The sequence below is a fragment of the Coregonus clupeaformis genome, chromosome 3 (assembly GCF_020615455.1).
Source record: "Coregonus clupeaformis isolate EN_2021a chromosome 3, ASM2061545v1, whole genome shotgun sequence".
NCBI classification, from domain to species: domain Eukaryota; kingdom Metazoa; phylum Chordata; class Actinopteri; order Salmoniformes; family Salmonidae; genus Coregonus; species Coregonus clupeaformis.
In genome coordinates, this window is record NC_059194.1 from 24,185,634 (window position 1) to 24,257,722 (window position 72,089).

The following is a 72,089-nucleotide window of genomic DNA, read 5'->3' on the forward strand; positions in this document are numbered from 1 at the left end:
ATCACTCCCTCTTCTACTGGGTCCGCCTCACCCACCCCCCCCCTTTTATTCCCCTATTTTCTCTTATTAATAATCACTATGCCATTGACATTGAATACAGCATGGCAGAGCTTTACTAAGGTCAAAGCCACAGAAGAATACATGAAAAGAGAAAGAGAGAGAAAGACAGCAGAGGTTGGGTGAGAGAGAGAGAGTTTACTGTTAATATTTATTGTTTATTTCACTTTTGTTTACTATCTACTTCACTTGCTTTGGCAATATTAACATACGTTTCCCATGCCAATAAATCCCTTAAATTGAAATTGAATTGAGAGAGAGAGAGAGAGCATAAAAAGTAAGGTGTTCAACCGACCACCATGCAGATATATCAGCGGGTCTAGCATTCTGGTATTAGTGCATCCTTCCTTGGAGATAAGAGTGATCCTCTCTCTCTCTCTCTGCATGTTCCCTATTCTCTCACAGCACGGCCCCCAAACTCCTTGCCCGAGCTCTCCTAATCCAGATTTATGCAAAGCAGCCGCAGAGTTATGCCAAAATTGCTTAGATGTGTGGACAGTTATTCTAATTTCATTTTACCTCCCCTGAAATAGCACGGCACCACCATACGACTTGTGTAGTCAATGAATCAGTTTAAAATCCAATAAGACTGTTCACACCTCGTCAAATCTCAATTTCCATCTATAACTATAAGCTGCCTGCTTACAATCTACATCAGAACTTGTTTCGGTAAATGACAATTAAGCAAGGTAAGGAGGGGAAGTTTGGCTGAGGGAGTTACAAGATCACAAAACACAGGGTGAAGTATACAGTGAAGCCCTGAAACAGCTATCAGCACCTTTGCAGTCTTGGAACCAACAGCTAGATGTTCTTCTTGTGTAGCCTCCCTTCACACACTTCACACTCCTCAGAAGTGAGCACTGTTGCACTACACACCTGTATTATCAGTTCCCTCCCCACAGCTGTGTGACTGGCCGCATGTGTTTCATTTAAAGAGGGGTTGATGACATCATGTAAAGGAAAGTGGGGGATGGCATGCCTCCCTGCCAGCTGTAGATATACAGCCTTCTGCCTGCCTGTATCGCTGCCTGTATGCCTTCCTGCCTGTATGCCTTCCTGCCTGTATCATGGCCCTGTCCGGGGGTTTCTTCGGATGGGGCCACAGTGTCTCCGGACCGCTCCTGTCTCAGCCTCCAGTATTTATGCTGCAGTAGTTTATGTGTCGGGGGGCTGGGGTTAGTTGGTTATACCTGGAGTACTTCTCCTGTCTTATCCAGTGTCCTGTGTGAATTTAAGTATGCTCTCTCTAATTCTCTCGTTCTCTCTTTCTCTCTGAGAACCTGAGCCCTAGGACCATACGTCAGGACTACCGGGCATGATGACACCTTGCTGTCCCCAGTCCGCCTGGCCTTGCTGCTATTCCAGTTTCAACTGTTCTGCCTGCGGCTACGAAACCCCTACCTGTCCCAGACCTGCTGTTTTCAACTCTAAATGATCGGCTATGAAAAGCCAACTGAGAGACCTGAGCCCTAGGACCATACGTCGGGACTACCGGCCGTGGTGACTCCTTGCTGTCCCCAGTCCGCCTGGCCTTGCTGCTATTCCAGTTTAAACTGTTCTGCCTGCGGTTATGGAACCCCTACCTGTCCCAGACCTGCTGTTTTAAACTCTAATGATCGGCTATGAAAAGCCAACTGAGATTTATTCCTGATTATTATTTGACCATGCTTGTCACTTATGAACATTTTTGAACATCTTGGCATGGTTCTGTTATAATCTCCACCCGGCACAGCCAGAAGAGGACTGGCCACCCCTCATAGCCTGGTTCCTCTCTAGGTTTCTTCCTAGGTTTTGCCTTTCTAGGGAGTTTTTCCTAGCCACCGTGCTTCTACACCTGCATTACTAGCTGTTTGGGGTTTTAGGCTGGGTTTCTGTACAGCACTTCGAGATATTAGCTGATGTAAGAAGGGCTATATAAAATAAAATTGATTGATTGATTGATTGACTGCCTACCTGCCATCCCACCTGCCTGCCTGAAAACCTGCATGCTCGCCCCCTTGTGATCTGTGCACAAATATAGATTAGTTTAGAAATTCATTAGCCTAGTCATTATCTGTCATTGGCATGTGTCACACCATAACAGGCCCCCAGGAGAAGGCAGGACGGGTGAGCCATAAACAGGAGTTATTCCTTTCAGCCTTTCAGTGTGGATGAGGCAAGGTTCTCAGGGAGTGTGGGAAGAAAGGGAGTGGGAGAGAGAGAAAGACAGAGAGAGAGCGAGAGGAGGCGGTTGTGGTAGCTAGCATGCTTGAACAGCAGGAGATGCCAACAGCATTCTGAACATCTGTTGGTGCTTCCCAGATTTGGAGCAGCACCACTGCAAAAAAATCCCTACTCTTACATTTCTGAACATGCCGAGTGCGTCTGGAAGAGCGAGCCAGCAGGCCAGATGGTTCCTGCATGGATCTGCCGAGTGTTGTCTGGAAGAGCGAGCCAGCAGGCCAGATGATTCCTGCATGGATCTGCCGAGTGTTGTCTGGAAGAGTGAGCCAGCAGGCCAGATGATTCCTGCATGGATCTGCAGAGTGTCGTCTGGAAGAGCGAGCCAGCAGACCATATGGTTCCTCCATAGATCTGCAGAGTGTGTCTTGACCTGATGTGGATCTCTGGACCTCTGCATACAGCTAATGATAGAATGAAGTGTGTCAAGTAAACCCTCTTCCACTGAACAGCCCTCTTTATTACTGTTTTCATCTGAGCTCTATTTTGATCTTGTCTAGTTATGACAGTCTGTCATTAAATATCCTCTGTATATGTGAATCATTGGATAGCAGTATCAGAGCAGGCTTACAGTTGAAGTCGGAAGATTACATACACTTAGGTTGGAGTCATTAAAACTCGTTTTTCAACCACTCAACCACTTTCTTGTTAACAAACTATAGTTTTGGCAAGTCGGTTAGGACATCTACTTTGTGCATGACACATGTAATTTTTCCAACAATTGTTAACAGACAGATAATTTCACTTATAATTCACTGTATCACAATTCCAGTGGGTCAAAAGTTTACATACACTAAGTTGACTGTGCCTTTAAACAGCTTGGAAAATTCCAGAAAGTAATTTGTCATGGCTTTAGAAGCTTCTGATAGGCTAATTGACATCATTTGCACAATAGTTAAATAGCCATCACTAGCACAATAGAGGCTGCTGCTGCCTATTGAAATTGTATTACATTTTTACATTTTACAGACGCTCTTATCCAGAGTGACTTGCAGGAGCATTTAGGGTTAAGTGCCTTGCTCAAGGGCACATCGGCTCGGGGATTAGAACCAGCGACCAGCAAACTTCTGACCCACTGGGAATGTGATGAAATAAATAAAAGCTGAAATAAATCATTCTCTCTACTATTATTCTGACATTAAAATAAAGTGGCGATCCTAACTAAAAACTGAGTTTAAATGTATTTGGCTAAGGTGTATGTAAACTTCCAACTTCAACTGTATATTAGCTAGCACAGTTCCACTCTTCTCAAACTTAGTCTGCAGCCTCCCCTCATCTCCACAATATTGAAGATCTTTAATTGCCACAGCAGACTCCATTTATATCTTACATGTAAGTGATGAATAGCATAGAGGCAAGACCAACCTCAAAGTTAAACTTTAGAAGATCCAATAAAGTTCCAGATAGTCTTGCATTTGTTTTTGCTCTCCTTGTGTTGTTTAAGGATAATTAATCATCTTAATATCTTATTTTTCTAATAAAGTGGACTCCAGAGCCATAAGCAAACTGCTAATTGGGCCTCAAGGAGGAAGACATTTTAGGACCACGGGACTAGGGGAGGAGCATCAGTTGTTTATGTAAAGCTATACTATATACCTTGCAAAGGAATTATTAAGCTAACAATTGCTTTTAACATTCCTTTTCACGATGCCAGCATCAATGCCTATTTTATTCCCACTCCAGACATACAGTGTATGCCCTTTCAAAGGTGCATAATTTGATGCAGTTCAATGTGCATGTGAGTACAATTTGATTAATTTGATTCAGAAAATATTCCAAATGAGCCATGTGGTACGTTCATAAAGTCTGTGACCGATGATGTTTTAAAATGGGATGATGAGGTGGAAGACTGCTATAAGAGTGTTAAAAGGGGCCCATTCCCAAAGTTCTCTTTGACCGTGTTTCTCATCTCATCACCAAAGCTGATGTATCTATTCAGACTAACAATGACTTCTCTCCCGCTGCTTCTAACCTAATTCACACTGTTTGGAAGGAATGGGCCTCCCCCCTGCTGGAGATGGAAGATGGAAGCCTCAGCCCGGGCCATGTGCTGGCTGCTTCCTCACATTGGGGTGCTATAAATCTGAGATCTCTTCATCTAATCTCTGGGGAACCTGAACAGGCCCTCAGAGAAGCATGCTGAAGTGAAGCAGAGGAGATATGATTCAATACCCATTAGATTTATAATTCTGATTAAAGAGCTGATTTCTCCTCTGAGCACCCTGCGCTAGTCCTCCCCGACCGTGGGAGACAGTATGGCGTCGTCTGCTGAAATAAAGGAAAATAATCTCCCTGGATGGCAAAACTGGATGCCTGGAGAGGTTTATGACTTTGGACTGGCCGATACAACCTTCCCAGTGGGAGACAAGAGATCGCTGGCCACCAACCTATACATCTCAGATATCATCTCTAAATCAAGCAGATATGTGAGGGGTGAAAAACATATTTCATGTTGATATCAGAGATGGGAATGAACAGGAAATGAAAGTCCAGGGCTAACAGATAAATAAAGAGAAAAATTTACAGAGGAGAGGAGAATCCACTTTTCATCTCCTCGGCTGAGGAGCGAGAGAGAGAGAGAGAGAGAGAGAGAGAGAGAGAGAGAGACATTTCGGTGTGTGTGTATTCTTGCTACAGGGGCCAATGTGAAACTTGCCATCGTCAATAACAAGATATGTTTGTTTTTTTGCTTCTCAGTTGAAACAGTTCGCGCATATATCCTGACTAAAGTTTGTGCAGTTTTTGTTCGTTTTGTTTTCGGCAGTGTTAACCAGGGTTCTTTTGGCTGTTTGAGTACACCATTTATTTGCTTGAGGCTAGTCGAAGTTTGGTATCCGAAGTCTACGCCCCTTCATTGGTGATTAGTCAACAGTAGGTATTCTTCAATGAGGTGTTTGTTGTCATCATATATACAGTCACTGGTTGTCATTAAAGAGAGACTAGTTTTCATGCACATTTTTTCACTTGCAAAATACTGCACCAAACATCATAGCTAGATGTAAAATTGTGAGACTTCATTGATTACAGATTTCTTGATTTATCTTAGATTAATTCTGACTATTTTGAAAAATGTATGGTGGTTATTTGTTCCTACGGCGTCTCAAGAGGGACAAACAGTCATATTTCTTGTTTTCAACAAAGGTGTTTTAAGGGAGTATGCGAGCACAGACATTCACTTTGCCTAGCCGGGTTCTGCTGGGAGCCACCCGAACCTATGTGTGCTGACGCCTTTAGAAATTAAAAGGAGTTTTTTGGGAATGGCACTAGAACTCATTTGTAATGTCATAGAGGGAAATGCCTGCAGGTTGAGCAATCACATACACAGACATTCCAGCAAAAATATGCCATGAAGAAAAAGGGAGTTCTTTCTTCAATATTTACTGTACAAGGCGATTTGAGGATGTTTCTGTAGACTACATTCTCATTTGAAATTCACACAGCAGTTAAAATGTACAATTTATGATAGTCTACTGTTGCTGTGCAAACAAAGATGTGAGTTTTACCTTCTGGTAATCCACATAACTGCTTTATGTACACTAACAGCTGTAAATATGGTCAAATACTGTATGTAGGAATATGGCCAACATATAATGAGTGGAATGGAAATGAACAGTGTGTTGATGAGTGTGATGGCAGCTACAAGCCCATGGCTAGTATTCTGATGAGTGGAGCCACAGCTGTGCTGTTTCCCCTCAGTCTTATTATGGTGTATTGGATGGAATAACACTCACTCACTCTTCCAGGGCTGTTATGAAGTATTACTGATGAAAACACACACGCACAAATGAGCACAATCACACACACACATGCACACACGCACACACACACACATGCACACACACACACACACACACACACACACACACACACACACACACACACACACACACACACACACACACACACACACACACACACACACACACACACATTTTTCCTCAGAGATTAGGGTTTAGGTAATGAATTACCTCAGCGATTAGGGTGTAGGTATTGATGGATTTCAAACATCAAATGAAATGTGTATATTGATGCCATTAGTTACAGTACAGAGAAGATACAGGGACTCTCTATGAGGCCCACCACATGTGGATGGTATTAAAGCCACTGTGTTACATGCGGACACCGGTAGTTAAGTGGGGATCTAAATGTCTTTCATTGAAAGCTGCCGCTTACAAGGGCCTCCAATGACACCAGCACACAAACACATTCTCTGTCTTGACCTCAACCTCAAGTGTCCTCTTCTCAGTGATTTATAAAAGTTCAGATAGGGGAAGAGGGTTAGAGCAGAGGGTTTGTGTAAGGTAAGTGTGTAAGACAAAGTGCAGTCAAGAAAATAACCTATGGTTATCCTGCTGTCTCTGTGAAGTCAATGACTAGTCTGCTGTAACGTCAAGCATTATTCCACTGTCTCTATGAAGACTAAGGCTGTCTTGTCCTCTGTAAGGTCAATTACTTTTCTGCTGTAACGTTAAGCGTTATTCCACTGTCTCTATGAAGATAAAGGCTGTCCTGTCCCCTGTAAAATACATGACTACTTTGCTGTCCCTGCAAAGTCTGGGGTTATCCCAGTGTTTAAGTGAAATCCACTTAAAGTCGGTGACTAATCTGCTATATTTGAGAAGTCCAGGACTATCCTTCTGTCTGTAGGACGTCATTACTGATCTGCTGTTTTTATGAAATCCACCACTAGTCTGCAGTCTGTGAATTCCATGGCTGTTCCGTTAAGACCACGATTATCATGGTCGAGGCGAAGGCATGGAGGGTCAGCCTCCTTACACCAGGTCCCTAGCTGCTCCAGCACGTTCTGAATTATTCAACCCTGCATGAAACATCGTGCCATTCCTTTAACGTCACTGGCATAGGGCAATCAGAAAGAGAAGAAGATATATACTGTAGAGGGAAGAGAAAGAGAGAGAGAGAAAGAGGAAGAGGGAGAAGAGAGATGAGAGATGAGAAAGAGAGAAGGATAGAGAGATTTAGAGTTAGGAGATTAATAGCAGGGTTGAGGCTTTTCTCATCTTGCCACAAGCTAACTTGTACATCCAGAGAGAACTATCTCCCCGAAACATCTGGTGTAAGACCAGAGAAGGAATTAAAGGAAAGGTTTAAAAAAAGAAACATGGAGGGAGGGAGGGAGGGAGGGAGGGAGGGAGGGAGGGAGGGAGGGAGGGAGGGAGGGAGGGAGGGAGGGAGGGAGGGGGAAAAAATGATTTGGCTAATCCCTGTTAACAAATCTAAAACAGGATCGGTCATCAGAAATCTGGGCAGAGTTTCCATGACGACAAGTTGTCCGACGGTGTCCTTAATCTGTTTTAATGTGGCTTAATAGAGCTTGCTGGATTCTCAGTGCTTCTACCGTGTTCTGTATCTGCCCAATTAGAACCCCTGATGCACTACGGAAGAGTGGAGGGCTTAGGAGTGGGACTAACCAAATTACTAAATAATCAGCAATCACTTTAATTACAAACTGCATTCAACTCAGACAGAATTTCTCCTAGTATACTCTCAATGCTGTCTAAGTTGTCTCGATGCCAAATTGAATATCCAAATGTGGATCACAATCGAGTATTCGCCTGATACTGCAGTTGGATGTTTTCAGCAAACATCATTATTTATGGGCGAAAACCAGACATCGATGACAATCCATATTGACATCTCAGGTCGAACTGTTTTGTCTAAAGCTGAGCAACAATAATTGGCACTTGTTGTCATTTGATCTAACCGCTAACACCATGGAGCGCTAACACTCAGCCTGGACCTGGCAAGAGGCCAGAGGAGAGATAATACCCTATGGATGAACAGAACGATGAAAAGGAGAAAAAGGGGAAAAAAATTAGAGTTTCATTTATTGGGTAATTTCATCTTCATGTTGAGATTAAAAACAGCAGACAAAGTAGACTAAGCTTTAACGAAAGAGAAAAAGATATGAAGCTCTTCATGGGGTGGGAATATAGAATGATATTTATTAGACAGTGTTGAGTTTTGGGAGGTTGTGGAGGAGTGGGTTGAAATGTTCTTAATTTGACAGCTGTGTAGCAATAACAAACTCATAACACACATGCTGAGACTGTTAGCTCATAGACAGAGTTCAGACTCAAACAAGAGCCATATGGATGACTGGGAGTTTCAGCCCCGGCAGTGTGAACAGTTACCCTGCCAACGCGCTCCACTAAAGTCGAACAACCATGAAAGTTTCATCGAAGTTAGCAGTATTCCCGCTGGGAATTCACGTCTTTGTCATCGTGATTAGCATTCCGAGGATGAGATCAAAGGAGCATTCGAGGATGATACATGTTCTCGTTGCCGTTAGCTATTGACACGCTCATATTCTGTGCCAATCTATAGAGCCGTGGAATCTGGGATGTGAGGTAGGTTTGTAATAGGAACATCAGCCAAAGATTCAATCTAGTCTTTTTGTTCTAAGTGGTATGCCTGCCCATATTCCCTGTATGTACCACACACACCTATGTGTAACACCCCTAAATATCAGGTTCAGGGTGTTAATTGCAATTCCAGCTGGGTTTTTTCACCATTTCTGCTCCAATGTGTAAATTCTCAGACATTTCTCTCTGTCTTTGTCTCCATAGATTTTTTGGGCACGGAATTAGCAGAACATGAATGGTTAATTTCTTCACACCCATCAGTTAGACTGGCTGTTTTATCAGTGTGACTTATAGTTAGAGTTGATCAGTAGCTGACACATTTAACACACCCTCGTCCCCTCGTCCCCTCCTCCCCTCCTCCCTGGCCAACACAGCCCAAAGCCCCACTCAGATCAACCAGTAATCTGATGAAAGTGGCAGGACATCACAATATAAATAATTCATCAAGGTAAATCATGCTTAAAGAGATGACCGTAGCTTCTGGGGATAGTTTTGTGTGTGTGTGTGTGTGCCTGCCTGTGTGTGTGTTTTTTAGTCCATGTGTGTGTGTGAGATGATTAGGCTCAGTAGTTATTCTCAGCCATGCTGCTCTCTGACCAGTCATATCTCTCGTTGATACGCTGGGCCCTCAGTCATTGACCTGCAGCATGGTCAAGCAAGTTAATGTTTTTGACAGTTTACTAAACAACTACTGATTTAGAACCACAGATTTACCGCAAGTCAGCACAAAGACAGCAGGAGCACTGCCTCTGCTTTTCCAGCACCATTTCAACTTAAACATTTAAACTTCATCAAATCAACAAGGCTACATATGCTTAGTTTAATACACTGAAAACAAACTTAAATATACCAAGAACAATTTAGTCCATTCAATGTTGCTAAATATCATGTGGCTGTCCATGGTAGTGATTTCTGTCTGTGTGTGTGTGTGTGTGTGTGTGTGCATGCTTGCGTGTGCAAGTGAAAACTTGTATACTAGTTGAAAGCCAATGTCATCCTCCTCTCTTTCATGTTGGCAAAACGGTCTATGGCTCTATCATACAGTACACTTTTAGTTTTTGTTTTCATAGGCTACCTAGCTAAAATGCTTACTAGCCTAACTTCCTTGCATGGGCAAAAATGAACCAGCTAAGTTAGCTAGCTAGTTAACGTGAGCCTACTAGGCTACATCTAGGCTACATATTGAACTTCAATCGTCTCAGACCAGTGGCACAATATATACATTAATGGTTAGATCAGAATCGCCATCATAATTATTGGCCTATACAGAGAATTACGTCAAAACCACAATTCCAAATTCACATCTCCATTCATGGCTTAGAAAAGGGCCGATTTAACAAGCTAGCTACTGCAGGACATCAACACAAGCAGACCAGAAACAGACACGTTTGTCTGACAATGATGACGTTTTGCTCAGGATGTGATTGGATTGGTGTGAAGCAAAATCCAAACTGGCCTCTATTGGGGGGTGTTTTGCTGCACCTGGAAAACCCACAGTTGAGCTCAGCAACACTAATTGGCAATTTTTATTTTTTTATCAAGGGAGGCAAAATGCTTGCTGGCATTAATCAATCAAATGCTACTGTGGCAACATGTCACACTCTTTTGTTACAGACAGCATCAGATACATGGGCTACAAATTCTTAGACAGAGGGGCGCTGTTTCCCTCGCTTGGATGATTTCTCCGGTGAGATTCAGCCACGTGTGAATTGACAGAAAATGATGAAAACACATCTGGTCTACTTATTTTATAATTTATTTATTTTTATTGGTCAAATATTTGGGGAAGTCTGGCTTCCCTTGGCAGGCATGAATTCACGCCACTGTCTGACCATTTCTGTGACACTGAGGGGACTGCTAAGATATGCTGTCTTCATCCTTCTGTCATCCTTCCGTCTCTCATTCCTCTCTTTCTCTCCCCTCTCTTTCTCTCGCTCCATGCCAGAGTCATAAAACTGTGAGATGTGAAGAAGAAGTGTATGTGGGATATTAGCATATGCTTAACGGGAGATTATGCATTTCCCTTTTGGCTCTTTTATTTTACAGCCCAAAGCACAATCATGTATGCACAGGAGAGCGCAACGGGGCTGGCTTTATCAGGAAAGGTCAGGCTAGATTTTGAGATGATATTACCAAACGTATTTACTATTCATAAGGACATCAGGGTCAGGGGCTTCTCACCGTGGCTCTAACTCTTTAAAGTCATTTTTCTTCTCTCACTTATACTCTCTCTTTGTTTCAGAAGTAGACTCAAAGTTGCAGTTGTAGCCTACAGCACCATGGCGTGCGAGAACGTCATTAGCCTAATAATACATGTGTTTGATTGCAGTTTTGAGTAATTAGTTTGGATGACTAAAATATAAGGTTTTTAGGCGTAAGTGGGAGTGAAAAAACGACAAATCATCGCAGTGAGTGGTTGAGTATCGGAGTATTTGATATGGACTTTTGCTTGCTTTCTTATTCATCACCCATCCCAGAAATGTTTATGAAAATATTTCTCAAATGTTAATGAGTGTATGGATAAGACATCCTTAAGGGGCCGGAGGGCTATTTAGATTTTATAGTCTCTTTATTTGGTGAATTAATTCCTAAATTGAATATCTTGAGGCCATCCACAAAGGTTTGCTCTCATAATTAAGCAGCATTTCCTAATATCATTTCCAGTAAGCTTAGGGGTATCTCTTTTCAAGTCCACGCTTTACGAGCCCTTCTTTTCCTTTTTTCTCCATCGGGTTCCTATCCTATCGTGTGATTGGATATTAAATTACTCCCCTGCGTCTTTGACAGCAGATGGGGGTGAGCTCGCAGGAAGGTCAATAACGGAATCGACTCGGCGACTGTCACCCTGGCAACCCGTCATTGGAACGATTTGTACCTGCTAATGACCCATAATGTTAAATAGCGCCTGTGGGAGTGATTGGCAATCAGACTGTCATAATTGAAGGATACATAACTCACAATCATTTTGCTGCCACGAGACCCAACTGTAAAGTTCTGATCTTTTGCAAATGGCCCTTCTGAAAAAATCATTGTTACATTAGTCATATTGATGGGACAATTTGTCGGCGGCGAGAGCAGAAATCCATGTCCTCTCCATTACCGCACTGTCAATAGTCGCTGCTAGAGAGTATAAAGGACACCCTTAACTTATAACATAGGGAAACAATTATCATTAAACAATTAAGCATTCATACATGTATATGCACAACACACACAGGATGTAGTGGTAATGGTAGCATGGCATTGGGTTGTATGTGGTTTGGATGTAACAGTACTGCATCACAATTTACTTGGATAGTCCTGATTTTCCATCTGTAGATGCTCATCTGTGATAAGCAACTGGTTGCTAAGGTTACGGTTAGTGTTTGGTTTAGGTTTAGAATAAGAGTTAGGGTAAGGGTTAAGTTTAGAGTTAGGAAAAAGGTTAGGTCTAAGGTTAGGGTTGGACTATCCAAATAAAATGTTACCCAGTGCAGTTTGTTATGCTTTAGGTTGCTTTTCTAATAGCATATTTATAATGCCAGGTCAAGCTGAGTGCATGTTCTTCAGCTACGGGCTCTTACTGATCACATCAATAACATTTCTCACAGCTCATTTAAAACAGTGTAAGATTTCCTTTCTGGTGTCCTTTATCTCAACTGCGAAATGATCGTAAAGTCTCCTCAAATCAGAGTAGGGCATTGGTCAAAAGTGGTACACTGTGTAATAGGGAATAGGGTGCTATTTCCAATGCTGCCTAAGTGTTTAGACAGCAATTCTGCGTGACTCTAATCGACACAGGCATCTAGCGTAATTAATTTGTGGTGTTGTAATAGCCCCACTCTGAAATGTCTCTCTGCTGGACCACGTTAGTGCAGCGGGACACCGTTTTCATCTCAACTGAATAATTACGATTAAAGAAATAAAACAAACTAAAAAGAAGATGGCGAGACAGAAAGAGAGAGGAAGGGAGAGAGGGGATAGAGAGAGGGGAGAGAGAGGGGAGAAAGGGGAAGAGAGAGAGTGGGATAGAGAGAGGGGAGAGAGAGAGGTGAGAGAGTGGGGAGAGAGAGAGGTGAGAGATGGGGGATAGAGAGAGGGAGAGGGGGAGAGAGAGGAAGTGAGAGGGGGATAGAGAGAGGGGAGAGAGGGGAGAGAGAGGAAGAGAGAGAGGGGGATGGAGAGGGGAGAGAGAGAAGGGAGAGAGAGAGAGGAGGAGAAAGGGGAGAAAGAGAGAGGGGAGAGAGAGGAAGAGAGAGGGGGATAGAGAGAGGGGAGAGAGAGAGGGGGATAGAGAGAGGTGAGAGAGAGGGGGATAGAGAGAGGGAGAGAGAGGGGAGAGAGAGGAAGAGAGAGGGGGATAGAGAGAGTGGAGAGAGAGGGGAGAGAGAGGAAGAGAGAGAGGGGGATGGAGAGGGGAGAGAGAGAAGGTAGAGAGAGGGGAGAGAGAGGAGGAGAAAGGGGAGAAAGAGAGAGGGGAGAGAGAGGAAGAGAGAGAGGGGATAGAGAGGGGGTAGAGAGAGGGGAGAGAGAGGAAGAGAGATAGGGGGATAGAGAGAGGTGAGAGTGAGGGGAGAGAGAGGAAGAGAGAGAGGGGATAGAGAGAGGGTAGAGAGAGAGAGGTGGAGAGAGAGGGGGATAGAGAGAGGGGAGAGAGAGAGGGGGATAGAGAGAGGGGAGAGAGAGAGGGGAGAGAGAGGAAGAGAGAGGGGGATAGAGCGAGTGGAGATAGAGATGGGAGAGAGAGGGGGGATGGAGAGGGGAGAGAGATGGGAGAGAGAGGAAGAGAGAGGTGGGTTAGAGCAAGTGGAGAGAGAGGGGGATAGAGAGAGGGGAGAGAGATGAAGCGAGAGAGGGGGATGGAGAGGGGAGAGAGAGGAGAGAGAGAGGGGAGAGCGAGGAAGAGAGAGAGATGGGAGAGAAAGAGGGGGATAGAGAGAGGGGACAGAGAGAGGAAAGAGAGAGAGGGGAGAGAGAGAGGGGAGAGAGATAGGGGAGAGAGAGTATAAAGTAAAGAGAGAGGGAAAGAGTGAGTCAGATAGAGAGAGAGAGGGAGAGATGAAGTAAAGAGAGAGAGAGAAGGCTTTCTCTCAACTTTATAATGCAAATGATTCCTGCAGCCCTTTGATGCACTGTAACACATCCCCTTTTTTTTTTATTCCGCCAATTAAAACGAGTTCCCCCTTTAAAGAAAAGTCTCAAATATAAAAGGGAGCTTTGTGGTTCTCTAATAGGGGTCCTGCTGTGTGGTAGGAGTCAGTCGCACCGGCCTGGCATAGCCGCTTCGCCCTCTGGAGCTTGATCAGCTTCCCCATATGGTCAGACTCACAGGGGTACTCACACACAGCCCTAAACCGGCCCGTTTAAAACGCTTCGCTCAGAGCACACCCAATCAGACACCCAATAAGCAGTCTGAAGGAGAATAATTATGGGCCGGCCTGGGATTCATTTGTGGGGCCAGGGCCTTTGATAGGCTTTAATCTGGTCTGGTGATTGGACCGGGGGTTGTCCTTACTGAAACTACAGGCTAGACTAATCACACATGCATCATATCCATATGGAATACAGAGGAGATGGACTTAGGAAGGCAGGAGTGTGATTATAGTACTTATTACCTGTTCTCTCCTTCTGATCAGTCACCTCCATAGGCCCTCCTCTCCAACAACAGAGTAGTGTGAAACTTCTGCCAAACTCTAGCTCTGGTTGACGTTGAGATTAGAGAATCCAAGCATGACATTACTTTTAGCAGTGAAGCGGTGTCAAGCGTACCTACACTGAATACAGTTATGACGAATTGCATTCTGGGTAACAAACAGTACTCAGAGACCCCCCCTAGCGGCAGGTAGCCTGGCGGGTAGTGGCACGTAGCCTGGAGGGTAGTGACAGGTAGCCTGGCGGGTAGAGGCATGTAGCCTGGCGGGTAGTGACAGGTAGCCTGGCGGGTAGAGGCAGGTAGCCTGGCAGGTAGCGGCAGGTAGCCTGGCGGGTAGAGGCAGGTAGCCTGGCGGGTAGAGGCACGTAGCCTGGCGGGTAGTGACAGGTAGCCTGGCGGGTAGAGGCATGTAGCCTGGCGGGTAGTGACAGGTAGCCTGGCGGGTAGACGCACGTAGCCTGACGGATAGTGACAGGTAGCCTGGTGGGTAGAGGCAGGTAGCTTGGCGGGTAGAGGCACGTAGCCTGGCGGGTAGTGACAGGTAGCCTGGCGGGTAGAGGCAGGTAGCCTAGCGGGTAGTGGCATGTAGCCTGGCGGGTAGAGGCAGGTAGCATAGCGGCAGGTAGCCTGGCGGGTAGCGGCAGGTAGCCTGGCGGGAAGCGGCAGGTAGCCTGGCGGGTAGCGGCAGGTAGCCTGGCAGGTAGGAGCGTTGGGCCAGTAACCGAAAGGTTGCTGGATTGAATCCCTGAGCTGACAAGGAAAAAATATGTTGTTCTGTGCAAGGCAGTTAACCCATTGTTTGCCAATAACGTGGATGTCGATTAATGCAGCCCCCCGCACCTCTCTGATTCAGAGGGGTTGGGTTAAATGCGGAAGACACATTTCAGTTGAATGCATTCAGTTGTGCAACTGACTAGGTATCCCCCTTTCCCAGTTGACTTTTAAAAGGCCGGGATGGTAAAGCAATAAGGCAATCACACATTCTGATCAGCAAGAATTCTGGCTTTGGCTCCAACTCTATCCTCCCTCCCTCCCTCCTCTCCAGGCCTGCCTCCTCTCATATCCTCTCTAGGCTTCCTCTGTATGATGCCGTCACAGGGTTCTGGGAGTGAGTGATGGGCTTCTGGAGGTAGATCAATAGCCCAAGGCCTCAGGCCCAGATTTGGTCTCTCCACTAGGAATTTAAGCCCCCTCCACCCCCCACCCACATCCAACACACACCAAACCTCCGCCTCACCCTGCATCCTGATACCCCCACCCCCCAATCCTGTCTGTTTCAAAACTGAGCTCCACTCTGCCATTATAATAGCCCAATCACAGAGAGGCAGTCTGCATTCAGCCGCTCTGCTCTCAAACCTTTCCATCACAGAGCTCTTAGAGATAAGAGAGGAGAGCTGCTGACTTTCTCTCCTTTGTTTCAGCCAGGAGTCACGTAGAGGCCACTGTCATTTGTTTCTCTCTCTCTCTGCAGTTCTGTGATTCAGTATCTTGAGCACTAATTGGCTTCATTTGAATGCTGTTAGATAGCTCCACCAATAGGATGCATGTTTATTAGTAGATATTTCTGCCCTGGGGATATCTGATAATAGGGCTCACTTTCCCAGTACTATATCCTCACTCTTTAAGTAGTAAGTACTCTTTCGAACCCAGACTGCCACCCATCAATTTCTCCTCAACCATACGTTCTTGAGAACCTTGATTGGAATACACTATTTAGCTGTTTGTTTACCTCATGTTGTTCACGGGGAAAAAACACAGTAGCCAACTCCAGTTTTTACATAGTTATACCAGGCATTGAGTATTTGTGGACCATCTTTGCGCATGCATGCACACGCACTCTCAAACGCATGCACGCATGGACGCACACAGACACACACACACAGGCACACACACACAGGGGGATCAACTAGAATCACCATGGTAGCTGATATACTCTTCCCTCAATCTACTGTAGTTTAGAAAATGCCTTAAATAATTTTACACATACAGCAGTAGAAAAGAGAGAGAGAAGAGAGAGAGAGAGGGAGAGAGAGAGGAGAGTGAGAGAGGAGAGAGAAAGAGTGGACAGAGAGAGAGAGAGAGAGAGAGACAGAGAGAGAGACAGAGAGAGAGAGAGAGAGAGAGAGAGAGAATGTACTCTTCACTTCTTCTCAGCCCAGGTGAGAGAAAACACATTGATTTTGCATTTTACAGCATTGTGCATACATTTCCTTTATAAATGAATTCTGACCAGGGAATTCTCTCCACTGATTTAAAAGCATGAGAACCAGTGAGCATGGGGATCTAAAGACTTCTATCCCACATGCCTCACAGAGACAAGTGGGGAATCAGACACACCGAGTAGGAAGAGGGGCAGGGGGTACGGTCCGACACAAAATCAACCGTATAATCTGAACTACTTCAAAACATACATCATTATAGAGTGATAACATTTTCAAGTACTAATTTAAGAATTGAATAAACATAATTGTTGCATTGCTTGGTTATGTGGACTGTCAACTGACTACTTTTTATCCAGTTATCTCTGACAGATTCTGATAGGCTCTTTCCTTGCTCAATTAATTCCAAAGTTTTTGAATTGATTTTCTTAAGTGAGAGGGCAGTTGATGGTGCCATAAAGGCTAGCTTTACTGGAAGAGAAGGATGACCACGATGACCATGGAAACCACAGCTAGTCATGACTGTTACCATGGTAATGACATACAATGTAAACACTGGTCATTTGACTGGAATATACTGTAACTTACTTAATCCTCTTCATTTTCTATGTGGAATATAAGGCTTCCTTGAGAGAAGGCCACAGTTGCCAATCTTCTGCCTTTTTGGGGATGGCTTTCCAAGACAGGCCACAGTCCTTAATCTCCTTCTCCAAGGTTCCTCGCCAGGTTTCCTTTGACTGAAATATAACGAAACAAAAATATACAAATGACTCGTAGCTTCAACTCTGATGTTGTTTTGTTTGACGGGTGTTTTGCTTTCTTAGAATAGTACATGCTTGTGGTTGGCTTGAAGCCAAAAAAAGACAGTTACAGTGCATTTGGAAATCGACACACAATACCCCATAATCAAGTTCAAATCCGGGCTTTGGCTGGGCCACTCAAATCCGGGCTCTGGCTGGGCCACTCAGGGACATTGATAGACTTGTCCCGAAGCCACTCCTGCATTGTCTTGGCTGTGTGCCTAGGGTCGTTGTCCTGTTGGAAGGTGAACCTTCGCCCCAGTCTGATGTCCTGAGCGCTCCGGAGCAGGTTTTCATCAAGGATCTCTCTGTACTTTGCTCCGTTCATCTTTCCCTCGATCCTGACTAGTCTCCCAGTCCCTGCCACGGAAAAACATCCCCACAGCTTGATGCTGCCACCACCATGCTTCACAGTAGGGATGGTATTGGCCAGGTGATGAGCGGTGCCAGGTTTCCTCCAGACATGATGCTTGGCATTCAAGCCAAAGAGTTCAAACTTGGTTTCATCAGACCAGAGAATCTTGTTTCTCATGGTCTGAGAGTCCTTTAGGTGCCTTTTGGCAAACACCAAGCGGGCTGTCATGTGCCTTTTACTGAAGAGTGGCTTCCGTCTGGCCACTCTACCATAAAGGCCTGATTGGTGGAGTGTGGCAGAGATGGTTGTCCTTCTGGAAGGTTCTCCCATCCCCACAGAGGAACTCTGGAGCTCTGTCAGAGTGACCATCGGGTTCTTGGTCACCTCCCTGACCAAGGCCCTTCTCCCCCGATTGCTTAGTTTGGCCCGACAACCAGCTCTAAGAAGAGTCTTGGTGGTTCCAAACTTCTTCCATTTAAGAATGATGGAGGCCACTGTATTCTTGGGGACCTTCAATGCAGAAGAAATGTTTTGGTACCCTTCCCCAGATCTGTGCCTCGACACAATCCTGTCTCGGAGCTCAACAGCAATTCCTTCGACCTCATGGCTTGGTTTTTGCTCTGTCAACTGTGGAACCTTATAAAGACAGGTGTGTGCCTTCCCAAATCATGTTCAATCAATTGAATTTACCACAGATGGACTCCAATCAAGTTGTAGAAACATCTCAAGGATGATAAATGGAAACAGGATGCACCTGAGCTCAATTTTGAGTCTCATAGCAAATGGTCTGAATACTTATGTAAATAAGGTATTTCTGTTTATGGTTTTTTAATACATTTACAAAAAATGCTAAAATTTTGTTTTCACTTTGTCATTATGGGGTATTGTGTGTCGATTGATGAGAAAAAATAAGAATTTAATCCATTTTAGAATAAGGCTGTAACGTAACAAAATGTGGAAAAACTGAAGGGGTCTGAGTACTTTCCGAATGACCTGTAAATGCAGTTGCATCCACATTTTATTTCACCGTCCTGTTGTTTGCTTCTTTCATTTGTTTCTCTCCCACGTATGGTGTGATTCTCCTGCATGTGGAAGGATCAGAGCTACACATTCACATGAAAAATTCTGAATCTGATTTTCTTTACATTCTAACGACAGCCCTATCTATATACTGTACATACATAAAAGTCTATCTCTGGTTTATTTTAAAAGCACACATTCATATAGTGGAGAGGTTGCCTTTGCTTTATTTGACTCTAGAGATTCCCCGCCAGACACAAATCAAAATAAAGTCAATTTTACATTATTCCTCTCAACATTTGCAAATGGCAACTATGTAAATGTATCAACTCTTTTGTCCTACAGTGCATGAAATTACCCCAAAAAAGAGAGTGGACCCGGTAGTCCCAAAGGGCAGGGAGGCTGGGATTGGGGAAATAAAGAGGAGCGGAACAATCCATGAAATTACTGGGCAAACTGAATATGATTTACTGACTGGCTTTCTGCCCCAGAGACAGTGCCTGCTCAGAAATGTAAATAGTTACATTAAGTTCAAGCTAAATATTTAATATAATTCAAACAACTGTCTATGTGCAGTCCCCTTAGACCTAAGCTCACTGTAAACTAAACATTGTGTGTGTGTGTGTTTGTGTGTGTGTATGTGTGTGTGTGTGTGTGTGTGCATGTGCGCGTGTGTGGGTGTGGGTGCGCGTATATCCATGTTTGTTCTGTCGTAGACACACAGCAAAACCTTTTAACTTCAAATAAACACACAACTCAGTGCCTTGCCAGTAAGGGCTAAGGTACATACCAGACAGGTCAAGGGTGAATCTCTTTATTCCAAATTCAATATAAATACACAGAATCACACAAAGATGTCTTAATTTGAGACAAATCTCTCAATTGGTGGCTATCACATTATTTGTTCCATTTAGTGTAGGCATAATCAACTAAGCCTGTTTGCCCCACTTGAAGGCTACTTGAGGGATTGCTTGCATTCAACATTTTACTTAGACAGTGAAAACATCTTTGTTTTTGGCCCATCCATCTAGAGTGATGCCAGTATTATTGTACCATCAACTACTCCTGATCGGCACAAATGCCAATGCCTGATCAATACATGTATTCGTCACTGGTCACACACATACACAGGCACACACATACACACAGACACACACACACAGACACACACACACACACACACACACACACAATCCCTATTACAATTCACATGGACATTAACTCTGTCAGCCTTAGCCATACTCCTTAATTAAGGACAACAGGGTCACCCTAAGGGCGCCAGTGAGTTGTTGTGCTCTGTTAGTATCGCTGTGGAAAATACCCATTTTAGATGCTAATGAAGCTGCAGTGGTCCATCTTAAGTGTGGGCGAAACAGCACTTAGCACCTGAGTCAGCAGGGACTGGGCTCATAATGGAGGGAGAAGGCATTATGCAGATAGACTCCTGTTAGACTGTCAGGGTTCATCAGGCCAGGCAAAACACCTTGGTGCCAAGCACACACCGACACAGAGAGACTGTACACACAGACACACACACACACACACGCACACAAGGTTGCACACACGCTTCCTCACAAATCAATGTATCAGCAGTACACATTCACCCATGTGCACGCACATGCACACACACACACACACACACAAACACACACACACACACACACCCTAACAATATTTATACCAATCCCTAAGTTCCAGATGTTTCCATGACTGTTTGACATTGGCATGCCGTTGGTGCACCAGTCTTACTGTGAATGTAAATGCTCTAGTGGATGTGTAGTCAGGGTCTGAACCATGGACCTTTGGCTCCCACTGTAGCATGATTGAGTCCAGGCCTCCAGCCCTGACAGGCCACACAGAGAACACTAACACAACCATGGTGGTGCCAACCACCATGACCACCACACAGCTCAGCCTTATAGTGAAAGGGAGGAGAGAAGGGGAGGAGAATCTATAGCGAGGAACGGTATAAATGGAGGAAGACTAAGGGAGTGAACGAGGGAAAAGATGGTGAATCATATTATAAACATGTTTGTCAATAAATATTATAGTATTCATTTTGACCACACTACAAAGATAGAAATTAGGTCTAGAGATATGGATATGGGGGTAAACGTGTGGGTGCTTTACAGCTTTACATATATACTATATGAAAGAGATAGCAAAATGGGCAGGAGAGGTAAAAGAGAGTGTGACAGGGTAGATGATAGAGAGAAAGAGAGGAGAAGTGAGGTGGGTCAGGCTCCAGTGCTTCTGTCAGGTCTCTGTGAACCTGTAAGCACAGGATAAATACAGCTACCTTTCGAGAGAGAGAGAGAGAGAGAGAGAGAGAGAGAGAGAGAGAGAGAGAGAGAGAGAGAGAGAGAGAGAGAGAGAGAGAGAGAGAGAGAGAGAGAGAGAGAGAGAGAGAGAGAGAGAGAGAGAGATAGTGGGAGAAAGAGAGTGGGAGAAAGAGAAAGGGCACACACGCACACATTCACACACATACACACACATACTTAAACACACACATATAATGCCAATGCCTGATCAATACATGTATTCGTCACTGGTCACACACATGCACACGCAAGCACATATACACACACATACACACATACACACACACACATACACACACACAAACATACACACACACATACACACACATACACACACACATACACACAGACACACACACACACACACACACACACACACAGCCCTGAGTCCTCACAGGCTGTAACCATGATGGATGTTGAGGCCAGCTCATGAAGGGAAAAAGGAGGAGAAAATGGCTGCTTTTCTCTCTCTCTCCTCTTTTCTTCCTCACTCTTTCTCTTTCAGTCTGACTGCAGCTATTCTCTTGTTTTTTTTAAACGTTTCTCTTGATTATTTTTTCTCCTACGTCTTTTTGTTTCAATCCGTCCCCCCCTCCCACTGGCTCCCTTCCCTCTCCACCATCCATCAAATGATATTTCCCCTTTCCCATTCTAATCATTCCAACTCTAAAACCTGACTAGTAAGTGGACTGGACAAGAGTTTTTGGATAGATTGAGAGCTTTTCAGTGATAGCACATTTAATATTAGCAGTATGTGCAGCACAGTTCTGTTCAGCAGTTGGAAGGACACTCCTCACCCAGCATACACAGCCTAGCCTGCATCACCCATTCAAGTCAATGGCATAATGGGTGGACTGGTTGGCATAATGGGTGGACTGGTGGCCATTGTGAGTGTACCCATAGGAGCTATGTTGAAGATGTTATGTATATTCTCGACCTAGGAGCAGAGCAGGAAGTAAAAGCAGGACGTGTACCCAACAAAATGTGCTGTGATTTGTTGAGTCATCTCAACTGACATTACAGAAAATAAATTCCATTGCATGAGCCAAATCAATTAACATCATTTGAATGGAAATTCTACATTACCATGGAAATTATTTAATCACAATACCAGGTAGCCATTGCGAGTGTACCCATGAGTTAACCAGTCAAATGGCCAGGGTTGGAGCTTCCAAGACGGTTTTATGTATTCTAATTCTACAGGTGCTGCTGCTGCAGGGAGGGGGGTGTTGGTTGCTTGGCTACCGAAGACTAATTTGCTACAACACGTTGCTTGTTTCAGCAAAGAGCAGCAAAGTTTCATCACGATTATTTTATTTTCATGACGGTCTTCACCCATAACTGTCGGTTACATGGTTATTCAGTAATTGTGCCAGCCCTAATTGATAATGACTATTTCAGATTAATTGTGAATTGCATTGTTGAACTTAGAAAAAAAGGTGCTATCTAGAACCTAAAACGGTTATTTGGCTGTCCCCATAGGATAACCTTTGAATAACCCTTTTTAGTTCCAGGTAGAACCCTTTTGGTTCAAGGTAGGACCTTTTTGGGTTCCATGTAGAACCCTTTCCACAGAGGGATATACATGGAACCCAAACATGTTCCACCTGGAACCAAAAAGGGCTCTACCTGGAACCAAAAAGGGTGCTCCTATGGGGACAGCCAAAGAACCCTTTTGGAACCCTTTTTCCTATGAGTGTGTGCTGGTGCAGTATGGAACATACTGCTTAATGTATATACAGTATTTATATTTCTCAATAGAGGGAGAGAGAGAAAAATGGAGAGAGTGAGAATAAGAGTGATGAGAGAGAAAGAGAGAGAGAGAGAGAGAGACCTTGGGATTATAAAGTTCTGTCTGACATGTTGGTTAGGTGGTCCTTTACATGTGAGATATGTGAAAAAAAACAATTTATGATGAAACATTTACATTACATTTACATTTTAGTCATTTAGCAGACGCTCTTATCCAGAGCGACTTACAGTTAGTGAATACATATTTTTTTATACTGGCCCCCCGTGGGAAACGAACCCACAACCCTGGCGTTGCAAACGCCATGTTCTATCAACTGAGCTACATCCCTGCCGGCCATTCCCTCCCCTACCCTGGACAACGCTGGGCCAATTGTGCGCCGCCCATGAGACTCCCGGTCGCGGCCGGCTGCGACAGAGCCTGGAAACAATGTTATATGTGTGCAACCACCTTTTAACTTGGTGCTATAAGGTTCTATCTGTAATCCAATCACACAATGTTGGGTTGTCAATCAAAAATAATTGTATGTGATATACTCATGAAAGAGGAATACATCACAAAAAGTTCTGAGATCTGGGACTTGAAAAAGACTCATCAGCTCATTATAAATACTCAGAGAGAGAGCGAAAGAGAGAGAGAGAGAGAGAGAGCGAGAGAGAGAGAGAGAGAGAGAGAGAGAGAGAGAGAGAGAGAGAGAGAGAGAGAGAAAGAGGAGAGAGAGAGAGAGAGAGAGAGAGAGAGAGAGAGAGAGAGAGAGAGAGAGAGAGAGAGAGAGATGGTAGAATGAGACAGAGAGAGGGTGGAAAAGAGAGAGAGGGGGTCAGGAGACAGACAGAGAGAGAGAGAGAGAGAGATTTTAATTGACTAAAACGAGACGAGACAAAATTATCTCTGTGACTTAAACCTGACTAGTAAGTGGACTGGACAAGAGTTTTTGGATAGATTGAGAGCTTTTCAGTGATAGCACATTTAATATTAGTAGTATGTGCTGCGCAGTTCTGTTCAGCAGTTGAAAGGACACTCCTCACCCGGCATACACAGCCTAGCCTGCATCATCTGATGAGCTGCCGGGTGTGGGCAGACAGGCAGACAGACAGGCTCTTCCTCCGATTATGCACATCATGCAGGCCACTCTCCCGTAGCTAACCAGTCACCACCAGCCTTCTAGTTAGCTACCCTTTGCCTGGTTAAGAAACACAAGCTGCTTTACGAAATTAAAAACAATAGCAGCATTGAGTTTAATAATAAAACAACTGTCTAGCAATGTTTTTATTATTCTTGAGTATAGAAAAGTTGTTTTATTTGTAGTCTCTCTCAACCCTCGCACTTTCCCCACTGCATTTCATAGCCAGGTCATTTTGCTAATGTACTAGCCAAGTCTCCCTGTTTTCTTCAGAGAAAACGGCTTGATTCTAGCCTTTACTGTTCAAAAGATATATCCCATAATACCAACGCTAGGTTTTATCTTTCTCATGTGCATTGGCGGACTGCATTTTACATTCATAAAGCATATCGCAGGCCGTTCTAAAAGGCTACTTGCGGACCGGACCGTTAACCATTTGTTTAGGCTACACCTTGTTCAGTCATGTTACCTCATTAGCTAGCTATAGCTAACAACCTGGGGCGTGTTCAGCAAGATGCAATGTTTTGGAACGTTCAGATAGAAATATGCTATGTAGAACAAACATGCCTCTCTGACATGTTGAATAAGGAATAATGTCGGCTTTATTCATGGGCTTTCTATCTGCAACGTTCGAGAATGTTTTACAACTGAATGTGGCCCTGGTAACATTACCAGTAGCCTATATGCAAACATTTGGTGTCACAGAAAGAAAGGAAAAGGGATAGCAAACAATTCCTTGACTAAATTCCTCTTGCCACTACACTATCTGACTGGGTAAATAACTTTATTTTGAGTTAATATGGACTCATTGACTCAGTCTTGAGCACTTGGACCAGGATTCGTGCTCGGGGACGAGACCATTGGTGACTCGAACTTGGACTCAAGGTTTAGTGACACAACTACATCACTGGGCGAAACAGTCATTAGCTCCCGTTGAAAGTCATTAGGCCCCGTTCTACTTTTGGACATCAATTTGGCTGCGGCGTCTGAGGAACGTTAATAACAATGGCAATGACGCGACCGAGTGATGGAGGTGCAACCCATACTACTTTGCTAATACTTTGCCGCACCATCTGGTGATTGTGCTCCCTTTCTCTGTCCCTCTCCCTCTCCCTCTCCGTCTCTCTCTCTCTCTCTCTCTCTCCGTCTCTCTCTCTCTCTCTCTCTCTCTCTCTCTACCCTCTCCGCTCTCTCTCTCTCTCTCTCTCTCTCTCTCTCTCTCTCTCTCTCTCTCTCTCTCTCTCTCTCTCTCGCTCTCTCTCTCTCTCTCTGCTTGCGTGTGTCTGTTTGTTCTGTGTGTAATGTGTAATATCTATGTAGGCTGAATTTACATGACCAGATAATAGTTAAATATTCTTACATACAGTATACTGTATGTTTTTCATATCTCTGCTGTTGGGAAGAGAATAGGATGTTATGTAGAAAAATGTTGGTTGGACAAGGCTATGTATGTTTATGCACATGGAAGTCAGTGATTTATGTTTACTATAGGTTAATGAGGCAATGTGATATGACTGTTTAAGTCATATATTTCAGTTCTTTATTTTTAATAAATGTGCAAACATTTCTAAAAACCTGTTTTTGCTTTGTCATTATGGGGTATTGTGTGTAGATTGATGAGGAAAAAATATATATTTAACCCATTTTAGAATAAGGCTGCAACGTAACAAAATGTGAAAAAAGTGAAGGGGTCTGAATACTTTCCGAATGCCCTGTAGGTCTTCTCAATGCAGTGTCCTCAGGGCTGTGCTGCATTTGTGGGAGTCTGTCTGGTAAACATTCACACACACACACACAAATTGTAGACACATGCACGCACACACACGTCTCATGGACTGGAGTGCTGTGTCAGCAGCACGTGCTCTGACCCTGGTGACGCGAGAGAGGAGTTCTACTGCTGATCTGGACATTTTACAGCAGATACAAATATTTTATTCCTTTTAAGATTTCTGCTCTCTGACAGATTTTGATACAGTGGAGGACGGAGCCAGATTCTGGTCCCGTTCCCAAGATCTCACCTCGGAATTTATTGCAATCTATTGTGGTTTTTGATTCCTGTTTGTCTCTAGTGGTGTGATATTTAGCAAGGCTTATAATATTCAGTGTAAATTGCTTTCTTCATTAAGGGTGTCAATATTTATCTTTTAATAGCTTACCCACCGTTTAACCAAGAAGAGCACAGCACAGTATTCAACATATTGATGTAGGATCTTAAGTTGATCACTCTTTTGTTGATGGGAATTTTGTTCCACAGTAGGAAATGCAAACTTGTAGTGTATTCAAGGTTTAAAAAGGCTTCTAAAGTTTGTTTTTTCCACTTTAAAATGTTTGACTTGACTTGCCCTAACGTGAAATGTATCAACCCCTACAAAACATGTTCAACTAATTATCATCCACATAATAATTCACATTTCCTGTTGCTGCTGGATTATTTTCTTGCTGTAGCAAACTGGCTCAAATTAAGATCCTACATCTGTAGGAAGAAGCGTATACAAGACCAAGAAAATTATTTTATAGTGAGAAAAACTATACTCACCAACTGCTGAGACATTAAAAACAGTCTCTTACCTGAATGTGTCTAAATGCCATATGTAACCCTCTAGATCCCTGCAGTGACATCGTGCAAACGGCGGTAGCATTTCAACAAGTTGATACTTGTACTATATGCAGCTTGATAAATGTTAATTGGAAACAAATTCACACCTCAAACACTTAGCTAGCTACCTAATGTGTGCTAAAATTGACTCTGAGATGTATGCAATGGTGTTCAAAAGATGCGTATTATAGAACGCTTTGTAGTCACATTAGTAAACGTAAAAGTATTGTATTGCTAGGATTAGAGGTTAGGACTACTGTTAGGGATTAGGACTAGCGATAGGGGTTAAGGTTTAGTAGGTAGGGGTTAAGGGCGGCAGGTAGCTTAGTGGGTAAGAGCGTTGTGCCAGTAACCGAAAGGTCGCTGGTTCTAATCTCAGAGCCGACTAGGTGAAAAATCTGTTGATGTGCCCTTAAGCAAGGCACTTAACCCTAATTGCTCCTGTAAATCGCTCTGGATAAGAGCGTCTGCTAAATGACTAAAATGTAAATGTAAAAGGATTAGGGTTAGGGCTGAATACTAGGGGTAGGAGTTACGGGTTAGGACTAGAGGTAGGGGTTAAGACTAGGGGTTAGAACTAGGGGTAGGAGTTAGGGGTTAGTACTAGGGGTTAGGACTAGGGTTAGGGCTTAGGAGTTAGGACTAGGGTTAGGAGTTAGTACTAGGGGTAGGATGTAGGGGTTAGGATTAGGGTTAGGGCTTAGTACTAGGGGTAGGATGTAGGGGTTAGGACTAGGGTTAGGGCTTAGTACTAGGGGTTATGGGTTAGTGCTAAGGTTAGGGGTCATGGTTGTGTAGATCTAACAACACTAATGTAGGTCATTTAGACTGATCCCAACAATAAGAGTCCACTGTCTATTTAACTGTTAGCCTGGAGGGTTTCCAGTTCAGATCCAACCCACACCACTGAGACAGATACCCCTTTCTATTCATAACCACTTCTCATCTCTTCAACCATCCTCCTTCAGAGGCCTGTGTCTTTGTAATTAACAGGTGCTTCCAGGCATCTGACAAAACATAGTTGTGGAATGGAGAGCTTGGATGGATCCTGAGCCATGCATCAGGAGACTGCTGTATGGATGGGGGCAGAGCAGAGTAGAGCTGTTGGCCGTCTGGGAGTTCTGGGTGGGCTTCAGGAGGACTGAGTCGGGATGATAACGGCCTGTCTTCATTTTGGGTAGGGAGCTGGGGGAGAGAGAGAGAGAGAGAGATGGGAGGGAGGTTGGGACTACCTGTGAAAGCTTGGTGGAGGAAAGGATGGAGGCTAGGGGGAGAGAGGGGCATGGTAGAGGGTATCCATCCTGCCTAGTGTCTCATTGTGATTAGCAAACCTCCCGGGTCACTGGCCTGAACTGAATATCACTCATCAAAGACAGTGCCAAGAGCAGGAAGGCACTGTGCAGACTCACAACCAGGAAGCCAGGGACTGAGACAGAGGCAGCCATAGAGACTAGAACACTATCTTTCTATGAGTGGCACTAAGAACAAAGTCTTCACTTGTGAATGAACTTAGAAGAATACTAGCCTAGACAAATGTTTATCTTGGTTCATTGTAAATCTTCTATACTGCTTCCTGGAGAGAGGCGATCTGAGACACAGTTAGTGGGGGATGCTGCACTGAATACATTAACATAGCAGCAGAAGACGCTGAATGACGGTAGTTAATCAATCATGGAAAAATGATGATTAGTTGAATGAGGCTGTTGAGTGGAAAGACTTGCACGCTCAGCAGGAGGTAAGACAAGAGGTTTCTTTCTTTCTTTTTTTCTCTTTTTTATTGACGCGTCTAATTCCCTCGCACCTGGAAGTCTGGGTGGAGAAAACCAAGATTGCTGCATTACCCGACAAAATAACTAAAACAGAGAAGGAGTGGAAAAATCCATGCGCTGGGGGGGAGACGGGGGAGGGCTAGGGTGAGACGGGGGAGACGTGAGGGCCATGCTAATGTTGGAGCATTTATCACCATTAGGAGGGTGATGGACGTCACTGAAGCTGTCCCTCCCTGAGGAAGATGGACTCTCCTCTTCTCCACCGTTCCCTCTCCCCTCCCGCCTTCCCTCCCAGAGAAGACCTGCGGGAGGTAAACACAGAGAGAGGGGATGTAGGGGGAGGGGGAGAGAGAGAGAGTAGGTAGGGACGGAGAGAGAAAGGCAAAGAGGGAGAGAAAATAGACAAGGGAAAGGATGAGGGATGTCTCCGTATTGCTCCTCTGGGGTGTAAAAGGTAGAAGGAGAAGTAGTCGGAGCGTCAGAGAGACAGCTGAGCTCTGAGCTGTGTGGAGTGTCCCTGCAGTGAGAGGATTTGCCATCGGGACCTGGGGGTTTGGCAGACACTAATTCTCAGTCCCTGGGCTCAGCCTGGACTGCTTTCATTACACACACCGCTTCTCATGTGCCAATACCAAGCTGTCACAGGAGTGAGAAGCCAGGGGAGAGGGGTGGACAGGGGGAGGAAGAGAGGGGTTTACCTGATTGGATGTGCCATATGTTTACACAGGAGTGGGCTGGAAAGAGAGTGGCCGGTGGGGTGGCGGCGGTGTGTGTGTGTGTTCCTCATTGGTTAAAAGGGGTAGAGGGACAAAGTGAGACAGAGTTACTCGTCTGGAGAAAAGCTGCTGAGTGGACATGAATCAGGAGTGCTATCACGCCCTCTATTCAGACCCAGACCATACTGTAGGACCAACAACTGGCATGAACTATATTGTAACACACAGGTGTTTTATGTAGCCCTTCACCTTAATCCTAAAGGCTAGGGCAATCAATAGTTTCCAAGAAAAGTGGAGCACTTGGCAATAGATACTTCAAAATTGGAATTGAGATGCATTATTTGTGGCTGTTGTATAGGTTTTAAGATATTACACATTGTCTTAATATACTCACGTACATGTCAATACTATGTTATTTTTGCTGAGATTTCATATGACATCTTACTGTATGTGAAAAGATTTGTGAAGGCCGCTACAACACAATGCATACTTTACTGTAAGTTACAGCAGCCATATTCCCCAGAGTCTTAGTTCTCGTCTTTCTATTACATTTCTTTCTTACTTGTATGATGAATTCATTCCAGTGCACGCTCAGCCATTATACAAATAATAGCTCTTCCTCCCAATGTATCAATAAAAACCTTGAAACAAGTGCTCTCTCAAGCATTACCAACCTAACTATTCATTTGCAAATGAATATCTTATCAAATATTGAATATTTTATATTTATATTACTCTGCACCATCTCCTTTGTGCTTTCCTTATGCTGGTATCATCTCCAACTGAGAATTATTAGCTCATTAGCTCAGGAACACTATTTGATTAGTCTTCGATTGATGCATGTACAGACAGACGCATTCACACACACCACACATAGGCATACACACTAGCAATACACATACACACACACGCCACTGAGCATGCACACGCACACACACACACACACAACCCAAACACACAACTATAGGCCAAACCTGCGAGAGCAGCTATGCTAACACCATAAGTGTGTACTGAGGTTTCTATAGCTCTACTATCAGCAGCAGAGGGCTGGGAGTCATGACCTCTCTCACTGCAGGCTCACCTGTAGACAAACAGGGACCTGGCTAAATGCTGCACATTACAGAGGCCAGAGTAGGGTGCAAAACACGACCAGAGCACACCAACTCAATTCAGTGCAATATAACTAACTGATACATGATACAACCTAATAGAGCACAGCTATTAGTAATAAAATACAATATACAATTTGTTCAAATCAAATCAAAAATGATTGGTCACGTACACAGATTTGCAGATGTAATCGCATGTGCAGCAAAATGCTTGTGTTTCTAGCTCCAACAGAGCAGTAATATCTAGCAACACAATAACAATACACACATAATCCAATATTTGAAAAATCAGAACGATCAATGTCAGAGTCTCGATTTATACAGTATATATGTAAATGGTGTGTACAGACAGTATGGACAGTATATGAATAGAAAAGGTGTGTAGAGCAGTAGTTATATGGGATGGGCCATGACTAGAATACAGTATATACATATAAAGTGTGTAAAACAGTATTTAAGCATTGTTAAAGTGACCAATTTTCAATGTCTCTATATACATGTGTCAGCAGTCTCTAAGGTGCAGGGCAGAGTTCCGGGCGGGAGCCGGCTAGTGATCATGTCTAAGGTGCCAGGCAGTGTACTGGGTGGTGAATGGCTAGTGATGGCTGTTGGACAGTCTGATGGCCTAGAGATAGAAGCACTTCAGTCTCTCAGTGCTGGCTTTGATACACCTGTACTGTCTCCGCCTTCTAGATGGTAGCAGGGTGAACAGGCTGTGGGTCGGGTGGCTGAGGTCCTTGATGATCTTCTTTGCCTTCCTATGTCACCGGGTGCTGTAGATGTCCTGGAGGCCAGGCACTGTGCCCCCGGTTTTGCGTTGGGCTGATCGCACCACCCTCTGGAGAGCCATGCGGTTGCGGGCGGCGCAGTTGCCGTACCAGGCGGTGATGCAGCCAGACAGACTGCTTTTGATGGTGCATCTGTAGGTTTGTGAGGGTCTTAGGGGCCATGGAGAATTTCTTCAGCCTCCTGAGGTTGAAGAGGCGCTGTTGCACTTTCTTCACCACATTGTCTGTGTCCAGGTACCATTTCAGGTCCTATATGATGTGCACACCATGGTACTTGAAGCTTTTGACCCTCTCCACTGCGGCCCTGTCGATGTGGATGGGGGTGTGCTCTCTCTCTTCTGTCTCCTGTAGTCTACAATCAGCTCCTTTGTTTTGTTGACGTTGAGGGAGAGGTTATTTCCCCAGCACCACTCTGCCAGGGCACTAACCTCCTCCCTGTAGGCTGTCTCGTCGTTGTTGGTGATCAGGCCTACCACTGTTGTGTCATCAGCAAACTTATTCATAGAGTTGGAGTTGTGCACAGCCATGCAGTCATGGGTGAACAGGGAGTCAAGGAGGGGCTGAGCACACATCCCTGTGGGGCCCCCGTGTTGAGGATCAGTGAGGCGGAGGTGTTGTTGCCTACCCTCACCACCTGGGGGCGACCCATCAGGAAGTCTAGGACCCAGTTGCACAGGACCTGGAGTTTAGTGATGAGCTTGGGGGGCACTATGGTGTTGAAAGCTGAGCTGTAGTCGATGAACAGCATTCTCACATAGGTATTCCTCTTGGCCAGGTGGGATAGGGAGGTGTGCAGTGCAGTGGCTATTCCATCATCCGTGGATCTGTTGGTGCGGTATGCAAATTGAGTCGAGGGTGTCGGGTAAGGTGGATGTGATGTGGTCCTTGATTAGCCTCTGAAAGGGGCAAAGGGGCAAAGGGGCAATAGTCATTTAGTTCAGTTACCTTTGCTTGCTTGGGTACCGGAACAATGGTGGTTATCTTGAAGCAAGTGGGGACGACAGGCTGGTATATAGAGAGTTGAATATGTCCGTAAACACTCCAGCAAGCTGGTCTGCGCATGCTCTGATGACACCGCTTGGGATGCCGTCCGGGCCGGCAGCCTTGCGGGAGTTAACACGCTAGAAAGTCTTGCTCACGTCGACCACGGAGATCGAGAGATCACAGTCCTCATGAGCAGCGGTGCCCCGCATCGGCGGCTCAGTGTTATTTTTCTCAAATCGGACGAAGAAGGTGTTCAGCTGTTCTATTGGTAAATAGGCCTAGTTCTTAAACCCCAGTAAAGGTATCAGTTGAATTAGTTTGGGTTGTAAGTCACCACTGACCACATGCCATTGAAGACATTCCACAGGAGTTGCCATTTTCAGTTACCAAGGATATTTAAAACCTGAGAAAAAAAAGAAAAGACAGAATTTTCAATAAAAAGCTTAAATATTTAGACACTAATTAGTTGGAGTTGGAGCGTTTGAGGTGACTAATGCTAAGTGATAACTCTGTGAAACCCTTTTGCTGTGGACGTGGAGGATGAAGATGCAGCTCAGTGAAAGGTCAGTAGTGACAGCATTTTAAGGTTACTTCCTAATGAGAAGGGGATACATGATGCAGGACCATACGTTCATGGATTTAATGTTAGGAGAGGGATTTTAATGTAGCCTTTTATTGCAGAGTGTGAATGTACAAGATTGGAAAGGGTTGGAAATGCCTGAGTCTGTGGGTGTTTGGTGAGAAAGAGAGGGAGAGAGAGTTTGCATGTACTGTATGTGAGTGCTTTTAGTAAGTGTGCATGTGTGTTGCATATAACTGCATACTTCATGACATTTTGTACATCAACAAAACATTTCTGTCTCATGTAAATTAGATGGACAGTAACGCTTTTTAAAATTGATTTGGAATTTTAGTAGAACAGGCTACACATTTGTTCCTGAACAGGCTACACATTTAGGCCAAAACCAGCCCCAGGGTGAGGGACGGTCAGATGTAGCCTATAGCCATGTACAGTGAGGGAAAAAAGTATTTGATCCCCTGCTGATTTTGTACGTTTGCCCACTGACAAAGAAATGATCAGTCTATAATTTGAATGGTAGGTTTATTTGAACAGTGAGAGACAGAATAACAACAAAAAAATCCAGAAAAACGCATGTCAAAAATGTTATAAATTGATTTTCATTTTAATTAGGGAAATAAGTATTTGACCCCCTCTCAATCAGAAAGATTTCTGGCTCCCCGGTGTCTTTTATACAGGTAACGAGCTGAGATTAGGAGCACACTCTTAAAGGGAGTGCTCCTAATCTCAGCTTGTTACCTGTATAAAAGACACCTGTCCACAGAAGCAATCAATCAATCAGATTCCAAACTCTCCACCATGGCCAAGACCAAAGAGCTCTCCAAGGATGTCAGGGACAAGATTGTAGACCTACACAAGGCTGGAATGGGCTACAAGACCATCGCCAAGCAGCTTGGTGAGAAGGTGACAACAGTTGGTGCGATTATTCGCAAATGGAAGAAACACAAAAGAACTGTCAATCTCCCTCGGCCTGGGGCTCCATGCAAGATCTCACCTCGTGGAGTTGCAATGATCATGAGAACGGTGAGGAATCAGCCCAGAACTACACGGGAGGATCTTGTCAATGATCTCAAGGCAGCTGGGACCATAGTCACCAAGAAAACAATTGGCAACACACTACGCCGTGAAGGACTAAAATTTTGCAGCGCCCGCAAGGTCCCCCTGCTCAAGAAAGCACATATACAGGCCCGTCTGAAGTTTGCCAATGAACATCTGAATGATTCAGAGGAGAACTGGGTGAAAGTGTTGTGGTCAGATGAGACCAAAATTGAGCTCTTTGGCATCAACTCAACTCACCGTGTTTGGAGGAGGAGGAATGCTGCCTATGACCCCAAGAACACCATCCCCACCGTCAAACATGGAGGTGGAAACATTATGCTTTGGGGGTGTTTTTCTGCTAAGGGGACAGGACAACTTCACCGCATCAAAGGGACGATGGACGGGGCCATGTACCGACAAATCTTGGGTGAGAACCTCCTTCCCTCAGCCAGGGCATTGAAAATGGGTCGTGGATGGGTATTCCAGCATGACAATGACCCAAAACACATGGCCAAGGCAACAAAGGAGTGGCTCAAGAAGAAGCACATTAAGGTCCTGGAGTGGCCTAACCAGTCTCCAGACCTTAATCCCATAGAAAATCTGTGGAGGGAGCTGAAGGTTCGAGTTGCCAAACGTCAGCCTCGAAACCTTAATGACTTGGAGAAGATCTGCAAAAAGGAGTGGAAAAAAATCCCTCCTGAGATGTGTGCAAACCTGGTGGCCAACTACAAGAAACGTCTGACCTCTGTGATTGCCAACAAGGGTTTTGCCACCAAGTACTAAATCATGTTTTGCAGAGGGTCAAATACTTATTTCCCCCATTAAAATCAATTTATAACATTTTTGACATGCGTTTTTCTGGATTTTTGTTGTTGTTATTCTGTCTCTCACTGTTCAAATAAACCTACCATTAACATTATAGACTTATAATGTCTTTGTCAGTGGGCAAACGTACAAAATCAGCAGGGGATCAAATACTGTAAATCCTATCTGACCTTTATCTATTGTGTGAGCCCTTACAATGACGATCACACATGACTGTTAGTCTCGCTGTGACAGTAATGGCTGCTGCTGCTGAGGGATACATCATTCTTCTCTCTGCCATTTAGGATCCTCCTCTACACTACAGTCATCACTCTTCATCTGAATAACTGGCCTAGCATGAGGGAATCTGTTTTCCAAAACTATAAGTTGCTATGATGTGGAATAGAAAGATTATGTACACTGAACAAAAATATAAACACAACATGTAAAGTGTTGGTCCCATGTTTCATGAGCTGAAATTAAAGATCCCAGAAATCTTCCATATGCACAAAAACCTTATTTACCTCAAAGGTTGTGCACAAATTAGTTTACATCCCTTTTAGTGAGCATTTCTCCTTTGCCAAGATAATCCATCCACCTGACAGGTGTGGCATATCAAGAAGCTGATTAAACAGTATGATCATAACACAGGTACACCTTGTGCTGGGGACAATAAAAGGCCAGCTCTAAAATGTGCAGTTTTGTCACACAACACAACGCCACAGATGTCTTATGTTTTGAGGGAGCGTGCAATTGGTATGCTGACTGCAGGAATGTCCACCAGAGCTGTTGCCAGAGAATTTAATGTTAATTTCTCTACCATAAGCCACCTCCAACGTCGTTTTAGAGAATTTGGCAGTATGTCCAACCGGCCTTATAAACCGCAGACCACGTGTAACCACGCCAGTCCAGGATCTCCACATCTGGCTTCTTCACCTGCTGGATCGTCTGAGACCAGCCACCCGGACAGCTGATGAAACTCTGGGTTTGCACAACCGAAAAACTGTCTCAGGTAAGCTCATCTGCGTGCTCGTCGCCCTTACCAGGGTATTGACCTTACTGCAGTTCGGCGTCGTAACCGACTTCAGTGGGCAAAGGCTCACCTTCGATGGCCACTGGCACGCTGGAGAAGTGAGCTCTTCACGGATTAATCCCGGTTTCAACTGTACCGGGCAGATGGCAGACAGTGTACACCGGGTCATGTGGGCGAGCGGTTTGCTGATATCAACATTGTGAACAGAGTGCCCCATGGTGGCGGTGGGGTTATGGTATGGGCAGGTATAAGCTATGGACAATGAACACAATTGCATTTTATTGATAGCAATTTGAATGCACAGAGATACTGTGACAAGATCCTGAGGCCCATTGTCATGCCATTTAACCGCCTCCATCACCTCATGTTTCAGCATGATAATGTACACAATTCCTGGAAGCTGAAAATGTCCCAGTTCTTCCAATAAGCATTGAGCATGTTTGGGATTCTCTGAATCGACGAATACGACAGTGTGTTCCAGTTCCTGCCAATATCCAGCAACCTCGCACAGCCATTGAAGAGGAGTGGGACAACATTCCACAGGCCACAACCAACAGCCTGATCAACTCTATGCGAAGGAGATGTGTCACGCTGCATGAGGCAAATGGTGGTCACACCAGATACTGACTGGCTTTCTTTTTTTTACATATCTGTATTCCCAGTCATGTGAAATCTGTAGATTAGGGCCTCATGAATTGATTTCTATTGACTGATTTCCTTATATGAACTGTAACTCAGTAAAATCATTGAAATTGTTGCATGTTGGGTTTATATTTTGGTTCAGTGTTGCATATGTTCATTTATTATAGATTAATAATATAATGCAGTATTCATGCATTCTCATTCATGCACAGCTTCAGATGGTGCTAACAATCTGTGAATTTGGCCTACTTGATTAGCTAAGATGGATGCTGGTGCACAGTTGATGTCCCAACCTCCTCCGTAGCATCTCCTCCTTTTCCCTCTCACCCCTCCATTTCCTTTACTAACCCTACCCCTAACTTAGCCACTTGATCACATTAACTACCTCCAATGTACTCTTTATCAGTAACATCTAGGCCTATTTTGATTTGTGCAACACATTGGCCTACACAACACATTGGCAATAATGGAATATTTCACCCTTGAAACAAACTTTATCAGATGTTTTCACACCTTGGTAGTGTCCTAAAGTCAATCTGTGTCCAGCTGTGTCCCACTGCATTTATTCTATAAGCGCCTCTGCAGTCTTGATTCCCAGATGGAATGGACAAAAATAGCACAATCTAATTGTAGCACAATTGTCCCAAAACCAACTTCAAATTTGCAAAATAAATCTGTTAGCCAATGACAGGTTGAAACGAGAACTGCTAAGCATTGTTATCGGTGTCCACATCACTAAGGATCTATCATGGTCCACACAAACCAACACAGTCGTGAAGAAAGCACAACAACGCCTCTTCTCCCTCAGTAGGCTGAAAAGATTTGTCATGGGCCCTCAGATCACCCAAAAGTTCTACAGCTGCACCATTGAGAGTATGTTGACTGGCTGCATCACCGCATGGTATGGCAACTGCTTGGCATCCGACTGCAAGGCGCTACAGAGGGTAGTGTGTACGGCCCAGTACTTTATGGAGAAATGTCCTCTGGTCTGATGAAACAAAAATAGAACTGTTTGGCCATAATGACCATCGTTATGTTTAGTGGAAAAAGGGGGTAGCTTGCAAGCCGAAGAACACCATCCCAACCGTGAAGCACGGGGGTGGCATCATCATGCTGTGGGGGTGCTTTGCTGCAGGAGGGACTGGTGCACTTCACAAAACAGATGGCATCATGAGGAAGGAAAATGATGTGGATATATTGAAGCAACATCTCAAGACATCAGTCAGGAAGTTAAAGCTTGGTTGCAAATGGGTCTTCCAAATTGACAATGACCCCAAGCATACTTCCAAAGTTGTGGCAAAATGGCTTAAGGACAACAAAGTCAAGGTATTGGAGTGGCCATAACAAAGCCCTGACCTTAATCCTATAGAACATTTGTGGGCAGAACTGAAAAAGCGTGTGCGAGCAAGGAGGGCTACAAACCTGACTCAGTTACACCAGCTCTGTCAGGAGGAATGGGCCAAAATTCACCCAACTTATTGTGGGAAGATTGTGGAAGGCTACCCGAAACGTTTGACCCAAGTTAAACAATTTAAAGACAATGCTACCAAATACTAATTGAGTGGATGTAAACTTCTGACCAACTGGGAATGTGATGAAAGGAATAAAAGCTTAAATAAATAATTATCTCTACTATTATTCTGACATTTCACATTCTTAAAATAAAGTGGTGATCCTAACTGACCTAAGAGGGAATTTTTACTAGGATTAAATGTAAGGAATTGTGAAAAACGGAGTTGAAATGTATTTGGCTAAGGTGTATGTAAACTTTCGACTTCAACTGTAAGTGGACGTATGTGGCATGCCGGCAATTTTAAGAAAAACTGGTGAAGCCGAAACGTCTGTGTATGGTATCCCTGATGCTGTGAAATTATTATATTTTTTAAAGAAAAAGAAAGTAAGCTTTATGCGACATCTTTTGGAGTGCGGACTAAACACACTTTTATGCTTATCTGAATTTGCAGGTTTTACTCACCAACCAAACCTCTGGGAGTCCGCGATGGTCCCCTTTAGATGACAATTGCTACCTACTGTCTTCCCGCACATTTCTGGTCTTGTGATAATTGGCACCATCAGATCGGTAATATGGCCAAAAACAGGAAGTACATTTGAATATGTAATGCTCCAAACTGTAACTAACGCTTAATTGATTAAAGAAAATGTATAAATTAATTTAAAGATGGAGAACAAGACAAGTACAACTAGTTTAAGAGTTCAACTTTCAACCTATCATTTGCTAACTCAATGTTTTGCAAATTGAAAGTAGTGTTTTTTGCAATTGTGACAATTAGGACAATTGTGCTAGAATTAGTTGGTGCTAAAAAAAAATCAATTTCTTCTGGGAATCAAGACTGCAGAGGTTTTAATGGATAAATGGAATGAATGCAGCGGAACATGGACACAGCTCGACTTCAGGACACTCCCATGGTATGAAAACATCTGATAAAGTTTCAAGGGTGAATTATCCCTTTTAGTAGATGTTCTATGGAGCGCCATGGTCTTCTAAACAAGAGAAAACCCAGAGAGGCAGGTAGCTAGAGGGAAGCGGACTCCGGCACACAGCTCTACCTGTGAAAGCAGTTGTCTCAGATAGATGGAGAGAATGAAGAGGAGAGGCAGGGAAGTGGAGAAGAGAGTAAGACTCAGTGTCCCTTTTTATCAGCTGATGGACAAGCTGAAGCTGATTACACCAAGGGATTTACCCAGTCCAGGGACAGAGATAGTGGTAGTGCTGCTGGAGTGATATGTGAAGGAGTGTGTGTGTGTGTTTGTGTGTATGTGTGAGAGAGAAAGAGAAGGCGAGAGAGAAAGAGCGAGAGATAGATAGAGAGAGAGAGAGAGAGAGAGAGAGAGAGAGGAAACATGTCTACTTTAGTGTTGTCATATCTGCCATCTCTGTTCCATTTCCTATCCAACATACACACATTATTGAAATGTTGCGATATAATCAGTTTATATAAAAATGGATAGTTCAAGCCATTCATGCAATTTGATTAACGATTTAACACATGCTCTTGCATATATTTGACCTCATTAGCTATCACAAATGCAATGATCAGATACATAAAATATAATTTGACTTTTAAGATACAGCTTATTTTTGTGTACAAGACTCCATTCAAGTTTACCAAGGCTTTGAGCTTCCTCTCCTCTTCTGTATTCTATCCATTCTTATCGGGGGGCCGCCTGTCAGAATATTTTATCGCTCAGCAATTTCAGAACGTGATCTCGTTCATCATGCTCTATCTTTCACGGCATACATTTGTTTTACAAAGTAGACCATTTCAACAAGAAGCCACACTCACACAAGGAGCTATCCAAACAACACAGGCCCAGTCCGGCTTCACAGATACACAGGACAGAGCCATGGTTATATTATAAGAGCCTTTGGTTGTATATGGATTACTCTTCTCTGTGCTCAACCTTGATAGTGTCATCCGTTATCCGATTTTGAAGAGTTTTACAAAGACAAAACCGACCCAGTGATTTCACAATGATTTATCGGGTCGCACATGTTATGTAACTCAGACAAGTGACTCTTATTTTTTTATTTCTCAAAAGTTTTCTGTAGAAACATTGCAACACTATAGCTACTTGTTGTGCTCTCAGAATTTCTCTCTCTCTCTCTCTCTCTCTCTCTCTCTCTCTCTCTCTCTCTCTCTATATATATATATATATATATATATATATATATATACAGTTGAAGTCGAAAGATTACATCCACCTTGCCAAATACGTTTAAACTAATTTTTTCACAATTACTGACGTTTAATCCTAGTCAAAATTCCATGTCTTAGGTCAATTAGGATCAACACTTTATTTTCAGAATGTGAAATGTCAGAATAATATTAGAGAGAATTAATAATATCAGCTTTTATTTCTTTCATCACATTCCCAGTGGGTCAGAAGTTTAAATACACTCAATTAGTATTTGGTAACATTGCCTTTAAATTGTTTAACTTGGGTCAAACGTTTTGGGTAGCCTTCCACAAGCTTCCCACAATAAGCTGGGTGAATTTTGGCCCATTCCTCCTGACAGAGCTGGTGTAACTGAGTCAGGTTTGTAGGCCTCCTTGCTCGCACACGCTTTTTCAGTTCTGCCCACACATTTTTTATAGGATTGAGGTCAGGGCTTTGTGATGGCCACTCCAATACCTTGACTTTGTTGTCCTTAAGCCATTTTGCCACAACTTTGGAAGTATGCTTGGGGTCATTGTCCATTTGGAAGACCCATTTGCCAACAAGCTTTAACTTCCTGACTGATGTCTTGAGATGTTGCTTCAATACATCCACATCATTTTCCTTCCTCATGATGCCATCTATTTTGTGAAGTGCACCATGGTTGGTATGGTGTTCTTCGGCTTGCAAGACCCCCCTTTTCCTCCAAACATAACGATGGTCATTATGGCCAAACAGTTATATTTTTGTTTCATCAGACCAGAGGACATTTCCTCCAGCATCTTCACAAGGTCATTTGCTGTTGTTCTGGGATTGATTTATACTTGTGGAATATTGTTTGTACAGATGAACGTGGTACCTTCAGGCATTTGGAAATTGCTCCCAAGGATGAACCAGACTTGTGGAGGTCAACAAAATAGCATTTTATCAATAGCACAGAAATACCGTGACGAGATCCTGACGCCCATTGTCGTGCCATTCATCTACCACCATCCCCTCATGTTTCAGCATGATAATGCATGGACCCAAGTCACAAGTACCTGTACACAATTCCTGGAAGCTGAAAATGTCCCAGTTCTTCATGGCCTGCATACTCACCAGACATGTCACCCATTGAGCATGTTTGGGATGCTCTGGAACGACGTGTATGGCAGTGTGTTCCAGTTCCCGCTAATATCCAGCAACTTCGCACAGCCATTGATGAGGAGTGGGACAACATTCCACAGGCCACAATCAATAGCCTGATCAACAGTGGTAGGCCTGATCACCGACAACGATGAGACAGCCTACAGGGAGGAGGTCAGACACCTGGCCGTGTGGTGCCAGGATAACAACCTCTCCCTCAACGTGATCAAGACAAAGGAGATGATTGTGGACTACAGGAAAAAGAGGGGAGAGCACGCCCCCATTCTCATCGACGGGGCTGTAGTGGAGCAGGTTGATAACTTCAAGTTCTTTGGTGTCCATATCACTAAGAAACTATCATGGTCCAAACACACCAAGACAGTCGTGAAGAGGGCACAACAAAGCCTATTCCCCCTCAGGAGACTGAAAATATTTGGCATGAGTCCTCAGATCCTCAAAGAGTTCTACAGCTGTACCATCGAGATCATCCTGACTGGTTGCATCAGTGCCTGGTATGGCAACTGCTCGGCCTCCGACCGCAAGGCACTACAGAGGGTAGTGCGTACAGCCCAGTACATCACTGGGGCCAAGCTTCCTGCCATCCAGGACCTCTATACCAGGCGGTGTCAGAGGAAGCCCCCCCCCACCCCCCACACCCTGTTTTACGCTGCTGCTACTCACTGTTTATTATCTATGCATAGTCATTTTAACTCTACCTACATGTACATATTACTTCAATTACCTCGACTAACCTGTGCCCCCGCACATTGACTCTGTACCGGTATCCCCTGTATATTGCCTCGCTACTGTTATTTTACTGCTGCTCTTTATTATTTTTATTTTTATGCTTTTATACATTTTTTACGTAACACTTATTTTTCTTAAAACTGCATTTTTAGTTAAGGGCTTGTAAGCAATCATTTCACTGTAAGGTCTACACCTGTTGTATTCGGCGCATGTGACAAATACAATCTGATTTGATTTGATTTCAAATCGTGTTCATACCAGATACTGACTGGTTTTCTGATCCATGCCCCTACCTTTTTTTTAAGGTACTGTACATTACCATTGTTCTGTAGAGCAGTGGCAATAAGGCTCCCAGCTGTAGTTAGGAACATTAAAAGGACTGGGAACAACAAAATATGTGTGTGTGTGTGTGTGTGTGTGTGTTTGTGTGTGTGTGTGTGTGTGTGTGTGCGTGCGTGCCTGCGCGTTCGAGTGTGTGCGTGCACGTGTGTATGCCTAGCTGTCCGACCATATGAGCGTGCATGTGTGTTTGAGTTAGAGAGAGGTAGTGCCTAATATAAATTGATGAGGCTTTTACAGGGGCTTTCATTTAATGCGTAAATACACTAAAATATACAGGCCTTTAAATAACACAGACGCATACAGACATCTAAATTAAATGGATGGCAGGGGGATGGAGGGGTGTAAGTGGAGAGGGGACAGGAGTGGAGTGGCTTTGAAAAGCGATCACTCTTCCGCTATTCAGGATTGGCTGGTATAAGAGTAAGGGGAAAGCTTTGAGAGGGTAGGAGTAAAATGCTGCCATAGTTGAACACAGGCGGCTGCATCATAGCAATGAGAGAAATTCATTTCAAGCACATTTTGGGGACAATGGATAAAAACAGATTGGACACTCAGATCAAAGTGACTGGAAATGTAAGGTGTATGTTGTCAATATAGCAGAGCTACGGCTCAGACTGGCATTGTAGGATAAAGTACTGTGAACATTCACCAACAACAATGGAAATCAATATTCTGCCTATCAGGGATGAATGTTTTCCCAAGTCTCAATAACGGGAATAATTCATATTTACTTAGAGAGTCCAGGGAAATACCAAAAAAATTGGAAGTGCCCATTTAAATCGTTTAAAACCAAGATATGGTCACTATGCCTGGTATCACGACTTCCGCCGAGGCTGCCTCCCCTCCTCGTTCGGGCAGGCTTCGGCGTTCGTCGTCATCGGCTTACTAGCCACTGCCGCTCCATATATCATCATTCCATTTGTCTTGTCTTGTCAATTACACACACTTGGTTCTTATCCCCTCATTAGTCCGTGTATAAGTGTTCCCTCTGCCCCCTTGTCCTTGTGGGTGATTGTTTATTGTGAGAGTAGTGTAGCTCGGTGGAGCTACTCGTACCTTGTATTGCCGGGGTAGATATATTCCCCTGTGCCTGTATATTGTTGGAGCTACCCGTACCTTGTATTGCCAGGGTAGATGGTTTCCCCTGTGCCTGTTTTCTGTTGTCGCTATACAGCGCAACTGTGTATGACGGAATAACTCTGTATTCAGTGATTTACCCTCCTGCGCCTGACTCCTTCTATCGAACTCATCACACCAGGGTTCTCCTAAAATTGGAGGGGGACTGCGCAACTTGTCGGCTTGGCTGCACCACTATACTCTTCGAAAAAAAGGTGCTATCTAGAACCTAAAAGTGTTCTTTGGCTGTCCCCATAGGAGAACCCCTTTTAAGAACCCTTTTTGGTTCCGAAGGTCCCATGTGCAATCCCAGCGATGTTTTAAGCCTTTCCCAAACCTTAACCCTTAACTTAACCACCCAGATTTAATGCCTAATCTTGTAAAAATGTAACTCTATCTCTAACCTAACCCTACCCTTAACCATTATTTTACATTTGACTGACGGCGTAAGATACGGCACCACATGGCACAATTAAAACGTCAAGCCATGGCGTAATTCTGTTACTTCAGTTACACCACTGGTTAGCTTTTTATTCAGAGATTGGGTTGCATTATCATGTTCCTCAGTTAATTCAGCACATTTCAGCAGTAGGCCATCTCGACACAGAGTGCACCCCGAGTATAGTGTTGTCGAATTATACAAACTTTGTAACGGCAGTCAAACAAAAGTCAAATTACCAAAGTTTCTAAGCTTGATAGATAACCTACTTCAACGAATGACAGAATATCTCACATATTTGGCAAAATCGAGTTGATGATTATACAGATAGCAGATCAGATCAGGAATAATGGGGAGATGAAAAGTGGAAATAGTTTAAATATCAAGGTATCTTAATGGGGACCAACTCTGCTGAAAAATTATCCATATCTACTCTCATATTGTTTGTTGATCACACATTCTTTACCAAAGCTCTCATATGGACAGCAAGTACGAGACAGCGCAGAGAATCCAGGGAAATGGCATTGCAGTATTTTGACATGCATAGGCGAGAGACGTGCTTTGATAATGCAACATATGGATTACAGAATCAAGTTAAGAATTTTCATGTGAGACAGGAGTCAGGATTTTGAGTTTCAGTGGGATTGGGACTTGATAGGATAATTGGCTAGGATCTAGAACAGGAGAAGATAGCATTTTCCCTCATGCCTCTGAATTGTTAACAGACTTCATGTATGTGACAGAGATGACTATGTAGTGATTTGTTCATAGGCCTATCAAATTTGTGACTGTCTGAAGAGTCACAATGACAGCTCAAAGAGGCACACGTTCTTTTATAGGCTATACTGTAGGGCTTTCCTGTAGGGTTAATTAACTGCATTCGGTCGCGTGTGCAGTCTGGCAGTGTCAATTATGTGTGTGCTTTGAATTTATGGCGACTTTGTGTGGAGTATATATGCTAGGCTAAAGGCTTCCATGTGATCCTGTTTGGATGTTTTGTTAATCTGCTGCTGCGCATGTTGTGTATTACGTGGAATTGAATTAGTGCCACATTGGAGATTTATTTTTGTAATTTCCCGGGACAGTCCCGAGATCCCGGTTACCTATGTTAATCCCTACTGCCTAAATCATTCTATTTTAGGTTGGTGAGGAGATCCTTGACACTCATATTACCCACTGGGGTAATTTTGGTGGTTTATTAAATTCTTAAAATGTTTCATAACTTTGTCAATCAACTTGTTCTTAACAAATATAATAATAATAAGCCATTTAGCAGACGCTTTTATCCAAAGCGACTTACAGTCATGTGCGCATACATTTTTACGTATGGGTGGTCCCGGGGATCGAACCCACTACCCTGGCGTTACAAGTGCCATGCTCTACCAATTGAGCTACAGAGGACTACATTATTATATTATTTTTTGTTTTCTGTATCAATGTGACTGACACACACCCATACACACAAACACACACACCTTTTAAACCCTGTATGCTCCTTTGAGCCCTCTTTCAAAATCACTGAGATCTCTTCTTCTAACCATGGTAGCCAAAATAATGGGCAACTGGACAATACAATACCCTTAGCATAATGGGATGTTAATTGCGTAGCCCTTACCTGCAGTCAAATTACCAAATCACTCTCTAGTTGCGTCATGGGTGGAATGTTATTCTTTTTTTAAAAACAGCCGAAAATCCAGTGTTTCTATGTCAAACGGTTTTGTTACTGTACATTTAAGTCTTCTGTGATGTCTATAAAGTGTAATATTGGGATGCAAACTCAAAATTGAATACATTTCAACTCTATATCTGACATGGTACAGGTCTCTTCTTTCATTTAAACCCATAGTCATGTGTGTGAGATGTATACTTTTGTTTTAAAGTAGATTTGTTTAAGACTACCAAGAAACAATCTGTGTGATCCTGATTTAGCCCACTGCAGTAAAACGTTAATGAACTCAGGAACCACACTTGTGTGGAAGCACCCGCTTTCAATATATTTTGTATCCCTTTGTATCCACAGAGTTAGGATACGGATTAAACACCCAGGTAACCACCCAGGTAAACACCCAGGTAATTATAGGCTAACAGAGATGGTGTAGGTAGATAAAGGAGGTGGAGGTGGATGCAATTTGGTAAAGATTACTTCAGAGAGAACTGGATGTAATCAGTGATAGACAGTGTGATTCATAAAACATACAAAGGGGTGTGTTTTTACATTAACAATATGGTTTGTATGGACTGCTTTGGTGCAAAACTGTTGGTGATTCTGGGAATTATGGCACCACATCACACACATGCATACACACTCATATTCCCTGTGTGAAAATAAATCCCGTACTGGCAGTATTTCAGTTCTGATCTTAGATCACTGACACGACCAACGACCTCCCTCACGTATGGCTACACTGTCGCGCATCACTACGCCAGGGTCCAGCAGATCAGTCGGCACAAAACACAACGCCCTGACATTTCAGCCCGCTCTCAGCCTCACTCTCAGCCTCCTCGTGTTTCTGCAGTCAAAAGCTATTTTAGTTTTTTTGTTCAGTGTGTGTCTCTCCCTCTGCTTCCCTTCCAGGAGTTCTCCTTCACTTTGAAAAATTGGTAGAATAATGTTCTATAATTCTGAAGCGGCATCAGAGTGATTTGAAAGGCCACTGTGATTTGTCCAATAGTCAGAGGCTCAAGAGGAGATCTCGTCCCCTGATGTCAACACCACCCGGACAGCAGAACATTATGACAGGCCATCATTATTCCATTCAAATTCCTTTTCTCTCTCAACAACACAACCTAGCCAAGCCAGACTCACACCAGGCAGACAATTTAAAAATGATTAATTGACGGACACTTTAAAAATGCGTTGACTTTTTGTTCCCCCATGTGCAAAATGGAAAATGCCTGGGGATAAAGTGGCTCGGCGAAAGGAGATACTTTTGTTCTGTTTTGTGCTGTTTCCTCAGAGATAGCACTCCTCGCATTCAGAGAGAGGGGTCGCAAGGGAGAGAGAGGGGAAAACAGAGAGATTGAAAGGCTTAAGCACATAATGTGTTATTAACCGACAGAGAACAGACAAAGGAGGGCAGAGTAGGAGGAAGAGGGTGTTATTTAGAGACTCTCTCTCTCTCTCTCTCTCTCTCTCTAACTGTGTGGAAGAAATTAGCCAAACAAATGCCATAATCCTTTCCCCACAGTAAGTTTATTTTCTACAGGAGTATAAAGTACTTAAGTAAAAATACTTTAAAGTACTTCTTAAGTAGTTTTTTGGGGTATCTGTACTTTACTTTACATTTTATATTTTTTACAACTTTTACTTTTACTTCACTACATTCCTACAGAAAATAATGTACTTTTTAAACCATACATTTTCCCTGACACCCAAAGGTACTTGTTACATTTTGAATGCTTAGCAGGACAGAAAAATTGTTAAATTCACACACTTATCAAGAGAACATCCCTGGTCATCCCTACTGCCTCTGATCTAGCGGACTCACTAAACACACATGGTTCGTTTGTAAATTATGTCTGAGTGTGCCCTGGCTATCCGTAAATTAAACAAAGCAAGAGAATGGTGCCGTCTGGTTTGCTTAATATAGGAATTTGAAATTATTTGGACTTTTTCTTTTACTTTCAATACTTAAGCATATTTTAGCAATTACATTTACTTTTGATACTTAAGTATATTTAAAACCAAATACTTTTAGACTTTTACTTTTACCCCCACGGGGGGCCAGTATGAAACATGTATGCACTCACTAACTGTAGGTCGCTCTGGATAATAGCGTCTGCTAAATGACAAAAAATATATATGTATATATATTTTACTGGGTGACTCACTTTTACTTGAGTAATTTTCTATTGAGGTATCTTTACTTTTACTCAAGTATGACAATTGGGTACTTTTTCCACCACTGATTTTCTTAACACTGTTAGGCCTACTGCTGCTAGGTAGCTCTCTCTCTGCTCTCCCCCTCCCCTCTGTCTGTCCTTGATTGCAGGAGTGAAGTCTGGTGTGCGGGAGTCAGGGTTCCAGCTGCAGCTCATTCACCATAATCACCTCAGCCTTTAAGACCCGGTCAAACTTGCCACTCATCGTCAGATCATAGTCAAGACGACCATGTTAGTCTCGCTGTTGACTCAACCTGCTTGTTTTCGCTCTTTGTGTTTTTGGCCTGTTCTATTTACTTTTTTCCTGTGCCACAGATTATTGGAACCTGACTCCTGCCTCCGCTTCACTCCTGCCACCACCATCCTGCTTTCCACTACTGGATCTCCCTTTTGGACTCACCACGGACACTAGGACGTTAAGGTACCACTCCTGCTCAGAACCTGGATCTGTTACCATCCCTGTAAACCTGGACTTGCTCTTCCCCTATTTTTGGAAACCTGGACAATTGCACGTTGTAAATAAACCTGTTAAACTTTCTCTGGCTCGGTGTAGTTGTCTGCATTTGGGTTCCTATCTAGGTAAATCATGACAAACACCTTCTGGTAACTGCAATACATTTGAACTTTGGAACAGGGTTGAAATCATGACCTTGGTTTAGTTGCCTTTGAAACGCTACTGTATTCTGAATGTATTGTGTCAACACTGTGTCACGATCGTCTGAGGAAACGGACCAATACGCAGCGCGTTGAGTGAACATGATGACTTTATTTAATCAAGCAACCACGAAAACAAATAAACGAATGACGATAGTGAAGTCCAACAGTGACAAAATACTGAACCTGGAACAAAAACCCACAATACCCACGAGAAAACACACAGTATAAATATGGCTCCCAATCAGAGATAACGAGCCGACAGCTGTCACTCGTTACCTCCGATTGGGAGTCACCTGAATAATCACGAACAATCACCACACATAGAAATGAAACAACCAGAATACCCAACATAGAAATACACCCAAACAAGGAAAATGAACAACCCTGGCTCAATAATAAAGTCCATGGAGCCAGAGTGTCACAGTACCCCCCCCTAAAGGTGCGCACTCCGGGCGCACCAGCATACAGTCTAGGGGAGGGTCTGGGTGGGCGTCTGTCCATGGTGGCGGTTCTGGTCCAGGTCGTGGTCCCCACCCCACCTTAGTCACTATCCGCTTCCGTAGCCCCCTCCACATGACCACCCCCCAACTAAACCCACCTGGATTAAGGGGCGGCACCGGACTAAGGGGCAGCACCGGACTAAGGGGCAGCACCGGGCTAAGGGGCAGCACCGGGCTAAGGGGCAGCACCGGGCTAAGGGGCAGCACCGGACTAAGGGGCAGCACCGGACTAAGGGGCAGCACCGGGCTAAGGGACAGTACCTGACTAGCTGGCGGATCCTGGCTGGCTGGCTCAGGCGGATCCTGGCTGGACGGCTCTGGCGGATCCTGGCTGGCGGAAGGCTCTGGCTGATCCTGTCTGGCAGAAGGCTCTGGCTGATCCTGTCTGGCGGAAGGCTCTGGCTGATCCTGTCTGGCGGAAGGCTCTGGCTGATCCTGTCTGGCGGAAGGCTCTGGCTGATCCTGTCTGGCGGAAGGCTCTGGCTGATCCTGTCTGGCGGAAGGCTCTGGCTGATCTTGTCTGGCGGAAGGCTCTGGCTGATCCTGTCTGGCGGAAGGCTCTGGCTGATCCTGTCTGGCGGAAGGCTCTGGCTGATCCTGTCTGGCGGAGAGCTCTAGCGGCTCCGGTCTGGCGGACGGCTCTGAAGGCTCATGGCAGACGGGCGGCTTCGCAGGCTCAGTACAGACGGGCAGTTCAGACGGCGTTGGGCAGACGGACAGTTCAGACGGCGTTGGGCAGACGGGCAGTTCAGACGGCGTTGGGCAGACGGACAGTTCAGGCGCCGTTGGGCAGACGGGCAGTTCAGGCGCCGTTGGGCAGACGGGCAGTTCAGACGGCGTTGGGCAGACGGACAGTTCAGACAGCGTTGGGCAGACGGGCAGTTCAGACGGCGTTGGGCAGACGGACAGTTCAGGCCCCGTTGGGCAGACGGCAGACTCTGGCCGTCTGAGGCGCATCGTAGGCCTGGTGCGTGGTGCCGGAACAGGAGGTACCGGGCTGAGGACACGCATCTCAGGGCTAGTGCGGGGAGAAGCAACAGGGCATGCTGGACCCTGGGGACGCACCGTAGGCCTGATGCGTGGTGCCGGAACTGGAGGTACCGGGCTGAGGACACGCATCTCAGGGCTAGTGCGGGAAGCAGCAACAGGGCATGCTTGGCCCTGGGGGACGCACCGTAGGCCTGATGCGTGGTGCCGGAACTGGAGGTACCGGGCTGAGGACACGCATCTCAGGGCTAGTGCGGGGAGAAGCAACAGGGCATGCTGGACCCTGGGAACGCACATAAGGGCTAGTGCGGAGAGCCGGAACAGGGCATGCTGGACCCTGGGGACTCACATTAAGCCTAGTGCGGAGAGCAGCAACAGGGCATGCTTGGCCCTGGGGACGCACATAAGGCCTAGTGCGGAGAGCAGCAACAGGGCATGCTGGACCCTGGGGACGCACATAAGGCCTAGTGCGGAGAGCAGGAACAGGCCGGGCTGGGCTGGCGACGCGCACCGTATCTCTGGTGCGAGAGGCCGGAACAGGCCGGGCTGGGCTGGCGACGCGCACCGTATCCCTGGTGCGAGTGGCCGGAACAGGCCGGGCCGGGCTGGCGAAGCGCACCGTATCCCTGGTGCGTGGAGTAGGAACAGGCCGGGCTGAGCTGGCGACGCGCACCGTATCCCTGGTGCGAGTGGCCGGAACAGGCCGGGCCGGGCTGGCGAGCGCACCCTATCCCTGGTGCGTGGAGCAGGAACAGGCCGGGCTGGGCTGGCGACGCGCACCGCATCCCTGGTGCGAGTGGCCGGAACAGGCCGGGCCGGGCTGGCGTAGCACACCGTGGACCTGGTGCTTGGAGTAGGAACAGGCCGGTCCGTACCGGGAACACACACCACTGGCCTCAACCGAGGATCAGGAACGGGCCGGACCGGACTGGCAACACACATCAGTCTTTCACGCCGTGCCACACACACTTCCCTCCCTCTACTCGCCAATGGCTCCCGTACTCCGTTAGCCTTCTCTCCTTTTCTCCCTGTGGCAGCCTCCTGCTGCCCAGCCGCCTAAGCCATGTGCCCCCCAAAAATTTTTTTGGGGTTGCCTCCCGTCCTTCCGACGATGGCCCTGCCGATGCCGTTGCTCCTCTCGCCGTCGCCTCTCCACCGTCTCGTTCCATGGTCGGCGATCCATACCATCCAGGATCTCCTCCCAAGTCCAGGACCCTTTACCGTCCAACAGTTCCTCCCATGTCCAGACCCTTTGCTCCTGGACGCGCTGCTTGGTCCTTTTATGGTGGGTTTTTCTGTCACGATCGTCTGAGGAAACGGACCAATACGCAGCGCGTTGAGTGAACATGATGACTTTATTTAATCAAGCAACCACGAAAACAAATAAACGAATGACGATAGTGAAGTCCAACAGTGACAAAATACTGAACCTGGAACAAAAACCCACAATACCCACGAGAAAACACACAGTATAAATATGGCTCCCAATCAGAGATAACGAGCCGACAGCTGTCACTCGTTACCTCCGATTGGGAGTCACCTGAATAATCACGAACAATCACCACACATAGAAATGAAACAACCAGAATACCCAACATAGAAATACACCCAAACAAGGAAAATGAACAACCCTGGCTCAATAATAAAGTCCATGGAGCCAGAGTGTCACACACTGAATGTTTCCAGGTAAAAGGTAGATGACAACTTTACAACAAGGTGAGTATGAAAATCAGAAGGTAGGAAGAAAGTAGGAAGGTTTTGGTACGAAGGGAAGAACTGGAGGGAATTGTTATCGTTAGTCTGCCAAAGAAAATCCCAACATTTCACACACAATGTAGTATTGATTTGTTGGTGTGCATTGAACATGACACTCATAGGCATGGATAGGGCCTAGAGCCAGGCAGAGCCTCCAAATCCTCTGTCTGTTAGTGGTAGTCGACAGTGAGTTTCTTACTCTGTAATGAGCGGGTGATCTTGGTAAAGACCAGTGAACTCAGGAGTGAGCCACGTAGGAGTTTAGTCAGAGCGTGAAGGCTTAATTGTTTAGCTACAGACACAATTCCCCTCGTCATAACCCTAACTCACCTCTCGCACTAGCACTCATCCGCTACTCTCTTCCTTCATCCCTCCATCCTCTCATTAGAGGAGATGAGACAGCATAGGCCCACGTAGGCGGTGGAGCTCAAGGCTAATAGAGCAATGTTCCAAAGGACTGATTAACTCCAACATTAGGCATTACTTCTTCTCTCCCATCAACAACAGCACTTTCACCTTCTGCTTTAGTGTCTTAGTCAGAAGCAGTGGAGGATCTCCACTCTTTGCAATGAAGATGTTGGCTATTGTGATACACTGAGAGTACAAAATATTATGAACACCTGCTTTTTCCATTAAATAGACTGACCAGGTGAATCCAGGTGAAAGCTATGATCTCTTATTGATGTCACTTGTTAAATCCACTTCAATCAGTGTAGATTAAGGGGAGGAGACAGGTTAAACTATTATTTTTAAGCCTTGAGGCAATTGAGACCTGGATTGTGTATGTGTGCCATTCAGAGGGTGAATCGGCAAGACAAAATATTTAAATGCCTTTGAACAGGGTATGGTAGTATGTGCCAGGTGCAACGGTGTGAGTGTGTCAAGAACTGCAACACTGCTGGGTTTCTCACGCTCAACAGTATCCCTGTGTTGATCAAGAATGGTCCACTACCCAAAGAACATTCAGCTAACTTGACACAACTATGGGAAGCATTGAAGACAACATGGGCCAGCATCCCTGTGGAACGCTTTAGACACCTTGTGGAGTCCATGCCCCGACGAATTGAGGCTGTTCTGAGGGCAAAATCAATATTATGGTGTTCCTAATGTTTTGTGCGCTCAGTGTATATCTATGCTACTATAAAAAAACTTTAATTACATCTGATTTCCTTTTGAACTTTAAATTCTATTTGCTTATAGAGATTAAGTTTGTGAAGAAAGAAATGTTCTGGCATTCCTTTTGCGCCATTGCCAGTACACATTATTTTCAAAAGTAACAAAGCTGTGCTTCTCTCTCAATAAACATTCCAATACATACATTTGGTGTAAGGAAATGCTCCCTTATGAATCTTATTGAAATGTCATTATGTGAAACATATACCCTCTGGAGGAAAATTAGATGTGCATATCCTTACAGGTAAACCAACCTGTATTGGATAAGTGCTAGGGAAATCTCTCTATTGCACTAAGAAATCACTGCTGTATGCGTTATGACCATTGAGGTAGACAGTTAAACAGACAAGCGCTAGCCTCGCGTGATTTGTGTGTGGATCAGAGGAGATGTTATCGTTAGCACATCATACTGTTGAATATTTCAGGTTCAGACACAATGCTTGCGCTCGGGGACTTTGACGGATGGGGTGATTATGAGGCAGGTGATCTGTATGGAAGGTATTGTCTTCCTCACCAGATGGCATGAGGCAAAACACACACATACACGCAAACACACACACACATGCTCACAGGTATTCAAGCGCACCAACGCACATGCTCCCAGTCACTCATATGCACACGTGCACACACTCTGACCCATGCCTGCAGACTTTGTGGATAGCCTTGCGGAGGTTTTCTAAACCTGTAGGGACTGACTGGGTAGAGAGAGACCTTGGTGCTGCTGCAGACTTCCTGCATGGCATTGTATAGACCCAAAGCCTCCTGCCATGCTGTATTCTGACTGAGCACTGCCTCTTTCACTTTTAACGTCCCTGCAATCCATCAGTCCCCACATATGTTCACTGTCACCCTATCATCCTTCACACATCACCTTACCCATCATGCCCCACGTCCCAACTCTCCCATCACACCCCACTTCCCCACTCTCCCATCACGCCACACGTCCCCACTCTCCCATCACGCCCCACATCACCGCTCTCCCATCACACCCCACATCCCCACTCTCCCATCATTCCACACGTCACCACTCTCCCATCTTTTTAATTATTATAATTATTTATTATTTTTGCTGTAATTGGTCAATTCTGAGGACTCCTAGGAGGACAATCAGTGCCATTCACTGATTTAGCAACATAGCTAACAAAATGATTAGACCCCTCATAACTTGAAAATATAACTGACCCAACACAAAAAAACTTAATTGCATTCCCTAAGCTAGGATAAAGCTTATGAATTTAAAATGCATACAAATCAATATAATATAATAATAATAATATAATATAATAATTATAATATGAAATCAAAATGCATTTTCAATGCAAAATGGTGTATTCATCATGTCATTCCCTAAGCTAACACATGGAGACAGACAGGACAATAATTACTTCACAGGTTTTGCTTCCTACATGACATCATACAAGCATTTCTACTAAATATGTGTATATAGCCAATAAAATGGGATTTGATTTGATTTGATGATAACGGCCAAAAGACTCACTGGCACAAAACACAATTCAAAGGCACCAACAGAGTGAACCCATTCATATACAGTCAATGGGGTGAACAGAGGTCAAAGCATTAGGCTTGTTGTCGTTTTTATTTTTGCCAATTTCATGAAACTGTAGCTAAACACACTGGTTAGATAGAACACTAGAGCCAGCTAACAGCACACTGCTCAGAACCCTATACTACGACGCAGGTTTGAGGAGTTTGCGAGATAACTTTGGTCAACTCTGAGTTCAACTCGGGATATACGAAAGTGGCTCTCACCTTTTTTGCCAGGTGAATTTCTATGGCAACAAATCCTTCAGAACTAATCTGTTCCGGGGCAGGCTAACTCCGCAGGTTGAGGACAAATTAAATGTCCCTCCCTCTCGCAAAGATTGTGTCATCATCCCCTTCATTTGAGGAAGACGTTTTTTTAATGTGTTTTATAGTAATATTAAAATACCCATCACATTTAGTAATGACAGGATGCATTTGAAAGTTCAAGCACAGTAAAACTTTTTTTATGACTTTATAAATTCATTTTATCGATAGGTGGGCGAAAAGGTGTTTGTGCGTTGATAACCACACCAAAGCACTTCAAAGACGACATTAACGAATGCAATAAAAGAAAACGGCACTTCCAATAGCCTATTTCACAGCATAGCCTGCTTAATTTTCAAGATAACTTTTCTTTAATGTTGATTTTGGCAAAAATGAAAATGTGGCACTGACTCGCCCATGGATTGATGGTTCAGCAGAATTGAAAGCTTACAGAATTGAAAGCTAAAATTCTCTACTCATATGATCTCTCATTCAAACTGCATTTTTTTCTCATTTTCGTGCAGGTGGTGAAATAGCTGTGCAGATCAGTGAAATGTCCTCGACCGGCTGAGCTATGAGACAATTCACTTACGTTGTAAATAGCTAGCTAGCTACAGGAATATGTTCTAGCTAGCTAGCAAAAAATGCACGCACGTACTCACTCAAAAAACTATTGGTAAAATCTATCTATATACTGTATATTTGGTGAAATATATCTATTTGGTCAAATCTATCTGAATATCTATATTTTCCTGCACAAGATTTTTAGCTGCCAGATCGCATTTGTCTCTCTTTCGCTCAAACAGTGTGCAGTGCTACCACTACTAGCTGTGTCTTAAGCTAACAAAGGGTACACTTTTTGCCCTTTTCTCTAAAAAGGGGTACAGCGTACACCCGCGTACCCCCTTAATTCGACCACTGGGGATAACTCACGGTATAATGTATAAAAACTTGGGAGTCTAACAATCTGGCCAGCAATATATCTAACAATCTGTCCAGCAATATACTGTATCTAATGTATATATCTTTGTATTTATATTTGTATTACTACTTTTGATTAGTGCTAAGCTAGAGATGTTATTGGGGTGTGCGAGGACTTTGAGAAGAGGGTTGTTGAGAATGCAGAAGAGTTGAAGAGTAGGTGGGAAGTGGGATGGTGATGCAGACTGTTGCCCAGTCAGGCTGGTCCAAGTCAGACAGACAAAGAAGAAGAGGAGTGTGGGTAATCATGGGGTTGATCAGTGGCCACATTGATTTCCATTTCCTTCTCTCTTTTCCCCCTTCAGATTTTGTTTTACAAGATGGATGCCTTTTCACGGCCACATTCAGACTCTTTCCCTAATTAGCCAGCGTTGTTAGTTAGATTAGCTAATTGGAACGAATGGATGGCTAGGAACTCCCATGGGTCAAGGAAATACATTACCCCTAGAATTGGGAGGGGGAGGGGGACAGTAGCCCTTTGGGAAAAGAACCTAGATTAAAACAACTTTTGAAAATGAATAGAAAATAAACCAAAACCTCATGAACACAAATGCACAGTACTCTGTGAAAGACAGGAATGTAGCCTTGAAGGAAGACATTTATATGAAGGGGAAATGTCATCCATGAGTGACAGTTTTGGATTAGAATGGATTTGCTCTGAGCAAGAGAAAGGAAATGAGAGAGACAGAGAAAGACAGAGACAGAGAAACAATAGTGTAAAACACCAGAAAACCTGAAACCAGATAGCTTGCTAACATTTCCTAAAGAGTTAAAAACCTTGAGTTTACAGCTCCATTAGGGGTGCCAGCTCCTCTAAAGAAACATATTGACACATTCATTACGAGTGAACTCGGGTGTCTTATATTGAGTAGAGAAACTCCTCTTTAGGGAAATCAGACCAAAACACTGACTGACATGTATCTGTGCCAGCGGATGACAATAGCATCTCAATTACTTCACAGGTGCAACACAACTGCAGGTGCAAAACACAACAGCAAGTAATTTCAGCTTAATTAATATGTTAACCTTTTTTATTAAGTTTAGCTTTATAATGGCTGTCTAATTATGAACATCAACAACATAACACTTCAAAAATTAGTCAGTCGCCTTGCATGACTCAAACAGATATTTTGACTAGCTAAAGTGAGTTGTTCCGTTTTAAATGTTGTAGCTGTAAGATGTGAATGAACTTCCAGTATGACGCCTCTGATACACCTACATGAGAGTCAGTAGCCAAGATGCCATTAACTTTACTTGTTTTTGGCGACATTTAGACAGTTTACGTAGAAAGTATATGTGACAATTGCCTGCGACGGTGCATTTCCATTCAACTGTTTAGTGTCGATAATATGAGCTGAATGTAATGCTTTTAGTCACATTTTAGTCACTGCACAGTTTTAATGCCTCATTAACCTATATAAAATATAAATCACCGACATACATGTACACAAATATACTTAGCTTTGTCCTCCCAACATATTTTTCTGCAAAACATCCTATTCTCTTCCCAACAGCAGAAATATGACAAACATACAGTGTACTGTATATAAGAATATATAACCATTATCTGGCCATGTAAATTCCTAATTCAGCCTACATACAGTGAGGGAAAAAAGTATTTGATCCCCTGCTGATTTTGTACGTTTGCCCACTGACAAAGAAATGATCAGTCTATAATTTTAATGGTAGGTTTATTTGAACAATGAGAGACAGAATAACAACAAAAAAACGTAGTACTTGGTGGCAAAACCCTTGTTGGCAATCACAGAGGTCAGACGTTTCTTGTAGTTGGCCACCAGGTTTGCACACATCTCAGGAGGGATTTTGTTCCACTCCTCTTTGCAGATCTTCTACAAGTCATGAAGGTTTCGAGGCTGATGTTTGGCAACTCGAACCTTCAGCTCCTTCCACAGATTTTCTATGGGATTAAAGTCTGGACCTTAATGTGCTTCTTCTTGAGCCACTCCTTTGTTGCCTTGGCCATGTGTTTTGGGTCGTTGTCATGCTGGAATAGCCATCCACGACCCATTTTCAATGCCCTGGCTGAGGGAAGGAGGTTCTCACCCAAGATTTGACGGTACATGGCCCCATCCATCGTCCCTTTGATGCGGTGAAGTTGTCCTGTCCCCTTAGCAGAAAAACACCCCCAAAGCATAATGTTTCCACCTCCATGTTTGACGGTGGGGATGGTGTTCTTGGGGTCATAGGCAGCATTCCTCCTCCTCCAAACACAGCGAGTTGAGTTGATGCCAAAGAGCTCGATGTTGGTCTCATCTGACCACAACACTTTCACCCAGTTCTCCTCTGAATCATTCAGATGTTCATTGGCAAACTTCAGACGGCTCTGTATATGTGCTTTCTTGAGCAGGGGGACCTTGCGGGCGCTGCAGGATTTCAGTCCTTCACGGTGTAGTGTTTTCTTGGTGACATTTTTACATTTTTTTTCATTTTAGTCATTTAGCAGACGCTATCATCCAGAGCGACTTACAGTTAGTGCATACATTTTCATACTGGCCCCCCGTGGGAATCAAACCACAACCCTGGCGTTGCAAACGCCATGCTCTACCAACTAAGCTACAGAGGGGATATCGAGACAACACAGCTGCCTTGAGATCATTGACAAGATCCTCCCGTGTAGTTCTGGGCTGATTCCTCACCGTTCTCATGATCATTGCAACTCCACGAGGTGAGATCTTGCATGGAGCCCCAGGCCGAAGGGAGATTGACAGTTATTTTGTGTTTCTTCCATTTGCGAATAATCGCACCAACTGTTGTCACCTTCTCACCAAGCTGCTTGGCGATGGTCTTGTAGCCCATTCCAGCCTTGTGTAGGTCTACAATCTTGTCCCTGACATCCTTGGAGAGCTCTTTGGTCTTGGCCATGGTGGAGAGTTTGGAATCTGATTGATTGATTGCTTCTGTGGACAGGTGTCTTTTATACAGGTAACAAGCTGAGATTAGGAGCACTCCCTTTAAGAGTGTGCTCCTAATCTCAGCTCGTTACCCCTTATCTTAGCTCATTGGTCACCATAGCAACACCCACCCGTAGTATGCGCTCCAGCAGGTATATCTCACTGGTCATCCCCAAAGCCAACATCTCCTTTGGCCGCCATTCCTTCCAGTTTTCTGCTGCAAATGACTGGAATGAACTACAAAAATCTCTGAAGCTGGAAACACTTATCTCCCTCATTAACTTTAAGCATCAGTTGTCAGAGCAGCTTACCGATCACTGTACCTGTACACAGCCCATCTGTAATTAGCCCACCCAACTACCTCATCCCCATATTGTTATTTACATTGTTATTCATTTTGCTAATTTGCACCCCAGTATCTCTATTTGCACATCATCTTCTGCATATCTATCACTCCAGTGTTAATACTAAATTGTAATTATTTTGCACTATGGCCTATTTTTTGCCTTACCTCCATAACTTACTACATTTGCACACACTGTATATAGATTTTCTATTTTCTATTGTGTTATTGACTGTACGTTTTTGTTTATTCCATATGTAACTCTGTTGTTGTTGTTTTTATTGCATTGCTTTGCTTTATCTTGGCCAGGTCGCAGTTGTAAATGAGAACTTGTTCTCAACTGGCTTACCTGGTTAAATAAAGGTGAAATAAAATAAAGAAATAACAAAAAATAAAAAATAAAAAATGTAATATATACTGTATATATATATATATATATATATATATCTATTTGCGAGAAAAAAAACATATGGAAGTTACAATCTATCTGCAATATTTAAGATGATCTACCCCCTAAAAAAAAAGAAAAAAAAGAAGACTAGAGTAAATCTAAGAAAGAGTGCCAAAATGAATACTGATCCTAGCCAACCAGAAAAGCAAGGCGAAGCAATTCATCCATTCTTGAAATTCAGGACAATCCTTGTCCTGCAAAGAAACATCACTTTTTGTAGTTGAAAAAAAGTGATTTTGGAATAATATAATTAAATGTGGAGAGGAGCTTTATAGTTATGTGATAACATCACGTGCCCGACTTACATTCAAAATTATTCATCAATCTTCATTTAATCGAAAAGCACAGTTTCCATCATCATTTGTCGATCTTTAGAAAGTGTATCCTATATCTGCTGTTTCCATTACACATGTCGCAATTCTACATTTTGCGACATTGCTTTTGTTGAATAAATCTAGGTCAATGGAAACCTGCCTTGTGTCTCAATTGGCACCCAATTCCCTATGGAGTGCACTACTTTTGACCATGGCCCATAGGTTTAGATTATTTAGGGAGCATTCTGTTGGATCAAATCAAATCAAATTGTATTAGTCACATGCGCTGAATACAACAGGTGTAAACCTTACCGTGAAATGCTTACTTACAAGCACTTAACCAACAATGCAGAGTTTTTTTTTTTTAATAACTAAGAAATTATTTGCTAAAAATACATAATAAAAATAAAAAATAAAAAATAACACAATAAAATAACAATAACGAGGCTATATACAGGGGGTACCGGTATCGAGTCAATGTGCGGGGGTACAGGTTAGTTGAGGTAATTGAGGTAATATGTACCTTCTGTAGCTCAGTTGGTAGAGCATGGCGCTTGCAACGCCAGGGTTGTGGATTCGATTCCCATGGGGGGCCAGTATGACAAATGTATGCACTCACTAACTGTAAGTTGCTCTGCATAAGAGTGTCTGCTAAATGACTAAAATGTAAAATGTACGTATAGCTAGGGGTAAAGATAATAAACAGCGAGTAGCAGCAGCGTAAAAAAGGGGGTCAATGCAAATAGTCCGGGTAGCCATTTGTTGAACAATTTAGCAGACTTATGGTTTGGGGGTAGAAGCTGTTAAGGATCCTTTTGGACCTAGATTTGGCGCTCCGGAACCGCTTGCCGTGTGGTAGCAGAGAGAATAGTTTATGACTTGGTTGGCTGGAGTCTTTGACTATTTTTAGGGCCTTCCTCTGAAACCGCCTGGTATAGAGGTCCTGGATGGCAGGAAGCTTGGCCCCAGTGATGTACTGGGCAGTATGCACTACCCTTTGTAGCGCCTTGCGGTTGGATGCCGAGCAGTTGCCATACCAAGGGGTGATGCAAACCATCAGGATGATCTCGATGGTGCAGCTGTATAACTTTTTGAGGATCTGAGGACCCATGCCAAATCGTTTCAGTCTCCTGAGGGGGAATAGGCATTGTTGTGCCCTCTTCACGACTGTCTTGGTGTGTTTGGACCATGATGCTTTGTTAGTGATGTGGATACCAAGGAACTTGAAACCTCCAGAATGTAGGCTATCCAATCCATGGCAGCCATTGTTGAAGCACACAACCTGCTACATCCTTTCACCTCACTCACTGAAATGGGTTTTGTGTGTGCGCGTCTGTGCATGTGCGTGTGTGTGCATGTGCGTGCAGGCGCAACTAGTTCTCACAGTCTCACGTCAGAATTAGACGTTCATCCATTTTTTCTCAAATGTCCAATTTCGAAGTTTGTTCCAAAAGTAAAATGTCTAAGTGTTTAAGGTTAAGTTAAGGCATTTACTTCAAATGTTTAAGGTTAGGGTTAAGTTTAGGCATTAACTCCTAAATCTTCATGTTAGGCATTAACTCCAAATGGTTAAGGTAAGGGTTAAGGTTTGGGATAGGCTTAAAACATACATCTCAAAAATAACTTTCTATCACTGGATTTGAACTTGCAACCTTTGGAATCAGAGGCAGATGCTTACACCCACATCCATATCCTCAACTCCCTGAGCATAGCCGAAACATACTTGAAGGTAACGGCGCTCACTGTTTCCCCTAGTGACCATTTTCCACGTCATCTCCCGACGTCCTCAGACATGGATAGACATCAAATACTGACTTGTATCACTGGCTGTGCAGGCGTGTGTATGAAAGCACTTTGTTAAGGATGTGTTTATCTTTGGGTAGGTGGTTGTAATATTCCTTCCGAGAAGGTTTAGGTCAAATATTATCACTCTTGTTACTTCTTTATATATCACATAAACTCCTCAACATTAAGGCATTTCCGCTGGAAGAAGAAGCCTAAGTGTTGTTGTCCATTAGTTTACTCCAATTAGGGGAGGGGTAGTAAGGGTAGGGGAAAATAATACAGCAAATATACTTTAAAAAATATATGAAAGCCACAATCTATCTGCAATAATAAAGCAGATTTCCTCTTCTCTAAGTATGGTTGCAAGCTAATTTACATAGAATAGCTAAATTGCTTTCCTTTTATTTCCCCAATTACAGTTCATACATCACAATGTATCTGTCTGTATGTTGCTTGGCTGCCTGGTTGGGCGGTAATTGAAATCCCAACGTTAATGTTTGGAGCAGAGAGACATGAATTGGGTTATTAGAGAGCCTGTAGGCAACGGATAAGAAAAATAAAGACTTACTTTGATGTTGATCACAAATTATTTCATGCTTTGAGTAAGTGTGCATGTACACACACAGAAGCAAACACACACATGCACACACACACTCACACACACACACACACAGACAAGGAGACACGTACGGACACACACACAAACACACACTTGCACCAAATACATGAATTCATTACATATTCAAACAGACATTTTAAAACCTGTAACCTCTCTGCTTAGCAACTACTCTCTCTCTCTCTCTCTCTCTCTCTCTCTCTCTCTCTCTCTCTCTCTCTCTCTGTCTCTCTCTCTCTCTCTCTCTCTCTCGCTCTCCCCCCCTCTCTCTCTCTTTCTCTTTCTCTCTCTCTCTCTCTCTCTCTCTCTCTCTCTCTCTCTCTCTCTCTCTCTCTCTCTCTCTCTCTCTCTCTCTCTCTCTCTCTCTCTCTCTCTCTCTCTCTCTCTCTCTCTCTCTCTCGCTCTCTCCCATTGAAAGTACCATCTGTGTCAAAGCTCTTCAACCTTGCAAATTGTTAAATTAGGATATAACAGGTTGATTGTGTCTTTGGCAGCACAACACAGACTGGAGCACTTTGTTTATTTGTTTGTTTATTTGTTTATTTGTTTGTACCTTTCCTAATACAGCACAGTGTTCTGTTTGGCCCTCTGCTCTCACAAATATATTAACAAGCAACATTAATAGGGAAAATAATCATTTTAAATGGGTATCTAGTCTGTTTAACGAGGGTCACCAAATGTCTGTGGCGGGTACACACTTAACTGTTTTCAACAGTATTGTAGTGATCCACAATAAAAAGGTATTACGTGACATTGTCACCTGAAGTCCCACTCAGGAATTCTTATTCCACAACATCATATTCATTCAGTATAAATTGTGCTTGGTTGTGAAAGAGCTGTGATGCGAACGGTCCTTTCTCACACACCCACCGACCTGGCCTATTCCTCTCTGACTGGCTGAAAGAGCAAGGTGACTAAACTGTGTCTTAGAGACTGACCGTTGACCTGTTTCCAGAGGGAAAGAAACTTGTTTTATTTCTTTTCATTTAATAACATCTTAAAAGGCCACGGCCAGTGTTTAATGCCCCACAAACATATTACATTTCATCATAATTAAAAATAGATTATCTATCCTACAGAGCGCGATTTATCATAATCATCATTCCAGCCTTTTAGGGGCTTAAATAAACCAGTGCAGATATCCATAACTCCTCGTGACACCATAATAATTTGTTTACCGCCACATCGGCCAATTTGTTTACGGCCGCTCCTTGATCAATACGAGTAAATCTAATGTCGGTTTTGCTGGATGCTTTTCCTCAGTAGAAACTCTCCTGGGTGGAAACCCACTCAGAATGCAGGGTGCTACTCACAGCGTTGGAATGTTTTCTAGCACTGCTGTCTGTCTGGCTAGCTGGCTGTTTGGCTGTCTGTCTGTGGGTGGGTAAGCTCGGATTCATATGATAACCTTATAGACCCTTTGTTCTGTGAGCCATAGTACTGTAGCTACACTCCCCTATGTATTTATTTGGAGACTAAGTTTATTTGTGAGAAAATTACAGATGCATAAATGTCATACCACCCCCCCCCCCCCCCCCACCCCCCAAAAAAATAATATAAAATGCTAACCTCCCCTGCTATTGGTAATGTTGAGAGGTTGGGGGTATGATCTTTCAGCATCTGTAACTTTCTCACATCAAGATTTACAATACATTCATGATTATCCGTAATCATGGTAGCATCCACATTAATGTATAAGTGTTCAGAAACATATTCTATTCTTGTTTACAATAAAAGTGACAATGCTCCTCTCTTCCCTGGGTGCAGTAACATCATAATGCATGTGCTATCTCTCATTAGTAAAGGAGCATCCGTTTAGTGCATTAATGGTACCCGTTGACCATCAGCACTTCTCTCTACAAAGTCAACTGTAATGGTAGACTGAGAAGCTAAAGTACTTTAAGCTTACAAAGAAGGGAAACATTTCTCTTTTTTAGTTTGTGAATGAATAAAGTTTAACTTCAAACTGAATTGAAAAGCTTCCGGCATGTCTATTTGTCATGATCGTTGAATAGTGACTCCAGCCACTCTATGAGAGCTCAGCAGTGAATTTGTCTCAACAAAAGTGCCTGGTTAAAAATAAAAGGGGAAAACGTCTGCTTGAAGACAAGGCTTGGAGACCGATAGACAATAGAAAGGAAGACTCTGGAGGCTTTGTGTGAAAGCGGTCATTGTTGCCCATCGTTTCAGCCCATATTCATCCCCAGCCTTAAAGCAGTGTTATTTATGTTTACCCTCCTTAATGCTGTACACTGGTGGCTGGGTACAGCAGCCCGTCCCAGTAATCCAGGCAGGAGAAATCCATCTAATTGCCTGTCAGATGAAAAGCTTTGTTTTTTGTCACTGCGGATCACTGTAGATCAATACTGTTGCCAGAGAGAGAGAGAGACAGAGAGAGAGAGTGAGAGAGAGTGAGAGAGAGAGAGAGAGAGACAGAGACAGAGACAGAGACAGAGACAGAGACAGAGACAGAGACAGAGACAGGGAGAGAGAGAGAGAGAAGGGAGTAGTTGCTAAGCAGAGAGTGTAACGATCCCGGCAGTCTGAGTCGGGTCCTGTCTGTGTACTAGTCTTTCTGCTCGTGATCTCCAGTTTCCCGAGGGTTCTGGAACGCTCCCTGCCTGGTTGCCGGGCAACGTTGCTAGGCGGGAGCTCTCTTGATTTCCGCACCTGCATCCCATCAGCAATCTGCACACCTGGTCCTGATCATCACCCTTCTTAGGCTCTGGCCTAACATCCATTCCCTGCCGGATCGTTAGCCATGAACAGTATGTTTATCAGCGGATCTAGTCTTAGAGCTTAGAGCATTAGTTTTGTTGTTTTGCACCTTGGTTGCTTGTGTATGCTTACCTCCGTTTTGTTCTCCCTGCAGTCACTCGTCCGGAACCTTCACCCCACCTCTGCCTGATGGTCGGCGGCTGCCGAGCAATCATTGGACCAACTACTGCACCCTCAACAACTCATCCACGCCGCCCGCTCTGTTCCCTGGATTATTCAGCTGCACTCGTGGATCAGTTAAATAAACACTCACCTTTGACACCACTTACCTTGTCCTGGTCTGCTTCTGGGTTCTGGCTTAGTAAACCGTGACAGAACGATCCGGCCAGTAATGAACCCAGCGGACCTGGACTCTGTTCGCCATGCCATTACCCATCAGGAGAAGATGTTGGGCCATCATAGCACGGTACTACAGGAGATCGCGTTGTCAGTTCGGAACCTTTCTACCGGTCTGACGGAGGTCCAGAACCAGCGCAAGTTTCCGGTGGAGGATCCACTACCGGTTTCACCCATCTCGCCTGCCGCGTCTGGAGCTGTGCCCTTCCGTGAGCCCAAGGTTCCGACGCCGGATAAATATGAGGGGGAGCTGGGAAGATGCCGTTCCTTCCTTATGCAGTGTGGATTAGTGTTCGATCTACAGCCCTACTCTTATGCCACAGACAAAGCTAGGATAGCCTTTGTGATTGAGTTGCTGCGTGGTCGAGCGCTGGAGTGGGCTTCAGCCGTTTGGGAACGACAGGATCCCTGCATGGCTTCATACCAGGGGTTCACGGCCGAGATGAGGAAGCTCTTCGACCATTCCGTCCGAGGGAGGGACGCAGCTAGGCGCCTGTTTTCGCTTCGCCAAGGAACTCGCAGCGTGGCCGACTTCGTGATCGAGTTCAAGACGTTGGCTGTGGAGAGTGGGTGGAATGAGGAGTCTCTGCAAGCGGCCTTTTACCAGGGTCTGTCGGAGCAGCTCAAGGATGAGTTGATCTCCTATCCGGAGCCTAGTGACCTGGACAGCTTGGTAGCCTTGTCTATTCGGGTGGATAATCGAGTCCGAGAGCGAAGGAGGGAGAAGCAATGGGTCCCGTCCAACCGATCAGCTTCTCAGGTGCCAGTCGGGTCGGGGATTGGACCAGAATACGTCGATCATCGTCCACCACACAGGATTAGTGGAGAGGTCCTGTCTCCCGATTCTGAACCCATGCAAGTGGGGCGGCACGGGTTAACCAAGGAGGAGCGCCAACACAGACGTAGGACTAACTGTTGCCTCTACTGTGGTGGTTCGGGACATTACCTCGCCACTGGTTCCCGGCGGTCGTCAAACTGCGCGGCTCGCTAAAGTTGGGAGGACTTTTAGCGAGCCAGTTTCGACCTCTCAATACCTCTGTCAGACCCCGTTTCCCGGCTACCCTTATGAACAGGAATCAGAGCTTAGCGATTAACGCTTTTATCGATTCAGGTGCCGATGGAAGCTTTCTTGATGCCGAGTTGGTGGAACAGCTGGGGCTTTCCAAGGAGCAATTGCCGGAAGCCATTGAAGCTACCACTCTGGACGGCAGTAGTCTGGCACGTATCACGATGAGGACTGAACCGGTTAAGATGCTGTTGTCGGGGAATCATTCTGAGATGATTTCATTCTTCATTCTGCCGTCTTCCCATGTTCCTCTGGTCCTTGGATACCCCTGGCTGAAGGAACACAATCCCACGTTCGATTGGGTGACGGGCAAGGTAACGAGTTGGAGCCTTGATTGTCATGCTAACTGTCTCAAGACTGCCTGTCCCCATTCGGTTCCCAGTCAGGTGATTGAGGCTAAACCCCCAGATTTGTCCCTGGTTCCCGAGACATATCACGATTTGGGGGAAGTGTTCAGTAAGCAGAAGGCTCTGTCACTCCCTCCCCACCGACCATATGATTGTGCCATCAACCTGTTCCCTGGAGCTGTCTACCCTAAGGGAAGGTTATACAGTATCTCCCGACCTGAACGTGAGGCTTTGGAGACCTACATCAAGGAGTCCCTAGCTGCTGGTCTCGTTCGGTCCCTCGTCATCACCCCTGGGGGCAGGATTCTTCTTTGTGGGTAAGAAGGATGGCTCTCTTCGACCGTGTATTGATTATCGGGGGTTGAATGACATCACGGTCAAGAACAAGTATCCCCTGCCCTTGATGAGTTCTGCCTTCGACTCCTTACAGGGTGCTACGGTGTTCACCAAGCTAGACCTACGCAATGCGTATCACATGGTCCGGATCAGAGAGGGGGACGAGTGGTTGACGGGTTTCAATACACCGATGGGTCACTTCGAGTATCAGGTGATGCCGTTTGGACTGACCAATGCTCCAGCGGTATTCCAGAGTATGGTGAACGACGTCCTGAGAGATATGATCGGTCTCTTTGTGTTTGTTTACCTGGATGACATTCTGATCTTCTCGAAGGAACCTTCCGACCACGTCCAGCATGTCCGGCAGGTTCTGCAGCGATTGTTGGAGAATCGCCTGTTCGTGAAGGCCGAGAAGTGCGAGTTTCACGCCCACACGACATCCTTTCTCGGGTACATCATCTCCAGGGGAGAGATTAGGATGGACCAGGAGAAGGTTAGAGCGGTTCTGGAATGGGCCCAGCCCGGTACGAGATTGCAGCTCCAGAGATTTTTGGGGTTTGCGAATTTCTACCGCAGATTCATCCGGGATTACAGCCGTGTGGCCGCTCCGTTAACTGCCTTGACTTCCAGTATCAGGACCTTCAAGTGGAATCCGGAGGCGGATCGAGCGTTTCTGGATTTGAAGAGGCGATTCACCAACGCACCGATTCTCTCTCAACCGGACACGGCCCGTCAGTTCGTCGTTGAAGTGGACGCGTCTGATGTGGGAGTTGGCGCCATCCTGTCGCAGCGATGCTCCACGGACAGTAAACTCCATCCCTGCGCCTACTACTCTCGTCGCCTTTCGCCTGCGGAGAGGAATTACGATGTGGGTAACCGGGAGCTTCTCGCGGTGAAACTTGCCTTGGAGGAGTGGCGCCACTGGTTGGAGGGGGCGGAGCAACCGTTTATTGTCTGGACTGACCACAAGAATCTTGCTTACGTGCAATCGGCTAGACGTCTCAACTCCCGTCAGGCCAGGTGGGCGTTGTTTTTCGGACGATTCAAGTTTTCCCTGACGTTCCGACCTGGATCTAAGAACGGCAAGGCGGACGCCTTGTCCCGGATGTTCTCCAAGACGGAGGAGAGTGGGTCCAAGACCGAGACAATTCTCCCCCGGAACTGCGTCGTGGGAGCAGTTATGTGGAAGATTGAGGAGGAGGTGATGGCGGCCCTTCGGACGCAGCCCGGTCCCGGTAACGGTCCACCCGGTCGGTTGTTTGTGCCTGAGTCGGTTCGTCCTGCTGTCCTCCAATGGTTTCACGCCAGCAAGATGGCTTGTCACCCTGGCGTGGCTCGGACGATGGCGTTTCTTCGCAGACGTTTTTGGTGGCCTGCCATGGCCGAGGATACTCGGGGTTTTGTTGCTGCCTGTCCAGTGTGTGCGCAGAATAAGAGTACCAATCGGCCCAGCTCTGGACTACTTCACCCCCTTCCTATTCCCCGGCGACCATGGTCGCATCTGGCCCTGGACTTTGTCACTGGGTTGCCCGCTTCTGAGGGGAACACGGTCGTTCTGACTATCGTGGACAGATTCAGCAAGTTCGCCCACTTTGTGCCAATTGCCAAGCTTCCCTCTGCCTCGGAGACGTCCGAGATCCTGGTTAGGGAGGTTTTCAGGGTCCACGGTTTGCCCAGTGATATCGTTTCCGACCGTGGCCCTCAGTTTACCTCTGCTGTCTAGAAGTCCTTCTGTTTGGCCATTGGAGCTACAGTCAGTCTCACATCTGGTTTTCACCCCCAATCTAATGGTCAGGCGGAGAGAGCCAACCAGAAGATGGAATCCACGCTACGCTGCCTGGTCTCTTCCAACCCCACCTCCTGGGTCTCTCAGTTGCCTTGGGTTGAGTATGCCCACAATACTCTCCCTACATCTGCCACTGGGATGTCTCCCTTCCAGTGCCTGTATGGTTACCAACCTCCCTTGTTCCCTTCTCAGGAGAAGGAGCTCTCAGTGCCTTCTGTTCAGGCCCATATTCGTCGTTGCCACCGGACCTGGCATCGGGCCAGAAAGGCACTCCTTAGAGTTTCGGACCGGTATCAGCTCCAGGCGAATCGTCGCCGGATCCCCGCTCCCACCTATACCATCGGAGATAGGGTCTGGTTGGCCACACGGGATCTTCCTTTACGGACTGAGTCTAGGAAGTTGTTACCGAAGTTCATTGGTCCGTTTGTGGTGGAGAAGGTGATCAATCCGGTGGCAGTTCGACTCAAACTACCGAGGACGCTCAGAGTCCATCCCACCTTTCATGTCTCCTGCCTCAAGCCTGTTTTCCTCAGTCCTCTGTTGCCTCCTCCGCCTCCTCCTCCTCCTCCTCGGATGATCGGAGGTGGTCCTGCCTACACGGTGCGACGCATCATGGATTCCAGACGGCGGGGCCGGGGTTTCCAGTATCTCGTGGACTGGGAGGGGTATGGTCCTGAAGAGAGGAGTTGGATTCCGCGGCGACAGATCCTAGATGCTGATCTCATTCGTGACTTCTACCGCCTCCATCCTGGCGCTCCGGGAGTCCGCCCGGTGGCGTCGTCGGAGGGGGTACTGTAACGATCCCGGCAGTCTGAGTCGGGTCCTGTCTGTGTACTAGTCTTTCTGCTCGTGATCTCCAGTTTCCCGAGGGTTCTGGAACGCTCCCTGCCTGGTTGCCGGGCAACGTTGCTAGGCGGGAGCTCTCTTGATTTCCGCACCTGCATCCCATCAGCAATCTGCACACCTGGTCCTGATCATCACCCTTCTTAGGCTCTGGCCTAACATCCATTCCCTGCCGGATGCGTTAGCCATGAACAGTATGTTTATCAGCGGATCTAGTCTTAGAGCTTAGAGCATTAGTTTTGTTGTTTTGCACCTTGGTTGCTTGTGTATGCTTACCTCCGTTTTGTTCTCCCTGCAGTCACTCGTCCGGAACCTTCACCCCACCTCTGCCTGATGGTCGGCGGCTGCCGAGCCATCATTGGACCAACTACTGCACCCTCAACAACTCATCCACGCCGCCCGCTCTGTTCCCTGGATTATTCAGCTGCACTCGTGGATCAGTTAAATAAACACTCACCTTTGACACCACTTACCTTGTCCTGGTCTGCTTCTGGGTTCTGGCTTAGTAAACCGTGACAGAGAGGTTATAGGTTTAAAAATGTCTGTTTGAATATGTAATGAATTCATGTATTTGGTGCAAGAGGAGAACGAGGAAGAGGAGAGGAAGGGAGAGCAAGAATAGCCTACTTGTGAGAAATGATAGATTTGAAGGAGGCTGTTCATTGTCATGTTGCCACCTCCATCCTTTCTTCCAGTGCTGACCTGTGTAGGGTGAACGCAGACAGACTCTACCCGGAAAACCTCATTAAGTTTTAATTCATTTCTGTATCCTATTTCTATAATAGAGGATTGATTTTTACTTTGTGCAGTGGAGCAGAAATAATTATATTTCAAATATTCCTCTATTCCTTTCCATTTGTCTTTGTGTGCAAGGGTGTGTTTGTGTGTGTGTGTGTGTGTGTGTGTGTGTGTGTGTGCATGCGTGTGTGGTATATTTATAATGTGCTGCTGACACATTTTCTACTGTCTCATTCCTGTGTAAAAAGGGTTGTGTTTCTCTATAAATGCAAATCAAAGCTTTCCCTCCTCATATCCTCATAGTTATGAGCTGCAGCATCATTCAGGTATGGAATATACACAGAGTGTACAAAACATTAGGAACACCTTCCTAATATTGAGTTGCACCCCCTTTTGTCCTCAGAACAGCCTCAATTCGACTTTATAAAAAATTGTTCCACAGGGATACTGACCCAAGTTGACTCCAATGCTTCCCACAGTTGTGTCAAGTTGGCTGGATGTCCTTTGGGTGGTGGACCATTCCTGATACACATGTGAAACTGTTGAGTGTAGAAAAACCCAGCAGCGTTACAGTTTTTGACACACAAACTGGTGCGCTAGGCACCTAGTACCATACCCCATTCAAAGGCACTTAAATATTTTGTCTCACCCATTCACCCTCTGAATCGCACACATACACAATCCATGTCTCAATTGTCTCAAGGCTTAAAAATCATTCTTTAACCTGTCTCCTCCCCTTCATCTACACTGATTGAAGTGGATTCAGCAAGTTACATTAATAAGGGATCATTGTTTTCACTTGGTCAGTCTATGTCATGGAAATAACTAATTTACTCTCAGTGTATATCTATATAAATAGAAAAGCACCCAAGCTTACTGATATGTGCTAACATCTATGTAGTGGAAGGACACTGGTTCATATCATAGAAAAGCAATGGAATGTATGTTTTATTTAGAAATTGGCACTTCCAAACCCGACAATAGCAGGGTCATGCTATATTGAACCAATTGATACTCTTTGCTCTCTACATCAATTATGAAATAAGCCTAGTGGCACAGTTCAGAGAACCACTGGACTAGGGCAATCAAGCTGTTATGGGGTTAAAAGGCCTCTTCCTCCACATCATATGGATGTTGAAGTTACAGTAATGTGTGTTATATTAATAAATATCCTTTGAATCAACATCCGCAGCCAAGACTGGCTTCAATTTCAGTGGAGGCTAATAGACTGATGCAACAATAGGTTCCTCCGAACATTCTGTTATAATCGATTGAGATGCATATGTATAATATCAAATTCACCCACAGTGATGATAATAATCTGCAACAAATGAAAAAGTCGCTTCCCGCATTCCATTCCCCTCTTTCGCTGACAGTCATCTCCTCTCCTCACTCTGCGTTGCAATGCTTCGAACAGACATCTACGTGCTGGTTTTATTAAGAATGAACTCTCTCTATCTCCCTCTCCCAGCCTCTATCTTCCTCTCTTTGTCTCTCTGAGCCTCTATCTGTCTCTCTCTGACTCTCTCAGCCTCTATCGCTCTCTCTCTGTCTCTCTCAGCCTCTCTCTGTCTCTCTCAGCCTCTATCTGTCTCTCTCTGTCTTTAGCAGACATTCTCTGCTTCTCCCAGCCTCTCCCAACCCCTCACTGCATCTCCCCTGCCCCCATGAGCACCGCAGCCCTCTCGGCCTCACCAATTTCACCTGCGTGAGGTTCAGAGTTCCTCCTAGCCGCGCAGAGAGCTACTCTCTGGAGGACGCCAAGCAATAACACGGCCTGGAAGTAAAGCAATAATCAAATCTAATGCACACAGTGATCTGACTCCTCTAACCCCTCTCATTCCTTAATTTAGTAGACATGGGAGAGAGGAAAAGGCAGCAATCCAATGCACAAAAAACTCCTGAGACGTTTCCAGGTGCTATAGTGTTTATTGCTTTGGGTTTAGACCTGTAAAAATCCTCAATCTATTTTCATCATCTAGGCCTACCCAAAAAAGCAATCGTTCAGAAACTCTTTAAGATGGTGCTTTGCTTTTTCCTCTGCGTTCCCTGACGTGGTTTTGTTGTGCCTCTTTCCTAACTTTCTGATATGCACTCATCAATCAGGGAATGAAGAAAACAGCAGTAGTAATAGTAGGAAACTCTCCTTAAATAAGTCAATGAGCCGGTTGAAACCTCCATATCTGTCCGTAGAGCTTGTTGAAATGCTTCCTGTACTGTATGTGATGTGTATTGGCCAGTGTCTCAGAGGCAAGCTGTACACTCTTATAAAAAAGGGTTCCAAAAGGGCTCTTCTGCTGTCTCCACAGGATAACCCTTTTTGGTTCCAGGTAGAACCCCTTTGAGTTCCATGTAAAACCTTCTGTGG